Below are 67,065 nucleotides of genomic sequence, written 5' to 3' on the forward strand. Positions count from 1 at the left end.
ACGACGTCTTGATATCTAGCATGCTTAGGATTGAATACGTCTCCTTGGAGACGTCGTTTTTAAAATAACTCTCCTCAGAGATAAGATTTATTGTTATTAATGATAACTCATATACCATGAATCCTTGATGTTTGCGAATTCCATGATGGTTGTGAAATCCTTGATGTCGTGTGGGATGTGGAGGGTGATGTGTAAAAATAGGTGAAAACTATTTTGGCGGAGGCAGGTGGAGTAATACTTTGGATGAGGATGCTCCCGAGGCTTGAGTCACCTCTATGGTATTCATTGCCAGAAGATATCTGCCCTGGTCATTTAAGGACCGAGTCCTTGCGTAGTCTAACCTAGCCACCCCGTGTAACCATACGACCTGAATGGGTAGAACTTGACTTCTCCTTCACCGGATTGAGTTTGGCATCATACTCGGAGGCTGGGAATAACGAGCAATCAAGTGACCATTTGTCTTTCTGTTTGGAGGTTGCTAGTGCCGGTCTAGGATTAAAAAGAGGACTGGCCTTCAGTACATGGCTCTGGCGCTTGGGGATAAATCTTGTAGAAAAGTCCAGTAGGAAAGGTGATTAGAGTGTCTCGGTATGATTCGCTCCTCTGCTTGTGACGGTTGGAGGCTGAGCCTATCGCATGGGTAAAGCTGTACAACCTCTGCAGAGTGTAAACCTATTTGAATAGTCGTGTCCATGGTCATGAACATGCGAAAGCACCAATCGCGTTGACTAGACTTTGGGTGCATGTGTCTTGATGAGTGAGTGTGTGATGAGGTTACTGTTAAATCCGTCAGGATCTGTGTGGTACTAGCGTTACATCAGATGTAATGAAAGGTACTGCAGAGTAAGATGTAGCCCCACTCAAGATCAAAACCCCTCTAGATATAGCTTGTTATCTGGTTTTGAACGGTTTAAACTATTTTTAAATCAATCCTAGATGATACAATTGGACATCTGCATAAACTGTTTTATACATAAAACTAAACCGTAGAACCTTATCCTTGATTTACCTCTCCTTTATGCATCTATCAACGGGACTTTAGTCACCTCTGTGGTGTTTATTATCAGAAGATATCTATCCTAGACGCTTAAGGACAGAGTCATTGCGCCATCTAGCCTAGCTACCCCCATGTAACCATATGTCCTGAATGAGCAGGACTTGACTTCTTCTTCATTGGACTGAGTTGGGCATCATACTAGGAGGCTGGGAGCAGCGAGCAGTCGAGTGACCATCTGGCCTCTATTTGGAGGTTGCTGTTACCGGCCTAGGCTTAAAAGGGGACTGATCTTCAGTACACGGACTCTGGTGCTTGGGGGTAAATCTCGTAGAAAATCCCAGCAAGAAAGATGATTGGAGTTTCTGTGTATGATTTACTCCTCCGCTTGCAACGGTTGGAGGCTGAGCCTATCGTATGGGTAAAGATGTACAATCTCTACAGAGTGTAAACCTATTTGAATAGCCGTGTCCACGGTCATGGACATGCGAAAGCAGCAATCGCATTGACTAGACTCCGGGCACGTGTGTCTTGATGAGTGAATATGTCGATTAGATGTCCATGTGATGAGGTTGCTGACTAAATTCGTCAGGATCTGTGTGGTAATAGAGGTACACCAGATGTGATGAAAGGAACTACGGAGTGAGGTGTAACCCCTCTTAGGACCCAAAAAAATCTCAAATATAGCTTGTTACCTGGTTTTGAACTATTTAAAATGTTTTTAAGTCAATCCTAGATATTATAATTGGACATATGTATAAACTGCTTTATGCTTAAAACTAAGCTGTAAAGCCTTATTCTTGAATTACCTCCCGTTTATGCATCTATCAACACCTTGAAATAGTGTATGGCTTATTGAGTACTTTCCGTATTATTCTTGCTGTCATTCAGATGAGAAAGCCGATGTCGACTTCACCGGAGATAAAGACGATGATAAAGAATAGTCTTAGAAGTCACGTCCGCACCATAAGTTGTTTGTGGCTTGGGCTTTATCTTTTCGCTGTGTTTTGTTGGTCTCTCGGCTAGGTTTGTAAGATACAGTATGGGTTATAATATTTTATACTTTGAATCTTAGTAATTATGTATGAAGTTTGATTGTGATACTACAAATATTGTACTGTACGTATCAGCTACTTGATCTAGGGACTGATACAAGAAATACATAAGATCTTGGGATTAAGGTCTTACATCTGTCGTCGACCGTCGGTAAGGAGGCCAACACCAATCGGGGGAAAGGAGGTAAGGGACGACTTCTCGGATGGCGGTAGCACCGGATGGCCGCCGCCGCCATCGCCGAAGTAGCCACCGATCGCGAATATGTCACCTGCGGCGCCGCCAATAGTGGGCATGCCATCCTCGACGGCGACCTCCGAGGATTTGGACGAGCATGCATAGATGTTCCTCGCCGGCACCTTCAAGCACTACGCGCAGCTAGCATCCCTGACCGTCTTCACACACTGCGCCGCCATGTACACACCACCGCTCGTGGTCACCACGGCGAGCCCCGGGGCGTGAGGCACGACGGCCACGATGTCACCCACCAGCGCCTACGCCGCATCGATGAAACTGATGCTGGACACAGTGGAGCCGTTGCAGACCTATATGTTGACTCAGACCTATGTTCTTGCTAAATCAACGGAACATGATGTTAGGTCCTGTTGGTTTAATGAGTCTCATGATGAGATCAGGACCATTATCTGTAATTAACAAGCTTATGAATGAATGAAAAGAGTGCTGCCTATTGAAAAAAAAAAAAAAAGAGCGTGACCTTCTTTGATCAGGCTATGGGCGCGGCAATCCGTCCAGTACTAGCAGTCCAACCATTGCACGGTCGTTTCTGACCAATCAGGAAGCTTAATGCGTGAGCAAATCTGACCAAATAGGAAGCAACGCAACATTAGTTGAAATCTACAAGACGCAGCTAGCCCTCGCCCGTTAAAATGTTTGGTTCTAGTCTCTAACAAGCTAAGGTAAAATTTAGTTATACTAAATTTGGTTTATGTTTAGATAAGGCTAAAATTTAATCGCATTTAAAAATTTTGATCGGTTAAATTTTATTATAGCAAAGTTAGGCAAGATTTTAACGTTCAAAATAGCCATTCTGATTTTTAACTGACTAAATTTTTAATTTAATCTTAAACCAAACACTACTCTAATTATTTCATTCTAATATGATACTAATTTTAATATAAACAAATTTTGGCTTAGCTTCTTCGACTCGGAAACCAAACAACCCGAAAGAATCCATGGTACTCTTGTTCCGTGGCGATCGGCCACTGGCAAAGCTTACCGCAGAGGATCCGGACTTCTCCGAGGCCCAGAAAGAACCTCGTCACCGTCACTGACAGCATTACCCACATGTCTGTAGGCCCACAACCCAGTGGCACGATACGCGGGCCCACGCAAACCCACTAACTGCTCTGCTCTGCTCCGCCGCTGCAACCCGCGACGACCTCCTCTTCTTCTCCTGCGAGTCTTGCCTTCGACTTCATTTCAAACCCCCAGCCGCCGCCATCGCCACCTGCCGTCGTTCCTCTTCCCTCCTCCGGCGATCGCCGTCACAGGCGGAGTCAATGGCCGCGCACTCCGCGTCGCAGACTCGCCGCCCAACACGCCGCGCGCCTCCGCAGCCCCCTCCGGCCGCCGCGAACGGGAAGGCGTCGTCGTCATCCAAGCCCACCTCTCCGGTCCAGGCATCGTACGCGCCGCTCGCTCCAACCAAGGATTCCTCGATCATTTCTTCCCTGTGCTGATTTAGTGGCTTTATGCATGCGCAGGTTGGAGAGGACGGTGAAGAAGCTGAGGTTGACGAGGGCGCTGACGCTCCCGGAGGCTACCGCGGTGTCAGGTGCGTGCCGAAGGATGGCGGCAAAGCGCGTGGACGCCGCGCTGCTTACCGATGCAAATGGGATGCTCTCGGGCATCGTCACAGCCGAGGTGAGAATCCCAGAGTTGGAAAGGTGCCATCTGTAGGTGGAAAGGAAAGAGGACTGAAATGTGCGGCGAGATGCACAGAAAGTATGCGATTTTGGGGCTGAATAATTTTGAAGCCTGCATTTTTTTCTTAAATCAGTGGCGGAGGTTAGGAACCATGGGTTAGAATGAGTTCATTCATATATGAACAGCTAGCTAGAAAGATCTATTTTGAGGGAATAGAAGGATATGTTCCGGCCTTTACTTTTTAGGAGGATTGAGAAGAATATATTGTGCTTTAGGAACAGATAAAATAAACAATTGGGTTTGGGGGTTTTCCGCAAGGAATTTGATGGGATTGATCATGATCAGGCTCTTGATGGTACATTTGCTGAGGATCAAGTTTTCACTGGGGATTCGTGTTTGCCCTTCACTCCTTTGTGTAGGACATAGCGCGGCGAGTGATAGCTGAGGGTCTCAAGCCTGAAGAAACAAGTGTGGTGAAGGTGATGACACGGAACCCAGTTTTTGTTATGTCGAATTCATCAGCCATTGAGGCACTGCAGAAGATGGTCCAAGGTTTTCTTGTTATATATTCCCTTCACTCCTAACATCAGCATCCATTGTTAGTTTCACCTTTTGTCATAATCATTGTTATTATTTTCTCTAAAGATGGCCTATGTCTGGAAAGTGGTACTGTTGTGCTGTGCATAATGGGAGAGAACCATTGCTGTGCATAAATTATTGTGGAATTATGTACCAGTATTTGGATAATGAAATTCAATAACCATAACTGAACCAAAATGCTTCTACAGATGGAGGTGGGAATAGAACAGCTATAGTAGTGTATGCACAAAAAGAGGCAAACAAATAAAAGTAAAACTGGGTAGAAACTAGTTTCTTTTGCACAGTTGGGGCTCCAGAAGCTTTAAATTTGAACTGTATAAAGCTTCAAAACATCTATGCAAAGAAAAACTGGATGAATCTGTCATTACCTTAGGTATTGCATTCGTTCAATTTGAATTTAAACCCTTAGACTATCTACGTGAAGGAAAAAAAAGGATGAATGATCTCTTTTGACATGTCATTCATGCACAGGCAAATTTAGGCACCTCCCTGTAGTGGAATATGGTGAAGTCATTGCCATGTTGGACATTAAGAAGTTCCTTTATGACGCAATTTCAAGAATGGAGAAGGCTGTAGAACAAGGCAGTACAATAGCAGCTGCTATGGAAGGGGTTGAACGACAATGGGGAAATGACTTCCCAGGTTTCTTTGTTTTACTTTCTTTGAACAACAGTGGAATCAACTTTGTGTGTAATATGGAACTGATCTTGAATCTTTTTATTCTTAATTAGGACCACATGCATTCATGGAATCTCTTTGGGAACAGATGTTCAAGCCTTCCTTGTCAACTATCATAACTGAAAATAGCAGGTATATTTGCTACAGCCAAGGAAAATATATGATGTCACAATTTATTCTCACCTATTGTTCAATTGTTTGTCTTTTCTAGTGTTCCAGTGGTATCTCCTTCAGATCGGGTAATTCTAGCCGCCAAAAAGATGAGGGAACATCAAGTTAACTCGGTAGTTGTCATGACGGGGAACATGTTGCTAGGAATTCTCACGTATGTTTTGTGCAAAAAGTCATTTATGCTGTTGAATTTTTGTCGATCACAATTTATTCAGTGCTGACACTAGGATGATGAGTTGTGCTGCTTTCTAGTATGTAACTTCATTTAATTGCGATGAACTCAAACTGTATGGATATTCTTCAGTTCGAAGGATCTTGTTTTGCGAGTGGTGGCACATAATTTATCCCCAGAGGCAACTCTTGTAGAAAAGGTATGTTTACAAATGAATCATTCATATTTTATTTTTCATGATCTTATTCTTCATTTTGTTCATGATGTGTTTGCATTTGCTTGTTTGTTTCCGAAGGCTATGACTGCAAACCCTGACTGTGCTACATCGGACACATCAATCCTTGACGCTCTTCATTCAATGCAAGATGGGAAATTTTTGCATATTCCTGTCGTAGACAAAAGCAAGTACTGAATTCTAACAACAAAGTAACATTCCTTTTTAAGTGTGTATCTAACTTAGATCTTTGGATAGATGGACAGATTATTGCCTGTTTGGATGCTCTACAATTAACCCATGCAGCCATATCGATGGTGAGTACCAAAACTTTTTCGCTACCAGGTCATGTTACTGGGCTCTTCTTTATTTTGGCAATGTTTTATCATGTGAACAAAACTGAGATTTCTGGAGAGTATGAGATACAGTAGGTTTAACTGGGGATGCCAAAAGTAGATTTTAGTCTTTGTGGCATTTGACTTTTTATCACTATCTAATTCTTATTTTTTGTTTTCATTAGGTTGAGGGAGCCTCTGGAGCAAAGGATGTGGCTAATACTATGATGCAGAAGTTTTGGGATTCAGCTCTTGCCATCCATCCTGCAGAGGAGTTTGATGCTCGTAGGTTGTTCCTTTTTCTACTTGCGCATTTCCTTTCCTTTTTCAAAAGATCCTTTTATTAGTCTTTTCTTAAACCTGTGCAGTGATGAGTCTCGTATGGTGGCGTCAGACAATGCTGAAGGGAAGCATATGCATCCTCCTCATGTTAACAGTTCCTTCTGTTTTAAAATTGAAGATAAAAAAGGGCGCATGCACAGATTCAGTTGTGGTTGGTGCTCATTGTTCTTTCCTGATTGTTGTTTGCTGATGACGCGTTATAGAGTTCTGCTTATCTGCTTGATCACACTTTTCTGTCTGCAGTTTCAGAAAGCTTAGATGAGCTTGTGTCTGCTGTGGCGTACAGATTAGGAATGGATAATGAAAAGCCAAATATTAAGCTTCTGGTAAGAGGTGAATTCTTGTCTTCGAAGCACACACTGTTAATAGAACAATATTTAGGTCTTCGAGATTATGATACCTCTACTGAAAAGGACCTGATTTGTTCTTTCAGTTGTTTTTCAGTAGTTTCAGACTGATCTTACCTAGACACTGCCTGAGATTGCCTATGCAATGTTCCTTCAAGCGTGAACTAGCCAAAACCTGTATTTTGCAAAGCTAGCTGTTGGAACAATGGAATTCTAGACCTCTATAGATTTTACCGAAATAATGACTATTATGCGCTCATTTGAATTGTACTCCATGTTGAACAGTATGACGATGATGAAGGTGACAGAGTTCTCCTGACTACTGACAGTGACCTTAACGCAGCAACTCAGCATGCCAAATCAGCTGGGTGGAAGGTAATCTCTTGTTTGTTTGCTTACTGAGCCAGTAAAATTCGCCCTACACAAGCAGATTTTTCAGAGTTTCCTTCTCTGTGTTCAGGTTCTGAGGCTGCATATGGACGAGTCCGAGATCAGGAGGGAACCCACCGTGTCGCTTGTGGATCCCTCGACGGCGGAGAGATGGCGGGCGTCTCTCCGGTTCGGCATCGTGGTTGGCGCCGTTGCGCTCGCCGGCGTCGGGGTGATCGTCTACTTGAAGCGCTCTCAGCTCTGACTCCATACTTACGTGCTCACGTCCACACTGTAAAGAGTAATTGCCCACAAGGAGAACCACAGCGTACTGTATACTTGGAGACACACAGGTCACACAAGAACAATAAGGCGGTAGTACAGTGTACAATAGACAGAAGAAACTCTGAGGTGTGTAACTACGAGTGTTCTACTTCTTCTCGCCCATGTATCCTTCTTTTTCTTTCTTTTTACAACAGGGTGTTCAGAAAATAAACAAGTCAAGCCAGATTGGCGTCTTTTGTACACTGTAACTGCAGAGAAGCTCTATTAAGTCACTGGCGCCTGTTTTTGAAATAAGAAAAGAAAAGAAAATAGCTTGTGCTGTGCTGCCGAGTGCTGAGCTTGTTTAGGCTTTTACATGACCACGGTAATATTCAGGTACGACAAAACTCTGTATTCCAGTCAGCACTTCCGAAAATGTACCCACACTAGCCAGCCTACTCTAACGTCAGTGAAGAGTGCAGTACGTGTCAGAGAGAAGAAGAACCGCACAAGAGAGGAAAAAAAAAAGCACTTTCGATTCCGCTTGTACGTACACAGTACGATGGAAGCAGGAAGAAGAGGATGCAGCCGGCAGTGCCATGGATAGGAATAGGATTGGAACAACAAGCATGCATGGTGACGGAGGAGAGAGACGGATCGGCCACGGCGCGGAGTCTCGGAGAGGTGACGCGCGCCGTGATACGTGCCCGCCTGCTAGACACGGGCGAGGTGCACGTGTGCACCCCCCAGCCGGAGCGAGCTCACGTGTCACCCTCTTTGTCCCAACCCAAATCCTTTTCCAGTTCCTCCCGTCTCTTCGATCTCAGGTCACCTACCTCACTAGCAAACCGGACAAGGTACGATTGAACTCAGCTGCAGTCTGCAGCGCCTCATCAATTCCAGCTCGTCGCCGCATCGCACCACTCGAGCTTACAACCTCGGTTCATGGTTATCTGCGCCGTTCTGTGCTGTGCATGCAGAGAGGAGAGAGCTGGCTAGCTATAGAGCGACGACAAAGGCGTGCGCCATGACTCGATCTGGTAATAACTAGCAGGCATGGTGGTTGTCTGGGGCTGCAGTCTCTTGGTCGCGGCCTGTGCGCGTGCGCGCGCGCTCCGGCGGGTGGTCCAGCTCCCGGCGCTCCTCTGCTGTGAGGCCATGGTTTGGGCGGTGACGTTCCTCGCCTCCCCCCTCCGCCTGCTCACCGCCGTCGAGAGAGAGCGCAAGGTGAGATTTTTTAGCCTTGTTGGTAGGTAGGAGAGATTGTTCAGATTGGTGCCAGCTCAGGGTTGTATTTTGCGAACGTTTGTTTCAGTTGGGCGGGCTGATTGGGGAGATGCAGGCCCAGATGGACGATCTGGTGTGGGAGAACAAGGATCTGGAAGAGAAGCTGCAGGCGGCGCTGAGGGAGCAGGAGGCCATGGAAGCGGTTCTTGACGAGATGGAGGAGGAGCACGAGGAAGCCTTTGCTAGGATAGATGTCCTCGAGAGCCAGGTGATCGTATTGTTCCCTTCCCTTGCGTGTTCGTTGTCGGATGGCACCGTACGCTTGGATGACAAATTCGTTCCTTTCCTGCTCGGCAGCTCAAGGCGCTCGGGCAAGAGAACATGCGGCTGAACGAGCACAAGGGGAAGTCCATGTGGGACAAGGCACCGGCGGCGGCGGCCCATCATGGCAACGATGGCAAGAACCCGTCCCAGTCTGACAAGAAGCCGTGGGTAGCATCCAACAGAGACCGGGAAGAGGAAGAAGCCGCGGCGGGGGCACATGAGGAGGCCTTCAAATTGGCGCTGACGACGGCACCGGTCGCGGCCAGGAGCCTGACCTCGGAGGAGGCTAAGCTGGTCGCGCGGCGGCGGAGCCTGTTCAGCCTGGGCATGTCGCTGGCGGTGGGCGCGGCGGTGTGGTCCGCGGACGCGCCGTGCCTGCCGCTGCTGGCGGGGCTCTTCGCCGTGGTGGGCGTGTCCATGCGCAGCGTGTCGCGGTCCTGCGCCGCGCTGCGGAGGAGCGGGCCGGCCGTGGGCGACGCCGTGGCGCTGCTCAGCCTCAACTGGTTCCTCCTGGGCGTGCTCACGTCGCCCATGCTCGGCCCGGCGCTCACGTGGTTCGCTGCTGCGATGTCCCTGTGAAGCCGAGCGAAGCAGCAGCATGTATCGTGTTCGTCAGATACCCGTTTCTGTATGCTGTGCCTGTAACGTACGTATACAATAGTGAGTGTGGCTTTTACCTTGCCGCTTTACTCATTCTGAATATCTTTGGGGCCGTATAGAGCGAGTGTTTTGGAGCCAAAATCTAGGCCACAATTTGGTCGTGCATATGCCACCTGCAAGCTTAAAACTCTCCCAAATTAGGGCCAGGAAACCACAGATAGGACTAGCCAATTCTCAATTCTCAGAGTATATGAACATATCTTTCATACTTGGTAGTATGATCGTATATGCTTTTACAGAGTAACATTCACTGAATCTTTACATAAAAAGGGTGAAAAAGGAAGAAGAAGAGGAAAAAACAGATCAATCTCAGATTACAGTTGCATCCCGTGTTGCCGTCGCTAGTGTACACTTTTGACATCAGAAAATGATGTTGCCCATCATTCTCTCCATCAGCCTTTTCCCTTCCAGAATCCTTCGATACCGTCCGTAGCAATCTCAGGCACAGACGCACGCACGCCTAGGCAACTAATTCTGGCCATCGTCTCGCGAAGAAATGCGACGAGAAAGAGACTACAGGTGCAGAAATCCAATGACTACGATCCACTCTCAGCTTGGTTACTGAATGGCAGTCGGTCGGCGCCTCGATCAACAGCATCCCTCCACAACCGATACCGGATTCCGAGCTTGTCATAAGAGACTGGCCAGTTCCAGACGTTGGCGCCATTGATCATTCGTTCTTGCTGCCCGAGAACAAGCCGTAGGTCCTCATTCAAGACCTGCACAAGATCATCCAAGATTACCATGATCAGAATTGTCGGGAACAATTGTTCGAATCAACGCAGGTGCCCTCTGACTTAGTTTGCACTTTGACCATAATGATCAGTAATGATTTAGTAGTCCCTTTTATCACATTAATATACCTCGAAGACAACAATGCAGGAAAGGTTAACCACATTTTGGTGCAAACTGAGACAAAATGAGCATACTTGCCTTCTCGGCGAAATGTGACCACAATAGGTGCATGAACGGCATGTGCTTGAGCCATGGAGCGAAGTCTAGCGACATCCGGTACAACAGCCTGGTTTTATTCCTAGAGGAGGGCAAGCAAACATGGAGTTGGTGGAGATGCGTTGAACATTGCTGGGTGCTCTTTCCTTCTAGTTTCCCAGGCTTTGAGATGCCGATGGTTGACAAGACCATGCACGGTGGTCGGAATTCCATGTCGATGGGGTAAGGATCCCAGTACCCTTGGAGCCCAGATGCAGGTGTTAAGAACTTCACCAAGCTGGCAAAAATTACACGACATCAGCATGTTGGTAAGCACACATAATATCACCACGGTTATGAGAGTTCATATTCATCAGTCAGTTTTCTGAAGTGGTATGAAAAGTATATAAGTACCTTGGAACACTCCAACCCTTGGCAAAGGTGGATGTGTGGGTAAAAGGAGCATGAGCAAGGTCCAACAGATTGTCCAGAAGAAGTCCATGCTCAATTGGTAGTTCCATTACTATCTGTTGAATGACCAAGAACTCCATTACCATATAAGACACATGTCATGATACAGTCGCTCCAGCATAACAGGATTTCTAAAAGGATTTCCTTTTACCTCTGCATGAACTGTAAATCCTGGAGGAGGCAGAAGAGAAGGGATGGTGGCCTTTGGTGGGTCATCCCCAGGCCAGATCCAAACCATTCCTTCTTGCTCGAAGCATGGCAATGACTGGATGCGCACATTGAGCATCCTTGTTGATGGCATTTTTTCACATTTTCCATCAGTCGAGTATTCCCAACCTGAAGGTAATTATAAATCCTAAATATTAATTACACATCATTCTTGTCTTTTTGTAATATTAGGAGCATAAGAAACATGCCGAAAGAAATGTTAACCATTCTCATGTATTCAGCTTAATTTTAGAACTAAAAGTTACAGTATGTGACTTTCCGTTCTTACCATGGTAAGGGCACTGAATTCTACCCTCATTCACTGAACCAAGATGGAGAGGGCAAGCTCTATGAGCACATGTGTTCTGAACACATCCAGGCTTTCCATCTTTTCCTCGGAATATCACCCACTGCTCCTCGAAACAATCTATTGGTACCTGAGAATGCACATACAAGTCCGTCAAATAAGCACACGTTTCTGTAGCTGCTAAGTGCTACCTGTGACTTTGTATTGGCTTGAAACATGCAGTGCTTTACCATTGTGTCATCTTTCAGATCACTGGAGAAAGCAACTGGGTACCAGAAGTTCTTCAAGCTGGGATTGTAAGGCTTCACTGGACCAGACACGTTCAGACTCCGACGTGGTTGTTTCTTGGCTCGGACATGGGCAGTGGATGATGTACTTGGAGCTAGGGAAGTGGACTCGGCTGTGGATGCACTAGAGGTTCCATCCGGCAACAGCCTGTCATTTACCAGGGTCTCCATTTGTGCTAACTTATCAAGCGCAGATGATACCCTTGCTTCCGATAAATGAACCTGCATCAGACATGTAAAACATCAGGTTCAGGGCGTTACTGAAGAGTGTCCATCTGGTTCCTTTCAGTAGCATACCTGATTGTGGGCTTTTGCCAGTTCCTGCTGTAACTCGTCAAGCTCTTTCCTCAAGGTTCCAATCGACTTGAACTCTCTTGCTAAAGGATTGAGAACCTCTACCACCTGCATTTCAATTTTAGAAACGCATGGCATAGTCTGTGTTAGTCCTCCACTATTTCGACATCAAACAATTGATAACAGCTGCATTTTTTATGCATAACTTTATGACTACCAATTACTTCATACATATCGAATATCTAAAATTCGGCAAGTGCAAACTGAAACCTTTTCTCTGAACTCAATGCTAAAACGGTATTTCATACCTTGTTGTGGAGAACCATGATGGTGAGGAGATCTTGCCGCGCCCTCCAATCACAGTACTGGATGTCGAATCTGACCACCTCGAGAGCTTGGTTCACATCCAAGAACTTGCCTTTCTTAATGGGGACCCTCGGCCTGGGGTCATCGACATGGAACAAGGCCTCCAGGTTGTTATTCTTTGCAAATTCAGCTCCGTCTTCCCTGAGCACTGCATACACTTTGATTCCACCATCTTGACCAACGCCCTGCACAGAATCATCATCATACCCCATGAGCCAATTGGATTACTGTACGATTCATCAGAAATCTAGTACAGTAAAACCAATCTAATCAATAGTCAGATACAAAAGATTGTGAATTCGGCAACTCTATCTTTCATGAACAACAGTACGGGATGGAGACCGCCTCTCCTCCTTCTCCGCCGTCGACGCTCACTCCGAGCCCGGCGTTCACCCACTAGCCCCCGTCGGACTCCCCCAGCTTTTCCCAGTGCCTTCCTCTCCCCTTTCTACTTTCGCACCACCCTTCCTCCCCGGCGCTTCCTGTGTAGGCAGAACTAAGGTGCAACGATGGCTCCACCACACCCCCACACTCTGCATCCTCGACCGAGCAGTCACCCTGCGCAGGAATCCCCACAGTGTGCCCCCTCCAACTCCACATCTCCGGGTCACTCCTCTGTCTCTGATTTGGGTCGGGGACCCCCTTGGTTTGGGCCGAAGGACTCAGGGGATTCAAAGTAGGTCCGCTTCACGCTCTAGGCGGTGCGGTTCCGCACGTCGTGTTGGCTGCGGCTCAGACGTGGGCTGTGTTGTCGGACGCACAATAGTTCCTTCGCACGGCACCGTTAGGCCGCCAGCATCTCTACAGAATCCAACGGCGCAGCCTCCACTCCTATAGCTCCCAATACTTCTGATGCGGCGCTTGAAGCCTCCATACAGAATCTGACGATGGAGATCCCCGCGCCACTAGCCTCTCCCCTTTGCAGTCGCTCTTCTATTCACAGCACGACTCAGACCCCCCCGAAGAAGCCACCGCTTGGCGGCACGTTCTACCATCTCCACTATGCACCCTTCCAAAAGAGGAGAGTTCTTGCTGATGTGTCGCCTTGGCCTCGTCAAGGATGGAGACGTTGTCTCTCCTTCCCTTCACCAAGCTTACTTGCGCCTCTTCGAGACACCGCTACCCGAACAACACATTAAGGCAATCAGGGACCTCTTCCCCGTACACGAGCTATCGGCAGCTGCTAATGCTCCCATAGCGACCTCTCCGGTCTGATTGGTGGTTGTTGCAACCGGTTGCTGCTTCAAATGGATAATTTCAATGTACTAAGATGGAATGTCCGCGAGCTGAATTATAAAGCCCGCAGGGATGTCGTCCGCACCTTGGTTTCCGACCGTAATGCCTCGGTCATTTGTCTGCTTGAGACGAAGCTTTACGTTGTTTACCCCTTCTTAGTGAACGAGCTTTGCGGGCCCTCGATCTCCGGTTATTCTTGCTTGTCGTCCACCACCACCAGGGGCGGAGTGCTTGTGATCACTCGTATGCTGTTCACTTTGACCGTTGTCCAGGTGTCACGCTTTTCAGTCCATATTCAAGTTTTATCGCCAAATGAGAGCTCCTTCTTCTTGTCCGCTGTCTACGGCCCTAACGATGATTCCTTAAGGAATCCATTCTCGCGGAGCTGGCCTCTATCCGTGTGCAGATGCCTGGGCCATGGCTCATCATAGGGGACTTCAACATGATCGCGTCTATTGCGGACAAGAACAATGCTAATCTAAACAGAAGATCAATTGCCCGATTCCGCCACTTCATTTCAGAGCTCGAGCTCAAGGACCTCCATTTGTTTGGACGTGCTACACATGGTCCAAAAAAAGAGTTGCCCCAACGCTTGTTCATCTTGACAGAGCCTTAGTTTCCTCTGAGTGTGGACAAGGCATTCCCCGATTGCCATCTTCAAGCCCTCTCCTCCGATTGCTCCGACCATTGCCCTCTTCTGCTGTCGTCGTCGATGCGTGTCCAGAGGCACAGATGGTTTCAATTTGAGGCCTTTTGGACAAAGTTGCTAGGGTTCCTCGATGTGATTAAGCGTGGATGGGTGTTGTCTAGTTCTAAGCTTTCTCGTCCACCTCTCGGTAGACTTGACTTGCTGCTTCGACGCACTGCCAAGGAGCTCCAACAATAGGGCACATTGTACATTGGCAACATCAGGGAATAGATATTAATCGCATGGGAGGTTGTCGGTCGCCTTGACTTCCCCCAAGAAACCAGACCCCTCTCTCCTGCTAAACTTGAGCTTCGGAAACATCTCAAGTTTCTCTACCTCAGCCTCACTTCTCTTGAGCGCTCGATCGCTCGTTGTCGCTCCAGGCTTAGTTGGATTCGAGACGACGACGCAAATTCAAGGCTTTTTCACTCATTTGCTTCCTTTCGAGCGCGGAAGAACACAATCACTTCATTGGCCAGTCCTACTGGCCCGGTATCCTCCCATATGGCTACAGAGGACACATTGTTCAATCACTTCAATTCCATACTCGGTAGCACCTATCCCAGAGCCGCCTCCATCGACCTCCTCCAGCTCATCATTACACTGCTTGACCTGCATTCGCTGGACGCGCCATTCAACGAGGATGAAATCTTCTAGGCAATTAGAAGTTTACCTCTTAACAAAGCGCCCGGTCCGGACAGATTCACTCCGGAGTTCTATAGAGCTGCCTGGCCGATCATCAGGAAGGACATCACCCTTGCTATCAGTGCCCTTGGCCTAAGTGATCAGAGGGGTTTGCATCGTCTCAACAATGCTTTGATCACATTGTTGCCAAAGAAAGAAGACGCCTCCTCGGCGACAGATTACCTCCTCATGTGTCTCATACATAGCATTTGCAAGCTAGTAACCAAAGCCCTGGCACTACGGCTCGCGCCACACTTGAATTTCATGATCACCAACAGCCAAAGTGCCTTCATAGTCGGTCGTTCGATCCACGATAACTTCAAATTTGTTCATTCCACAGCGATGTTGCTTAAGAAGTCCAAATGCCCGAAGATTTTGCTTAAATTGGACATTGCCAAAGCTTTCGATTCGGTAAGCTGGCCTTTCCTCTTGGAGTTATTCCGTGCTTGGGGTTTTGGCCAACCATGGTGCAGCTAGGTGGAGGTAATGCTCAGATCCTCGTCGACCAGAATCCTCCTCAATTCCATCCTGGGGCCGATGATCAGGCATGCTCAAGGGTTGCGTCAGGGGGATTCCCTTTCTCCTCTCTTTTTTGTTATGGCTATGGACGTGCTCTTGCGGCTTATTTCCAAGGCGGGAGACGCTAGAATCCTCAACTCCTGGGGCCATGCTTCCATCAAACACCGTTGTTCCCTCTATGCAGACGATGCGGTCGTTTTCTTATCGCCAACCACGCAGGACATCAGAGCGCACCTGGCTCTCCTTCAGCTCTTCGGGGTCGCATCAGGGCTTAGAACAAATCTCAACAAATGTGCAGTTGTCCCTATTTGTTGTGGTGAGGACCATATCAACACTAATAATGACCTCCTCCCTTGCGGTCTGTCTCCCTTCCCAATTCCATATTTGGGTGTGCCCCTCACTACTGGCTGGCTCCGAAAAAGTCACTTTCAACCTATCGTGGACAAGGTTGCCGCCAAGCTCCCAATCTGGCAAGGCAAATTAATATCTAGACATAGGCGTGTCGCTTTGGTCAAGTCCGTGCTGTCTGCGACTCCTCTTCACACGCTCATTTCCATACCTGTTCCACCCAGGCTGCTCAAAGAAATCGACAAGATTCGGAAGGTGTTCCTTTGGTCTGGTGATCAAACGAAAACCAAGGGCCGTTGCATGCTTGCTTGGCCGAAAGTCTACTGTCCTCTAGCTTATGGCGGCCTGGGAATCCAGGACTTAAGGTTGGCCGGCATTGCTCTGCGTCTGCGGTGGCTTTGGTGGGAACGACGCGACCACTCAAAACCTTGGCTGTCTTACCTCTACACCATGAGAAAGAGGTCACCGCCCTCTTTGAAGCTTCCACCAGGTTAGAGGTTGGCAACGGCCTCTCCACATGATTATGGACCGATGCATGGTTGGGCGGTTGATCCTTTTGTTTGCTAGCTCTCGAGCTCTACGCATGTATAACCCCTTCAGCCAAGAAGAGGTCCATCAGGGATGCCATGCTCGACCATCGATGGATTAGGGACATTATCGGACCCTTCTCAATTCCAGCTCTACGTCAGTTCCTTCTACTCTGGTTGCAGCTCCACTCCGTCTGCTTGGGCATCGAGGAAGATCGTGTGATCTGGAAATGGACCAGTTCAGGGGAGTACATGGCACGTTCTGCGTATCAGTCCATGTTTCACAGCTCCATCCATTGCGAAGGTGCCCAACTGGTTTGGAAAGCTTGGGCACCGTTGAAAGCTAAGTTCTTCGGGTGGCTTGTGCTCCATGGACGCCTTTGGATAGCTGCTAGAAGGAGGAGGCATGGACTGCAAGCTGCCGATTCATGCGCTCACTGTGATCAACACGCGAAAACCATCAACCATCTCTTCCTGCATTGTACTCTTGCGCGTGAACTTTGGTGGCGTGTCCTGGGCACCCATGCTCCAGCTCAGGGAACACTCATGAACTGGTGGAGCGACCTGCGAGGGCGTGTGGCCGCACAACATCGCAAAGGTCTTGATTCCATGTTCCTCCTCATCACTAGGCGCATCTGGCGGTCACGCAATGATGTTGGTTTTAACAAGCGGCGCATTTCTTTGGACATCCTTGTTGCACTCATTAGGGAGGAGGCTGAAAAATGGTGCCAAGCCAGAGCAAAGAACCTCCACATACTCCTGCAACATCTTAATCGCTATAGTGTCGTAGTCTAGTGATCGTCTGTATTAGTCCTCTAAGTTGCTCTAATATTTATATTAGCCTACTTTCATTACATGGGTTACCAACCGTGCCATGGTCGTTGTAAAAGACATGCTTATATTCACTCTTCTTAATACAAAGATGTGCAGCTCTACTGCGTATTCGAGAAAATAGTCCAATACTAGCTTGTGGGGAGCAGTCAGCGCATTAGCATATATAGGCCACAATCTGCTGCAGATTGCCCACTCCATCCACGATTTTTTACACAACGAAATATGAATTCAACGAGAAGTAGGATTCATTCAGAACTGAAGCAACAGCTCGCATGCCCGCCTACTGCCATTGCTCGCCCCACGCCGGCCAATGCCACCAGCCCACCACAGAGCTACTCGTCACAACCCAGGGAATCCATTTTGCTTGTTCCCGCCACAAGCAAAATGGATCCAACAGAATGAACCAATCCACGTACACAAGGAAAGAGCAAGTGAATCCATCCAAGAAAACTGGAACTACTAATCGCAAAAGAAATCAAACGACGTGCGGCCCATGGATGCCCGCCGTCGCAAGCTGCATCGCAGCTGGATTGGGATGGGCATCCGCTCAATTCGCCGGGTGAAGCTGGAATAGGGCTCAATTCAGCGGCGAAAATGTCGACTCGAGCTCGGTTTCGCAGTGACCGGAGCAGATAGGATAGGAACGACATCGTCTGTCCAGAGGTGGATTGGTAAAGAAATCCTTGCTCGGGTAGGCAATTTTGCCCATGCACAACTAGCCTTTTGGGAGCCGAAACTGGCCAAGCAAATCGATTCTTGCATCGGCGAAGAACAAAAGGCGGGGAAAAGGAGAAAGAAGTCACCTTTCTGGAGAAACACCTCAAGGAAGGCTTAATGAGCAAGTGCGGCACCAAAGACAGCGAAGCCACGGTGTTCATTGAAGCCGCCGCCGCCGCCGCCGCTGCGATTGAGCAGAGCAAGAGAGAAAAGAAGAAGAAAACGGAAACGAAGATGGTTGGGAAATGATTTTCCGCGTCCGAGCTCTGAAGTGACCTTGTCGATAAGAGGCGGGAGCTGCTCGCGATCTCCATGAGCCTCACACGTGCTGCCACGTGTGATCCCTTGCAAGGCTCGAGCTCTGACGTGGCAGCCTCGAGCACCAAGCGTTCGGACTTGGACTTTTTGCACCTACAAATCTACTACAACTGTGTTCTGCTCCGGTATTGGGAACCTTTAGCTTTTGTTTGTAGCAATAAAATTAGCTGGGAAATGTTAGCTATGGTTTCTGAAATTCATAGCTATAAATATGTGCAAACTGCGAAATACAATTCCTTATAGGATTTGATTTGTTCAGATGAGTAAGGATTACTTATAGCTAATCATTTCAGACGAGGAGAGAAATTAAGCAGATGTACCCACCGAACTGCATAGAATAGGCTTACTTGCTGCTGCTCCGATCACAAGCGTTCGAATTTGCAGAAATGGCTTTTCCAGGGCTGACTCAGCTCAGCATGAGGATAATACGCTGGTTGGATTTCCGTCCAGGTGGCAGTGGGATATTTTTTGGCCTTTTCTCCCTGATAGTTACTGGCGCGCTCCTAGCCATCAGTTCTTCTTCAGTTACCTGCAGTGCCGAATTCCGTGTAGAAGAATCTCCTGTTTGCAGAATGCTAGACGTATATTTACCGTTCACAAGTACTTGAAACAGCAGCATAGTTGCAACCGATATCAACTGTTCTCCTATCCTTGGAACGACTTTGTCTCGCCGTAATCCAACTGATCTTCCACTATACTTCTGGAGAAAACTTGCCCTGCATTGCAGAAGGAAAAAAAGAGTCATACCGGTACAAATATGTAAACCTCTACATGCTACGTTGGATGATGCCCTTCAAAGACGACACCACTCCTGCTGCAGGCTGGAGCTTCGTTGCCACTCCAGCTGAAGAAGGCTCGGCTCGCAGGAGAGCCACCTACCTTGGCTACCAAGCACAACAATTGATCCCCAAGAAAGATGATCCGTTGCAGGGAATAGAGACTCTTACGAGAGATCCCCAAGGTGCTCCATTTCTGGAGCAAAGGGCATCATCCTCTTTCCTGGCAAGAGGATATCGGGCATGCACTTTTCCCTTCAATAATAGATGGCTTAGCTTGGCCTCCCCCAAGTTGGTGCGCCTTTCCAGATTCCAACAAATACACTCGGACGACCTGTTGTCACTGACGAATTTGGCTCTCATAGTCATACTAGAACACCGTATCGTCTTGATCAAACGTAGAATCTTACAAAGAAGATGTGGAAACGAGACATTTTACTGATAATTATTACTATGCACAATATTTGATAAATTTCGTCTACAACATTATCAGCTACCCTGATTAGCAGAGATGAAACTCAGCTGTGGTGGATTTCCTAATGTGCCCTGCGTTTTCTTCCTGACATGTGTGCAGAATGCTAGATGCCTAAATGTATACTTACTATTCAGATGTACTTGAAACAGAAGCATAGTTGCAACCGGCATCAGCCGTGTTCCTATCCTTGGAACGACTCTCTCTCACCATAATCCAACTGATCTTCCACTTCTGGAGTAAACTTACCCTGCATTACAAAAAAATTTATGAGTCGCTGGTACAAAGATGTAAACCATACTGTCAATGTTCACTCATCATTGTTCCAAGTAACCCCTTGCTTTCCTCTTTGTTAGGGGATGGTATCATTGGGCATGCCAGATATGTAATTTTACGATAAAGTTTGCTGCATGCAACAGCAAATATCATTTAGATGAAATTGATCCGGTTAAACACCGGATGTCTTCATATTAGGACAGATGGCTAATGATAAGAGCGGATATTTTCACATTAGAACAGATAATTAACGGTACAATGGATAACAATTATCTCAAGACAAATGAACAAGTTTTGCCTTTTAATCGACGCATTTAACAGGAACTGAACAGTTCGACTCGCTGAACCCAGTTCAAAATACTGATAATCATGTGTTATTAACTGATGATAAGTACTGCTCTTAAATAAGAAGTATAGAAGCATACCTTTCTGGCTCAATAGTCCTTTTGGCTAGCATGAGAGCCAAGAAAACAGGTACCATCGCAGCACATAGATGCTTAAGGGTATGGCCACTGACAATGTGATGAGTCCACTTATAGATAGGTTTGTCAGCAGCCTCTTCAACTTTAGCAAGCAGGTAAAATCCTGAAATTATTTTGAAAAATCAGAAAAAATAGAAAGTACAGATTGCATACTTAGGATCATACTAAATTATGCTTAGAAGAAATGCCTAGCAATAAAGATATTTGTTTAGAGAGGACTGCTGACTGTTCTATGAATTTCCAGATAATAATAGGCAAGGGGGGAAAAAGGAGATGAATTGTCTCCCTCACTTATCAATATATGATAAGGGGGGGAAAGAATTAGAGAAACTTTCATTGCCGATCATTTGATGCTACTTGAAGATGGACCAAAATAATCTAAGTATCATGAGCTCTTATTAGTCTGAGAAAACAGAGTCAAATAATTCATTAAATTATAAATACCATGTTTTTCTTCATCTACACAAATAAAGTCATAAACAATGGAAGCAAATACATCTCAATGACACCGAGCAACACCATTGCTAACCTGCTGCCGAAGCCAGTAGCTTGAATGCGTATACATTGGTGGAATTACTATAGCCATCACAGGTATAGCAATGCATGGAACAAACTGAACTGCATATGGGCGAAGATCGTCAAAGAACCTGCATAGAGTTCAGACAGTAAAAACGAAAGGAATGAAAGAAAAAAAGGAAATCCCATGTATTCCCTAGGAACGATAATTAAACACTTGAAAACTTGCCTCCAATACATGATGCTCAGAGCACCAGCAATAACAAGTGGTGCAAGGGACTTTGGTCCCGTCCTATCATCAACCCTTTCAATAATGAAGATAGCCATGATAGATGTGAAGGCAATCGTCATCTAAACAAATAAGCCGATATGGCAATATGTCAACCTTCACCGTATTAAAAATCTGGAACATAAGTAAGGAAAGGACATGCGGAATGGAGCGCTCCCCCTCTCCCTCCCCCGCCGTCACCGCTCACCCCGAGCCCTTCCTCAGCCCCGGTGGCTATCGTTCCTGCCTTAACCCCGGTGACCTCCTTCCCCTTGTCTCCACTCTCTCTCCTCTTCTACCCTGGGGCGACCTCTGCAGGTAGAACGAAGGTGCAACGCTAGCTGTTTGAGTATTTCATAATATAGGGAATATCTCATATGATAAATAGTATGTACATAGAACATGTGAGTATATAAGATCATACAAGTGGTATGTATAGTTTTTTATGTGGTTTGCACATATATTTTTTTAATGTATTACATTTTATATACAAATACAAAGATATTATCAAAATCTAATAAAATTGATGGACTTCTTTTCTATTTTTTCATATAGTTCGTATCGGAATATCTTAAAATTAGTATATAAGTATATTCATAGTGACAAAGAAGTATATCCAGTTCATTTATGTAGTACATCATAATAGAAAGTATATGCTCCTGGAAGTATAAACTAGTTTTCATATATATATATATATATATATATATATATATATATATATATATATATATATATATGTATTTATGTATAACTAGCTATAGAATATCTTATTCTATGGCCGGACTCAACTCACACATCCGACCCAACCCGAATGACCCGACCCAACCCATTTGCTCAAATTGTGAGTTTTTTTTTCCTATTTTGATCTGTAGTGGGTCCGCGCCATGGACAATGGCGCGGATATTGTAGCGCGAACACGGCTAACACCCGCGCCATTTTCCATGGCGCGGACCCTCCCGTCACCTCCAATACCGAGCCTGTGGGGTCCGCGCCATGGACAATGACGCGGATATTGTAGCGCGAACACGGCCAACACCCGCGCCATTGTCCATGGCGCGGACCCCTAGCATCACCTCCAGTACCGAGCCTTTGGGGTCCGCGCCATGGACAATGGCATGGATATTATAGCGCGAACACGGCCAACACCCGCGCCATTGTCCATGGCGCGGACCCCTGAGCCCGGGGCGCGCCATTCCTGGGGTCCGCGCCATGGACAATGGCGCGGAACGCCTCACGTACCCTGGCTACAGAATAACCTATATTATAGCTAGCTACATATTATACTTGTCCTATATCGACGAGGCTATTATGTGTCTATGCGTAGCTACCATTCGCGCTGCGCACATCCCACAACCGTCAGTTACAATCCGAAGAATTGCGAGTTACAGTTTGTTACATAGACCAGTTACAACTCGGCATCCAACATGCACCAAACAACATGAGCCAACCAACCAGCTTGTGCCACGTCACCCATCATCCATCCGCCAGAGCGTTGCATGCGGAGGATTTTTTGTAGATTTGAATTGTTAAAATGCAATATCTCTAGAACCACAGATCCGATTCTCGATCCGTTTGATGCATATTGTTCGAAAAAATATGCTTAACAAAATAAGATCCATCAAGACTATATTTTGATGAAGTTTTAGAATCATAAAGGAGTTACGTCCATATAGTTACAACATGGTGAACATCGCTGTTACAATATGGTAAACATTGCAGTTACAACATGGTGAACTGCAGTGTTCTCTGATGGTGGTAGGCACTTTAGTTACAACATGCTGAACACTACAGTTGCAACATGAAAAAACAAAATCAAATTAATTGCATCATGCAACTAAAGACAATTACAATATGGTGAACACTACATTTAGAATATGGTAGTCAATCTAGTTACAACATGCATATAGTTGGAACCGCTCTATCTGTAGTTGCAATACAGTATATGACGAGTTGCAACTTATGAGTTGCTATTCTGTGCCTGTGCGCATGCTGCATATACGCTACGTATAGGCACAGAATAACAACATATATATATCTGTGTGTGTGTGTGTGATCTTGGTGATGGGCCACACGGCGTGCCAACGGTTTACTCGTCATGTCGTGCCCAGTTTGTTGCCCTTTTGAATTCAGTTCATCCGTTTAGGTTCCATCGTAAATTCCTAGCTAGGCATACCAAGCCCAGTTTGTTGCCCTTTTGAATTCAGTTCATCCGTTTAGGTTCCATCGTAAATTCCTAGCTAGGCATACCAAGCCCAGAGCAGACAGAGACCCGCGATACAGGCAAATCTAAGCATAGGGGTGGGGTGGGGATGAAGTCATAATTACTCTGCTGATTACAGCGAGTGTGGTAGTACCTAGGAATAGGTTGCGCTAGTCCGCGAAGTGGTGGTAGGTCTCGTCCTGCGGGATGGCTGGCGTGACGAGCATGAGGACAACGAAGATGGCGGCCGTCGCCGCCCAAGCCACCCACTTCTTCTTCCTGCTCTCATCCATCGCCGGTGCGGCTTCTCTGGGCGGCGGTGGGGTGGGGCTTTGGATTTGTTTCGTCTTGCAGAGCTAACCGACCGACCTTTCGTACGGAACTGTGGGTCAGGCCAGGTAGGTTCACGGATGCGACAAAAACCGCTTGAAATACCGATCCGGTCCGGTTCATGTTTAGAAATTGAGCGGTTTTTGATAAAAAAAATTAAATTCGAAAATCAAAAATGTCGGAGGATTAACTCCTGTCGCAGGGATCCCGAGAGACCCCTTTTTAGAGATTCGGCCGGGGGGATGATCCTGAATGAGTTCGTCGGAGAAATAAATGGGAATGAATGCAACGGCCGGTGGTGGGGGTGTCGACCTAGTGCAAGGAGAAGTAAATGCACCGGAATTTAGACAGGTTCGAGTCGCACGAGGGCGTAATACCCTACTCCTGTATGGATGCTATAACTATCCTGAGGAAGTCCCTCAAGGATGTTGCTGGTTACAAGAATGTTGGCCTAACTAAGAGCTTAAGGCTCCTTGTTCTTCGGCTGGAACTGTGCTCAGCCTTGCTCACAGTGTCTCTCTTCGTTGGTCTGGTTCGTTGTGTGGTTGGTGTTCTTACGCCGTTGTTGGTCTTCTCCGAGAGAGTTCTTCTTGTTTCTGAGTTGCCGGCTATTTTAAGTACCCGCCGGCCGAGACATGCCCCGAACGGGAAGGAGTGGGCACAAGTTCCAAGACGCCATGACTGGAAAAGGCGTCATCATTTCTTCTGGGTGAAGTGACCAGGGGTGGAAAAATGCGTCGCACGCCCGGTCACCTGTCACCATAAACGCCCTGGCAACGGGCGCCGTGGAGAGGGCCCACCGGGCAGCCGCAGAACAACCTGGCGTGCCCGCCCTGTCTTGTTCCTCTGCCACAGCAGTGCGGCAGACGGAACGCCTTGATCCTCGCGATGTTATCCCAAGACAAACCGGATGACACGGGACGGGACCCGTGCAGTTAATAACCCCACGCCTCTCTGCCAAAACATGGCAGGAACTGACGCTACGGCGGGAGCAGTTGGAGGTGTCAGGCCACGCACGCTCATTAAATGCGGCCTCGGACCTCTGACTGATTGACACCTCATCGGCGGGCCCCTCGGGGGCCTTTCTGGGTCGTCGGGGCACCGAGTGCTCGAGGGTACTGTTCACATCCTCGAGCACTCTCTCCCGAGCACGCCTATCCTTGTCCTCGGGGTACCGGGTGCTCGGGGGTACTGTTCACCTCCCTGAGCACTTTCTCCCGAGCACTCCTGCTCGAACCCTCGGGGAACTGAGTGCTCGGGGGCTGCCATGTGCAGCCCCGAGCACTCTCTCCCGAGCACTTTTGTACGGATCTTCGAGGAACCGAGCGCTCGGGAGCTACCGCACGCAGCCCCAAGCACTCTCTCCCGAAACTTAGCTCTTTTAATCGTCGGGGGACTAGGGTGCTTCGGGGTGATCGGACACCTCCCCGAGCACTTTCTTCCCGGTACTCAGACTCCGTGGATCATCGGGGAACTGGGGTGCTTGGGGACCACTGACTGTGGCCCCGAGCACCTTCTCCTGGGACTTGAGCTTTTCTCATCCTACAGGAGGGACCTCGCGGGATGGCGCCATGTGGCGGATGGATGGCCTGGCCTCGGGATTCAGGGACCTCCGGTTCCTGATACACCGACAGAAAAGTTGACAAAATTTAATTAAATTGAACTGAATTCTTCAGTTTTCAAAGATGCATTGGGGTCCGGTTTTCGGTCGCATTTGTGAACCTGCGTGCTACTACACATGTCCAATGGAAGAGCAAATGGTTTTCATCTTGGCAGAAGCTCTTGCCCTCTACGGTCTCATCGTGGGAATCATCATCCTTTCCTCCCGTGCTGCCCAATCTCGCCTATTAGAATTTAGAATCTTCACTGTAATTTTAAGGGTCTATTTTCTGTAATTTAAAGGCCGTGAACATCACAGTCATAGATGGTAATAATGTTATGTTTGTGATATTTTTTTTAGTCCCAATGGTTCACGGCACCCTCATTGAACGCTGCTGCTTGCCCACCCAGCCATCGCCCGTGGTCCCCAGCCCCGGACACCACCCTGCCACTATCCACCGCTAGAGCAACCTACCACCCTATTTTTATGCACATATGATCATCTCTAATCATATTCTCTTCATTTCGTTCATTTCTCTGTTCTTATTTCCTTTATTTTCTCTCATCTCCAATAGCTTTCCTTCGAGAGAAATCGCGAAAGAAAAAGAAAAAAAAATCACATTCTAAAGGGAATGATCTTAAAAATCCATTCGCGACGAAAACCGTTAGAGCGCTAAACAGAACGAAAATCCTTTCACAACAGGATTTTCATCTCTGAAGAGAAATCCTTGGCGATGGCCTAAAGAGGGGGAAAAAACCCACCAAAACCTGTAATAGACCCGAATCCCTCCTTCGTCCGCCCTGCGATCGGGACAGAATGCCGCACACTGGCACAGTGAGTCACACGCTTTGCTGGAAGAAAGACACCTTTAAATAAACTACTGTCTCTCAGCGCCACCAAGTTCAAACATAAAATGATGTAAAGGGAACATATATTGTTCACAGTCACAGATTATCCTTTGTCACATTGTACAACCAAGCAGCTAACATTAAATCTTATTCTGCCAAGTTTTCCTCATTATGTATTGTATCATCTAGAAAGAAACAATCCCAGCTCCAACCCTATCACGGGGAATGAGACGCAACTCCGAACCATGTTTCAGAAACACATTGCCTGAGAGGAGAAAACAGTAGTTCATGTCAGAAAACCAAAAACAAAAGTGGCAAACAAATTAGAGATATGGCATCAGTCTGGTAGTCTAGATATGCATTCTGCAGAGTACATAAACTCAAAAAGGAGACCATTCAGCCAAAGAATAGAGGGACTCATCCAAAAAACATTACAGCATCGCAGCACCATTAGTGCCAACCTATGTGCAAAGTATTTGCCATTTTGTTTGCAGAGTTGACATAGGACTTTTCAAGCCCATGTTCAAGTGCTTATATATTAGATAAGAATTGTGCTATATCAAATTTGAAGGCGACCATCTACCCCTTTTTCACGCAACTCAATCTGATGCAGCTACAGCCTACAGAAGGATACATTTCCAATCAACTCCATTGGAAATTTCAGTTCCCAACTTCAGTGTCAGCAAAATTTAAATGGCGCATCATTATGGGAGCAAAATAACAAAACGTTCCTATCGATGCTCCATACCCAGAAAATTAAAACTAGGTGACACAAATTCTTCTATGCAACATATTTATGCTTGAAAAGTAGTGCATTGATGACTTTCTAGCAGTTAGCACTACATCATCACTTACCAGGAACAAACACAGATCCAAAACAAAATGTACGTGAGTATCTGGAAATGGTACCTGCACTTTGCTGGGGGTTGATTCCAACTCCATCTGCAAAGGAGAGAGAGCAACATTATTTGAAGATAAATTAAGAATAATGTGTATGAACAAGCAGAACATTTATCGATCAGCACAAGTTATATGCAAACAAGCAGCAAACCGATCATCACATGTCACAAGCCTGATGGTTAATAACCAAACAATAGTTGCATTAAGAAGTGCTATGTTACTAGGCCACTCATCACCAACAGGCAACACCACAGACAGCAATCTGAAAGCTATTCACAACATTCTTACAGATAAACAACGTGGGAAAGAGTACCTCAAATGCTTTTCTGGTACTGTACCTGTGATTGCTTAAATTCTTATGCTAACGAATGAGATTATTATTATCATTACAAAATGAACCCAAAAAGATGGGGAAATCCAAGAAATATCATTCCGTATTTCCAATTATACTCCATCACAAGAAGTACGATTTAGGTGATTGACCATCAACCAAGCACTGAAAATCTGATAATGATTAACTTAACAGGAACTAAATGATGTCTAGATGCAATAGCTGAAAAGGTACAAATTACCCTCTGTAACTCGGCAACAATTGCATCAACACCTAAATTATCAGAATAAATGCAACCATAAAATACACCATCGCCTAGAACATAAACACACAATGAAAACATCCCGGAATGTCATGGAAAAAATTCTGCAAGCGTTCCTATAGCATCATCCATCCATCTCGGTCATCCACAGAAAGCATCAAATGAACTCCACGTCTGTGCAAACCTAAAATTTCGAACTGAATTCCACATCATCAAACTGCAGCGTAAATTTCCGTGTCATAGGCATACGCTGACCAAAATTACGCCATCATTCCAACTCAAGAAAAAACACGAAACTGCGCACTCAATTCCTCAAAAAGTAGCGCAAAAATCAGGCTACGTTTTCATAATCTGCAAGAGCCTCTCCAGGCGAAAACAAAGGTCATCTGAATCGCGTACGAGCAACCCAAATCACGATCCGACGAGACGATAGAAATTTGATGAGGCACGGGGCGAAGATGCCGTACCGTTGGTGATGATGGCGCTGGTCTGGGGCGGGACCTTGAACTCCTCGGCGGCGAACTTGAGCACCGCGGTGAACGGAGCCGCCTCGGGCACGCTGAACCTGCACGAACTCAAAGCGGTCGGGATCGCCCTGGATCAGGACAGCAGGGCAGCCAACCACGGCAACCGAGGGATCTGATCTGAGGGAGGGAGAGCTGGCACTCACACTTTGAAAGGGAGCTTGGGGTCGGAGGTGAGGATGATCTTGAACGACACCTTCCCTCCTCCGCCTCCGCCCGCCGCCGCCGCCGCCGTCGCCATGGGGTGCCAAGGTCGCGGTTCGCGTGATAGATGTGTTGGGCTGGTGGGCCTGCGCTCCGAGTCCGGGAGGCCCTTCCATTCTATAAACAAGAATATGAAACATGAGAAAGAGATTATTGTAACATGAGAAAGATTTACAGAGCCGTGAATGCTTCTAAGGCAGCGCCGTCAAATGAATATATTGAGTAATATCATATTTTGATTTTAAATAGGATATGAAACATGAGAAAGAGATTGTTCGTTAATTTTTTTTGAATTTTTCTATTTATTCTTATTGTTAAAAGATGTCTCGTAACCAGTAATAAGGCTAGAGGACGATAGTAGATTACAAAATAAGTAAATTATTAGAATTTTAAAGGATTTTATTAGATGAAACGGGAGTAAGAAAAAATATAACGTAGAAATCAACTCGTGTTTTATACAGTAGAGATTTGTAGCTGTGCTTCATCTTACTAGAATCTCAAGTAATATTTGATGTGTTTGTAAACCATAAACTCTTCCAATAAATATTGTACAAACAAATCAATTCAACTCAGAATTGCTTTGTAGCAACCATAGTATGCCTTCCAAGGTTACAACCCCAAAATTTCTGCAGCAAGGAGCAAGAGACAACCCTGGCACTCTATGCTGCTCTGGTACCAAAAAATAAATAAAGAATAACAGAGTCTGTATAATCTTAAGTGGACGCTGGAGATACATGGGAGCGCTCCACCATTACATTACACATTGCCTCTACGGAACTCCCAGGCAAAACAGTCGGCAGGCTCATTTGATCGGTTACCATAAATTCCAGGTATCATGTTCTTCCTTCACAAGGATGAAGCGCTTGGAATCTCCCCTTCCTCTAAACCGTCCAACAGCAAAGAAGACATTGTTTCAACTGATTCATCTCCATTCATCATTTCAAGATCATAGCTTAAGAAATCATCAGGATCCATATCACCAAAAAGTTCTGGGTAGGTATCCCTCATTTCTTGCTCAAAGCCCAAGTCGAGCACATCAGGGAACAACAACCCACGGCTGTCCTCAGTGTCCAGAGGATAAACTTTCGCGGAAGATCTCCTTTTCAGAGTTTCAGGAGTTGAACTGGGTGCCCGTTTGTTTTGTAGATTATTTTCTTGCTGAGGACCACTCACACCATCAGATGTTAGAGTGCTGATGGAAGACGACACTAAGGAATCTGTCTTGGTATCTATATTAGATATAGTTGCACCTTCTGCTTCTGTAAGATTGCCAGGATGCAACGTTCCATGGTCCTTCGCATCTATAACGTGCCTCTTCAAGGTCAAACCACCTTCCCTTGTTTCCTCTGTATTCGGAGGACAGACTTCCATGCAGGACCTATTCAGCGCCATCGTGCTATATTGATTCAGTTCTTCCTGTTGACCATATAATGCTTGACTGCTGGCATATGAGAGCACCGAAGAATCTATCTTAGATTCACTTGTAACCACCACTGAAGCAAGATTAGTGGCATTCGAAGTTCCACAGTCCTTGAGATCTATAATCTGCGTCTCTGGTGCAAGCTCACCTTCCTCTATTTCTTCCTCATGAAACTCACTGCCTTCTAGAACTGAGTCAACAGTTGTGCTGCCAACGAGTTTTTCATCTTTAGCAAGCTTGTTTACCTTTTTCTCGACTTCAAAGTCATAATTGTCTGATGGAAGAAAGACATTTATAGTTGGGTACTCGACAATAAGAGTACCCCTCAGCTGTGGCCCCAAAGATTCTTCTATATTGAGTTGGCGGTATGGTGACTCTGATTCCTGCAGCAATTTAAAATAAGGCATTATTTGATGAAAATAGAGTAGAGAAAATATCAATAAGCATTACATATGCATACTAACTTGATTTACAATACCTTGGCAGACTTTTGAATGAACAGATTCAGATCACATAATTTTGTACTGCGATATTGTGTAAGTTGATCCTTCCAAGGACCAGGGCAAAGATGTTTTTCCAATAAAGTGAGCAAGGTTGTGTGCTCATCTATTCTGAAAAAAAGGCATAAAATTAGCACCCAAAGAAAAAAGGGAGATAGTATCCCATATACACCAATCTTCTGCCGTCACAATATGTTTTTATTTTTCTCAAAAAAACTCTAGCAACAGTATAGATAATTTTGATGAGCTTTTAGCTTTGCTTCCCCATTTTTCATATAACCAAGGAAAAACAGGACAATTGTATGTGTGAGAGTAAGAAGTTTGAGAATAACAAACACATCGTAAATATGAGTCTGTAACAAAAAAGAGCAATTATTTCAGAAATTGAAAATAGTTCTACCATGGCGTCTTGCCATATTGGAACAGTTCCAGATTAGTGGACTCGGAAAGAAAAGAAGAAGCAAAAACACATGCTGATAGATTAGCACAAACTTACTCATGGTCAGTTAGGACAACATCAGCTGAATTAAATCTCCACTCAAGTGTCCAGTATATGAAATCCTTTCTGCAAAGAGAGATTCAGATGTAAAGCAGCTTTCGCATGATGAATGACTGAGAAGGGTGGAATATATTGGGTTAAGTTTGCAGTAGATCCAAACAACAAAGCATAACTAGTGAGTTCATTAGGTCAAGAATGTTAGGGCTAGTTGTGGGGGGATAACGGGCAGATGCTATAAGTAAATAGTCAGCTTACAGAGTGAAACATAACATTTGTTTCAAAGTTGCCGCAGTACATGACTTGTGCTATTGCCTAACTAATACAGTATAACTTGAATGGTAATTGGTAACTAGACCACAGAATGAACTTATCATCTAAGCTCCATCCCATCTTTTCTCTAGCCCTGCCAAGTACAAAATACTTGAGCAACCCTTAGTTGAATTGAATCATGGCCCGTTTAAACAAAAAGAATTGAACCACATGTCATTCAGGAATTGTAAAGAACACCTGCTGAACTTCTCAGCAACAAGATTTCTAGAGCACATCCATCATACTGATGAAAATGAGAGATGACTATACAATACAGCCAAGCAATGCAAACACGGCGCCAGTAGAGCAGAAAGTCGATGAGATCAGCAAGCAAGCAAGCAGTTAAACCTGTGGTTGTGCCGCGAACGGTTCTGCTCTCTCCTGGCCATGCCCCTGGGGAGGAAGTAGAGCCTGATACCCCGGCGCTGCGCTGCCTTGCGGAGGAAAAACAGACACTTGGGCAGCTGGGCTCCCCCAGGTCCACCGAAATTGCGACCGAAGCCGCCGATGAGCCTGTGCGCCGACTCCCTGACCTGCTTCGCCTCCTCCAGAAAGTTGTAATCTTTACAAACACACAGACACAAGGCAGCGATTCAAGAGGCAGTCGATCGATTGCTGATAGATGAAGCAAGGAGAAGGGCGGGCGGGGGAGCGTACCGGAGAGGAGCTGGCTATCGTCGAAGCGGGCGAGCGGGACGGGGTCAGTGCGGGGGCGCTTGCCGGTGCAGGCGGTGCGGCGCTTGTGGGCCTGCACGCAGGGGAGGCTGCAGGTGAGGCGGGCGCAGCCGGGGCACCGGTACTTCCACGGCTGCTCCCCGCACTCCTCGCACGGGGAGCCCTTGTTCCCGCCGCCGCCGGAGCTAGAGCTGGCGTTGGGGGCCGCGTTCTCGGCGGGCGGCGCCTCCTCACGGTCGTCCTCCATGCCGTGTGACCCGAGGTCGAAGGGGGCGCGTGCGAACGGGCGCGGCAGGGAGATTTTTTAGGGTTTAACTGGGGGTTTAGCGGCGCCTGCGTTCCGCCGAGCGAAGCGGGAGGGAAGAGGCAAAGAAGAGGGTTGTTTTTGGCCGCGCCGGTACCAAACCACCGTCCGATGGAACATGCCGACGGTCGGGCTACCTCCTACGACGGCGCAAGCAGAAGCAGTAGTCTTTCCCTTCGACAAATGCAACAGCATCAGCGACCACTGGAGCATGCGTGCAAAGGTGACAGGATGGGTTGCAGTGACCATTTTTTAGATCACGCAGCGCGTCGGACAGTAGTTCCATCCAAAGAGACAATCAATTTCAGTCGAGCACACAACGACATTTGCATGATTCGGAAACATCATGCAAGCACAGGAATCAGCTTCGCAGGGAATCAGATATCAAAACAGGGCACAAAAGAGTGATTGAATGATAACTTGCTCATGGCATTCTAAAACATTCTCGGTCTGCTAACAGCCTCCTTCATTTCAAGAGTTCCCTCCAACAAAAACAAAATCACAAACCATGTCTAGAACAACCGCGGCTACAATTCGATGAACAAAATCTCAATTGTTATCATAATTCAGAGATCCAACAGAGAAGACGCCCCTTGCGCGTTGCATCTGAAAAGATGTTGATCAAATCAATGTGCGAGTAAATGAAGAATCACTCCATGGACAATCCCCCAGCACCAAAGGCACCACCGCCGCCGCCACGGCCAAAGCCAGGTCTGCTACTCTGAACAACAAAAACAAACATGGCGTCTGGTAAGTTCCAAAACAGTTACTTGTCTGCATCATAAGCAAGAAGAATTCCTGAACATATTTGAAGTTCATAAATTTTAATAGCGGCCCTGTTTTCATGTCATGAAAACTCCATCGCTACATGCAGTAAACAAGCAAAAACCACTACAAGCTGACCAAAAACAGATCCCAAAGATCGTTCCAGCTGCTTAGTAACAAACCACACTACTGAAACTTCTACAGGCGGTTTGACATTTGTAAATCGAATGCAAGTATGAAAACATACACATTGCATGGGACTACCAAAGGGATTGGAGGAATACCGCAATAAGGCCATCTATATAAACTTATGTAACAACGTTTGAGACGTTAAGCTTATAATTTAATAATTATAATTATCCTAAAATGAACTGGGCAATATAAACACAGATGCCCATGTAAACAGCTGCTGCACGATCGTAGACGTGACAACAATCTCTAGAATTCTTACCCTAAAAGATGGCTGGAACTCTGCAGGAGCACCACCCTTCTCTCCACCGAAATCACCTGGAGCACCACGTGGACCTCCTCTGTAACCATCCCTGTCCCCAAACCTTGGTCTGTCACCCTCAAAACGAGGTGGGCCCCTGCCAAATGAACAGAACATGTAAGTAACTATGAATTCACGCTGAGATTCTATTGGCAATCCGGAAATAAGTTGTAATGCAAAAAAATAGAAGCAGCCAGGTTAGATAGCATTCAGAAAATGCAACTCGGTTTCCTTTTGATTAATTTTTCAGGCTAGATGACAGATTTTTCTATTCAAACTGCTCTTGCACTGAGGTAAGCATTCAAATAGCAAAGCAGGGGGGATATGGTATGTACTTTTTTAATCCACATAATATGTTAAGGGAAAGGTAAACGATGAAAAATGAGCGTGAAGCCATGAACATATGTAATATTTGCATACACCAATATATCTTAAACAAGCCAGCAGGTGATTTCCATGTTGGGTGCATGGGAAATAATATTGTCAGGGAGCATTAATACAGATCGTCCATTTCATAAGGACTCAAAACAAAAAAAGTATGTCCAAAGATATCATCAATCTCATCTCTAGGCATAAGAACTAGTTCAATTTGCATTATCCAAATTCTGCCTGTCAGAGTACTCAACTAGAAATAACGCAATTCTATTGCAATTTAATTAAAAAAGTCAGCAACCATCAGGAGAGTACTATAACCAATTGGTTCTAAGAGAAAATACCTAAGGGGCCATAGAAACAAATCAGATACTCCCACATTACAATCGCAACAGATTTCCACATAGAAGTGGATGGACAATCAGCTGATGATCACAATTTTACCTCGGGCGGTCACCCGGTGGCCCAGAGCCGAAGGGGCGAGACGGGGGCTTGGCGGACTTCTTGAGGGTATTAGGCACAACCTCTGATGGCAGGTTGAGGAAGCTGCGGAGGTGCTCAATGCCATCGTTGGTCAGGTACCAGTAGTAGTGTTGCCAGGAGAAGGTCTCCCTCACATACTCCTTAGACTTGAAGCTCTGCATGAGCTTAATGACCTCCAAGTTGGGCACATCAAGCTTCGGGTGCTTGGCCAGGTTGTAGTCCTTCTTGGCATACAAGACACCCTCTGCACATAAATTCGAATTTTTTACATATATCAGGTCCCAGACCTATAGCAAGGAAAAGCATCCATTGCGCATATACTAACTTGTCGCCCAACCAGTAGGCTTTCAGCATATTATTTTTTTCATCGCAGATGCTAAGGTCTGAATCGGTGGCATATATAATCTCATATAGCACAAGTGCAACGCAACATCACAAATGTGGTTTGCAACACTGGAGATAAGATTGCATTGCATGCACTCTAACTGAAACCTAAATCTAAGACAGACAGTTGAAGAATTGCAAATCTGAAGGTCCCCATAATGCGACTGCAACAGCCTAAAACCTATCATTCTGCAGCGAGTTGAACCTATGGGATACCAACAATAGGCATGTGGCCTGCGATCACAATGCGCATAACGTAAATGAATGGAGACGGGCAGAGGTGGGGGGGGGGGGAAACGGGGGAGAAGCTCACCATGGAAGAGGTACTTGCAGATCTCGCGGCGATTCTTCTTGGAGATGATCTGCGAGGGACAAAATAAAAACACAACACGGCATCGCGTGAAGAGACGGAACGGCTGGAGCAATGCATTGGTGAACCTGCAGATGCAGATTCGTTAAGAGGGCGCACCATGGTGAAGGACTGGCGCCGGAGATGGCGGCGGGGGAGGAAGACGACGGCTGGGGTGGTTCGGGAACCCTTGCTATGTCGTGTGTCGATATATAGAGAGAGAGGCGGACGTGGGCCGTCATACTGGACTCTATTTTGCTCTTCGTTACTCCGTTCATCTTTCTGGCCCATATTGTTTTGTACTAAGGTCCCTTTTAAATAGGTTTATTTTCAATTTTTTCTTAAAAAAATCAAAAGCTATCCAAACAACTGGTTTTTGGCTTCTATTTTTGCTGTTTTTTGGCTGCCTAGGAAAGCGGCTGTGACTGAAATGAACTAAAAGCTGAGAAGTAGGTTCTAACTGATTTTTAGGTGTGTTAAAAAACTAAAAATTTATTATAAAAATCAACAATCAAAATTCAACAGCCACAACAGCTTCTTCAGCTAACCAGAAGCTCCGAAGCTACAGCCTATCCAAATAGGCTCTAAGGCTAGGCTTAGGGGGCCATGTCTAGCTCCTCTTCTCTTCCAATCTGGATAGTCATCACATGTCTTCAACGTGGATCTCAAAACGGTGAATCCTATCCAAATGAAAAATTATATGGCATGCTTAGCTCTATTGTTTGGAATAAGCTCGCTCCATCCTTCCGCCCAGCTGTGCTTTTACCTTTTTCTTTTTTGGGTAGCGGTCTCCTTGAAAAACAGCAACCTTATAGCGACAAAAGTTCTTTCACAGTTAGGTTTCATTTCAACGTATTACTTGACATATATGATTAGTGTTGAGTAGATTTTATTCATCACTTTGATATCCATGTTGGGGACATATAACGGTTATTCAGACACTGCTGCTCTGCAGGAGAAGACATCTGCAACGCTCGTTGCATCATCTACGGAGGATATGGATAGATAGATGCCATGAATATTTATGCAGCCATGGACCACAACAAGACGATTTCAGATAAGTCTTAATTGGTGGACAGTGACGTCGGTTGTGTTATACAGTACGTTTTTCGAATTGAGCTGCTGCATCATATCGTAGTTACCAAAATGCATTCCGGATCGGCTGCACCACCTCGCTCGCTGAATCCTTGCCTGGAATTTACTGGAACAAAATTTGCTCCGGTTCCCAGCTATGGGATGCCATGCCGCTCTCAAGGGACTACTGAAAGACACACAGGTGAAGCGGATGGAATCCAGACACACAGCAAGGCTAGACTGCATCGTTGAAAAGAGGATGGCAACACAACTGAAACATGTGAGAAACTTGTGGCTTTTGCTCCGTCTTTCAACGGTAAATATATAGCCTCTGTCGATAACTGTCTAAACTGTTCTTTTCTGCATCATTCAGTGGTGAATAGCAGCTCTCGTGCTGTTTAAAAGGGAAGAGAGAGAAAAACACTTTTTTATTAGGACTAGTTGCATGTGGCTTTTGGAATCTTGGATGGGTGGAAACACTTTTTCCTTGGTGCACTGAACTTTTTCCTTGGATGAACGGTACTCGCTCCGACACGAATATGGTTGGCTCCGAACAGTTTCAGCACGTCACGTCGGAGAAAAATCAACGTGGAAATATACACGACTCCATGGCCATGATCGCGCGCAAGTCCACAAAAACAGAGCATCAGCAACGGATTCTCAGTTTTGAACGTCGAGCACGAGCTATAAATGAAGGCGGGCAGGCGCAAGGTCGCCACAAGCTCAACTGCCCAGCTTTTTTAGCCAAGCTAGGCACAGCAAGTGACAACCATGGCGGCTTCGCTGGTAAGAGCGGTGGCGGCGGCGGCAATGGTGGTGGTGGTGGTGGTGAGTACTCCGGCGACTGCCGCCGTAGCAGCCAAGTACCCGCCGCTGGCCCCGGGCCTGTCGTTCGACTTCTACAAGAGCAGCTGCCCCAAGGCCGAGTCCATCGTCAAGGACTTCCTCAAGTCGGCCATCCAGCAGAACGTCGGCCTCGCCGCCGCGCTCATCCGCCTCCACTTCCACGACTGCTTCGTCCAAGTAAACAAGAACAGACTGCTCCATCCTCTCCTGTGATCATGCATGAGATCAGAGCGAGGAACTTTTAACTAACCTGTACTGTACGTGCTGGTGCAGGGCTGCGACGGCTCCATCCTGTTGGACTCGACGCCCACCGAGCAGAGCGAGCAGGTTTACATCCCCAACCAGACGCTCCGCCCCGCGGCGTTCAAGGCCATCAACGACATCCGCGACCGCCTCGACAAGGCCTGCGGCCGCGTCGTCTCCTGCGCCGACATCGTCGCCCTCTCCGCCCGCGACTCCGTCCAGCTGGTACATCTGACGTTTCTTTTTTTTTTTCCGAACCGAACCCACAGGAGAGATGTTTATTATATTAATGAAAAAAAAGGTCCGACAAACTAGGTTGCTTAATTAATTGAGAGAAAACTACAAATATATTGGACAAACTATTTAGCTAGATTGGCCTACAGCACCATAGGAAAAAACTACTCAAAAAAACACATCACCAAATCATCTACCTAACTAAATTAGGCTAAAGATGAACAAAACAACGATAGACCAAAACCAGCATCCACTCAAAGACGGGAAAGGAAACTCTATGAACGTTTTTAAGAAGGGCACGACGTTAAAAATATCATTGTCGTTTATCCAAAAAAACTAAAATTGAGTTTTTACTCGACGAAGCTCTCAAATTTAGCAAGAAACACCATCTTCACGAAAGGAAACAACGCCCGAGGACGACGCTGGCAACAAAAAGTGCTTTCGCCTGATGGTCCCGACCCAACCAGGTCAAAGGAGGTCAAAAGTGGTCAAACCACAAAGCTCATCGTAGCCGCCCGCGACGCTATCGATCCCTCGAACACGTGCAGTCCAAAAGCCACCATCGAGTCTCCAGAGAAAGAGACAGATGGATAGATAAGGGAAGGAGCTCCTTCCGTAAAACATTGGAGGGGCCGGAACGAAAATGAACATCCGTCTTCTCAAGTTCGTTGAGAACGTTGAATGGTCTCCTTGAGAAAAATGCAGGAGATAAATTAGATTAGTAGTAGTATAAACTACTATAGCAACTTCTTCAACTGTATAATATACGTCCATGACAGCGACGTATAGTACGTTGAATCGTGAGATAAATTAATTGCTGCTAGTAGTAGTACATAAAGTAATTAATTTAGTAACTGATGCATGCATGGCTTGCGAATTTTGGCATGCAGGCTGGCGGGCCGGAGTACATGGCCCCCCTGGGCAGGCGTGACAGCCTGAGTCCGGCGTCGCAGCAGGCCGTCTTCGCCGGGCTCCCGCCGCCGACCTCCAACGTCACGGACCTCCTCGCGGTCCTGTCCAAGATCAACCTCGATGCCACCGACCTCGTGGCGCTCTCGGGCGGGCACACCGTCGGCATCGCGCACTGCCCGTCTTTCCAGAACCGCCTCTTCCCGACGCAGGACCCCACCCTGAACCAGTGGTTCGCCGGCCGCCTGAAGCTCACCTGCCCCGTCCAGGGCGCCAACAACACCACCGTGAACGACATCCGCACGCCCAACACCTTCGACAACAAGTACTACGTGGACCTGCTCAACCGGGAGGGGCTCTTCACCTCCGACCAGGACCTCTTCACCAACCGCACCACCAGGCCCATCGTCACCAAGTTCGCCCTGGACCAGAACGCCTTCTTCGAGCAGTTCGTCTTCTCCTACGTGAAGATGGGGCAGATCCAGGTGCTGACGGGCTCGCAGGGGCAGATCCGCTCCAACTGCTCGGCGCGCAACCCCGACGCCGGCCTACCGTGGTCCGTCGTGGAGACCGTCGTCGAAGCCGCCGGGAGCCTCGTGCTCTAGATCGATAGACTTCTACTAGCTAGAAGAACATGGCACACGGTGGATCGAGCTAGTGTTTGCTAGGCTTGAGATACTTCGTGTTCGCGAGCGAGCTTTGAGCCTTTGAGCACGTTGATCTTTTGTTGGCCATACATGTCAAGCCGGCGATCGAATCAGTGGCAATGGAGCTGCGTGTAACTCTTTTTTCTTCCTGACGACTTCATACATCAATAGGTGGGTGCATCATATATTCTGAAATAACTCATAAATAACGACCGGTAGACATACTTCACCTTGCAACGACCATCTCCATAATGGGATTGATAAAGATTAGCCCAAGTGGTACCAATCCTCCCGACATGGCAAACTGCCCAACAAGCACCCAAAATGCCCATTTCTCGTAATACCAACTCCCCAGGATTTATATCCTTTAGACGGTATGAAGGTGTATGAATATCATAGTGCAACTCCATTTGAGAGTTTAATGTTGGACGACACCAACCTCTCATGTAACTCCGTGTACCGGTATTAATCACGGCACAATGATAGTGACCGGCCTTTATCTCGATATGAAGTGCATATCTATGCACATGAATCGACATAAAAGCATCAAAAGGATGCCAAACATAATCCCCCATCCATGAATAAACCATGGCAAGATCAAAATCAGTAGAGCAGCATGGTTTCGATTCACAAAATATGATATAACGTACACCATGCACCACCGAGCAATCAACACTCATAATCTAAATAAATTAGGGAAGCGACCATGCTAATATAACATTCATAAGCACAAAGCATGATTCTCTCACATAGCTTAACAACCAATACCCATAAAATGATTGAACATGGAAAAATAAACCATAGGGTTGTGCACTTCATTTTAGTTTCAAGTGGTGCAAAACATCAATATAGACATAGCATTAGCCACACCCTACGTCACTTGCCTTTTACTGATGGTGGTGGAGGAAGTTCGCCTAAACATGATCGGAGGTACCTCCACCTGCACAAGCATATTTTAGGTGCCAAGGTCATGGCAAAATCACACAAAAGCAAGTGCATGCTCCCTACTTCGATTTCCCCAAGTTGTTTCCCATCATGACACTGACAATTTTCAAGTGCATTCAATGGAATTAAATCTGTAACTCCAGGTTAGGCACTAATTGTTGACATGTAAGCAACAATATCCTTGCCAAGATTCAACACGACCGTCTTATATGTATTTGCATCAACCGTGAACTAACATAACATTGACCATAGCAAAGGACGACTCTGCATCGCCAAAACGACATGACCAACACCATAGGTTTCTAATTACCAACCCTAACCAGCCTAGGAGCAACTAAAGACTACATAGAAATTACCATTGACGCGAAGATCGCGGGTCGACGACGGATTTTGGCAAATCCCGCGAAATCCACCCTTTTTTCCCCCTTTTTCCCTCTTCTTCCTCCTTCTTCCTCCTTTCTTCTTCTTCTTCTTCTTCTTCTTCTTCTTCTTCTTCTTCTTCTTCTTCTTCTTCTTCTTTCCTTTTCCTCTTCCTTCTTTATTCTTCTTTTTTCTTATTCTCTTCCTCCTTCTCCTTGCCGTCTGCCCCTCCTGCCCTCATCGGCCGACGGTGACGCTTTGATGAGAGGCGGTCGGAGGTTCGGCGATAGCGGCGGCGCCCGACGGCTAGCAGGACGGTGGCGGCTGGGGCGTGGCGACAGGTTGGTGACGACCGGCGGCGGTTGCCGGTAGCGGCGGTCTGCGGGCGGTGGCTAGGGTTTGGATGGTGCGGTGGGGCGGTCGAGCGGTCTCTGGATGGATCGGGGTGGTAGCCGATCCATCCGGCCCTTTTTTCTTTCCCATCCAACGGTATAGATTTATTGGACTCGCAACAGACTTACCGGGTGTCCAAACATGATGTTTAAAAAGTCTAACAGATTCATCTCAACGAGATCTTTGCATCCACAGTCTCCAATCATCCATCCGAGCTACAGATCTAAAAAGTAAAATTTCGTACTCCTAAGAGTCCTATACAACAATTACTACATGGACCTGCTCAACCAGGAGGGGCTTTCACCTCTGACCAGAGCCTCTTCACCAATGGCATCACCAGGCCCATGTCACCAAGTTCGCCTTGGACCAGAACACCTTCTTCGAGCAGTTCGTCTTCTCCTACGTGAAGATGGGGCAGATCCAGGTGCTGACGAGCTCGCAGGGGCAGGTCCGCTCCAATTGCTCGGCGTGCAACCCTGGCGCCAGCCTATCGTGGTCTGTCGCGGAGACCGTCATCGAAGCCACCGAGAGCCTCATGCTCTAGATCGATCGAGTACTACTAGAAGAACTTGGCACATGGTGGATCAAGCTAATGAGTTTGCATGTTTTCTTGCTTAGATTTCTATTTATTTTGAGCGTTGGAGTTGTTTTAATATTTATTTAGGATAAGATTGTTTACTTGTTTTAAAGTTCGGTAGAAATAATTTTTAGTTAGGGATCAATTTACCCTCTCTTGGGCCATTCGATTATTTCAACGAGATTGCCGAAGGTGGAAGAGGAGGGGGTCAAGGGTTGTGGCGGTGAGAAAACCCTAGGCTAGGGCTCTTTCTTTTTTCGCACGTACATTCAGGGTTAGTAGCGGGGTCGCTGATGGTGAAAGAGGAGGGAGTCAAGGGTTGTGGCAGTGAGAAAACCCTAAGCTAGGGTTGTTTCTTTTTTCGCACGCATGTCCGGGGTTAGGAGGGGATCACTATTTCTTTTGTTTGCTATAAGAGGTCTTTCATGTCAGTTTTTTTTCCTTAGTTGGAAGGGAAAATTGATCATATGTCTCAAAGTTGGTGTGACTTTTAATAATATGTCCTAAGTTGATCATCCTTTGATCATATGTTCTAAGTTTGTTGTCTAGTTTGATGATATATCTACATAGTTTCTTTTACAAATAAGAAGCAAATAACCCTGTAGAAAAACAAATTTGCCATTTACCTCTCTTTTCTGGATAGATCGATCCTCCTTAGCTCCTTCAAATCCAGGCTCAGGGACAGCAAATACACCCTAAGAACACAAACTGAAATGCATAAACGTAATTCAAGTCAGTGAGCCAAGTTCGCACGTGCTAAACTCCTTACAGCTACGCGAGAGCCAAGCTCAGACTGCCATCAAAATTCAAAACTTCATCAGGACAGGCCACCATACTTCGCCATAATACCTCAGAATTCGATAAACAGGAGCGAAGCTATCCTCAATGTATTCCACAGGGATAATGCCAAAGGACATACGGCGGAAAACAGAAGGCCCAGAGGGTGACATACCGCGAACCGAAGTCTCGGAACCCGGAGGGCGGATGCGAAGTGTGAGGCCTGGAGGGTGACATACCGCGAAGTGAAGTCCCAGAGCCGGAGGGCGGTTGAACGTGAAGCGAAGTACAACGGTGGAGGACCAAAGGGCCACCCCGAGCGGAGCAGGGAACCGAAGGGAGAAGGGTCGAAGCCCAACCCGAAGGGGAGCTGCTATCAGAGCTAAAGGGCAGCGCGACACGTGTCATAGAGGATACGTGTCGGGCTCTAGTCAGCTAGGGTTTTGTAACTATGTATAGACCATAGTGTCCCGGAATATTCTTTAAATATTCTGGAGTATTTTTTTCAACAAGACGATTACAACCAATAGAAGACGCTTCTGACCTCTACATATCAAAGATGCACACAACCCAAAAAAGATGAAAACAAGTAGCAAGAAATACTAGGAAAAAGAAGTGTGAGCACGGTTTACTCAATAGCAGCTCCTTTAACTAAAAGTTCCGAATCTGAAGCCTAAAACCCCAACCAAGGCTGCTGAAGAACCTGACTCGAGCCTCGTGCATGCCGTAGCAACTGTCTCTTGCAAGTCCTGCCGAAGAAGCACAGATCAGCATATTCTGTGAGGGTTTCTCATCATAAGGCGCCTTCCTGGGATCACTGCCTCGAGTACTGGAGAGAGAGCATCGCAAGGCCTGACAGGGTTTTTTCCCTCAAGTACGAGGAGATGATGTCAAAGCCGGTGAAGCATGTCATAAGGCCTGCAGCGTTCTGGGCGTCCCATTCACCGGCGAGGAAGAAGAAGACGGGGTTCCCGAGGAGGTGTGAGGCTGTACAGCTTCGAGAAGTTTAGCAGCTTGCAGGCCAATCAGGCAGGGAACATTGCGATTGCGAGGAGGGACAACAACCACCTGTTGTGGAGAAGTCAGCTTTCTTCAGGAGAGGGAAGGTGGGGGATATACTGAGTGAATCACATGAGTGAAGAGATGGAGAGAAAGTTGGACTGCATGGTGGAAGACAAACTCAAGGGGTCCGGCCTTGTGTTTTTTTAATGTGTGCGTGTCGATCTCCTATATTTTCTTGGTATCTTTCATGTGAGCACGATCGAATAGACAAGTCATACATTGCAATGCAAAGTTTACGAATGGAATTTCTGTTTACTTTTTTTCTTCTTCTTGAGATGAATGAAATTTCTATTTCCTTGGCAAATACAGGTAGCCTTGTGCTTTGATCGATTTTTATACTTTTCCTTTCCTTTACTTTACTTGACTTGCTCGTATCATATGTGTGGACAACATCATTTTTCTTTTTCTTCTAGGTAAGAATAAAGAGACATGAATTTCCTGATGAAACTCGAACTTTTTGAGACCGATGTATCCGCTTAGACACAGATACAGTAATTTGGTTATGTGAAATTATTGTGATTCAACTATACAAGTATACATATGTTTGCTGTTTTTTACAAAGTTGATTCCGGATTGTATCCCTGGAATAGCTGAGCATGTTGTAATACATCTGGTTTTGTTAGTTTTGAGTGTATTTGTTTTTTTTTTTCTTTCTATCATGTTTAACAATTGTTTTTAATGTTTTGCCAAGAAACTCGTACGTACATTTAAGTCGGGGAACATGAATTATGAGTAGCCATAAAAGGTATGAAAATTAGCTTCACAATCGCCGGCCGTGCTGTCCAAGGTGAAGCTGGGCGCCAACAATCTGGTGGTGCTCGAAAATGCAATTCCGCATGAGCTTGCACATTTATGACCTCGACTGTTCATCTCTACTATTTGATATTCATCAATCTGTTGATTCTCTTATTTGTTTTTTCATTACGAATCTCAATATAAATATATGATTTTGATAAACTATATATTTGTATATCTTAGTAGAATTTTTATATTCGTGCTCGGAAATGCAACTCCACACCGGGTGCAGCGGATTCACGTGCACCGGCCAAGGGCAGCAACGAGAAGACGTACGTTCGACAGCAAGTACACTCTTCACCCACCGGCCGAAGAGCCAGCAGGATCCGTGGCAATTGAAGGTGGAGCTCATGGTAGGGTAGGCAAGACAAGTTGCTTTAAGACGGAAGAAGGTGCGGTTAGTTGGTGGCCGCCGCGCCTTTCGCCGGGAAGCCGAACCGATCGGTGACCCTCTCACCTCTTGCTGATACTAGTATCGTTGCATTGGGAATTGTAACCTGTTCTTTGCTCGTGGCCAGAGCCGGGGTTAAAGTTCTTTACTATATATGCTAGAACGTAAGTAGCATACATGAAACCAGCACAACAAGTTAACACTCAAATTAGGGCTGCACTTGATCTGTCTAGGAAATAGAGATTTCATTCATCTCAAGAAAAAAAGTAAACAGAAATTTCATTTCTAAATTTTGCATTGCAATGGATGACTTGTTTATTCGTGCTCACATGAAAGATATCAAAACATACAATACAAGGAAATTTAAGAGACAAGCACACATTAAAAAAGCACAAGGCCGGACCCTTTTGCCTAATATAATTTCGCAGACAAATATAATCCTTCTGCTAGATCAATAATTAATTACAAGAATCTTCAGCTATATATATGCTCGATCGTCTAGCCAGAGCAGCATGTCAATGTAAATGGCGCTGCCTGCCTTTCCATGGAGCAGGACGTCTCATATTTATAGATCAAGAATACATGACAGGTTTACATGCGGCATATAGCGCGCAAATAGGAAGGAGACACAGCTCCTAATTACAGATGATAACCTGCTAAGAATAGTTCATATGATTCTAGGAATAGATATTGCCTTCTATGTTTAACACCCCCCCTCAATCTGGATGGTGTGCAACTAAGTTCAGATTGCGCCGAAGATTAGAGAATGCAGCGACCGGTAGCGGCTTCGTCATGATATCAGCGATTTGATCTTTGGATGAGATGAAGCGTACTTCCAACTGACGAGAGGCAACACGCTCCCGGACAAAATGATAATCCACTTCAACATGTTTAGTGCGGCGATGAAAAATCGGATTGGCCGAGAGATAAGTAGCCCCAATGTTGTCGCACCATAAGCTCGGCGGTCGATGTTGAGAAATTCCGAGTTCACGAAGCAGCACTTGGATCCATATAACTTCAGCAGTAGCGTTAGCAACCGACTTGTATTCGGCCTCCGTGCTTGAGCGAGAGACGGTGGGCTGCTTGCGTGAGCTCCAGGAGATAAGATTACCGCCAAAATAGATGGCATAGCCACCTGTGCTGCGCCGATCGTCCGGATTGCCTGCCCAATCCGCATCCGAAAATGCACTGAGAAAGGAGGACTCCGATCTTGTGATGCATAGGCCCAAGTCCGAAGTGGCATGGAGGTAACGCAGGATGCGTTTGACTGCCGCCCAATGAGTTGTTGTAGGTGCCGAGAGGAATTGGCACACACGATTGACACAAAAAGATATATCCGGTCGTGTCAATGAGAGGTATTGGAGAGTACCAACAACACTTCTATAGCGTGTAGCATCTTCAGTTGAGAGAGGAGTACCACTTGCTAACATCAACTTATCGGTAGGGAGCATAGGTGTGGACACATGATTGGAGGATGCCATGTTGGTGCGCTTCAAGATATCTTTGATATATTTGTGTTGTGTCAAGATGAGGCCGGTTGAAGTAGGATGCACTTCAATACCAAGAAAATAACTCAAGGGTCCAAGGTCTTTTACCGCAAATTCAGCTTGGAGTTGAGTAAGGAGACGATCTGTGGCCGATGATGAAGAGCTCACAATGATGATATCATCCACATAGATGAGAATGTACATCTGAATGCCACCTTTGTTGAATATAAACAATGAAACATCGGCTTTAGAGGCAGAAAAACCCAGCTGTAATAACTTGCCACTTAGACGAGAGAACCACGCCCTTGGTGCCTGTTTGAGGCCATATAATGACTTGTCCAGCTTGCACAAATAAGTAGGGTGATCCGAGTTCACAAAACCAGGCGGTTGTTTCATATAAACATCCTCATCAAGATGGCCATGGAGAAAAGCATTTTGAATATCAATTTGGCAAAGAGACCAACCACGAGAGACGGCAAGTGATAGAAGAAGATGAATAGTAGTAGGCTTTATCACCGGGCTGAAGGTATCATCATAATCCACGCCATACTGTTGTTTGAAGCCTTTCGCCACCAAGCGAGCTTTATAGCGATCAATCGAACCATCCGCTTTGCGTTTCAATTTGAAAATCCACTTGCAATCAATGACATTGAGACCGGCACGAGGCGGGACAAGATGCCAAGTCTTATTCTTGAGAAGAGCCTGAAATTCTTCATTCATAGCTTCTCGCCAAAGAGGATGAGACTTGGCGTTGGTATAGCAGGTTGGTTCATCATCAGCAGTGCGGACTGCTGAGTATGTCACGGTACCATCGGTGCGCACTTTGGGCTTGGTGATCTTGTTGCTGAGGCGAGTACCATACCGGTGAGGTGCAGAATCAGGCGCTGCAGCATCCGGTTGCACACCAGGAGCCGGGTGAGCATGTGATAACGCCGGGGTAGCCAACTCGCGGGGCGAGCCAGCCGACCGGTCGCCGGGCGAGTCGACAGCGCGCTGGGCACCCGTGTCGCCTGTCGGGTGGGAAGGGGGGCCGGGCGAGCGCTGCGCCGATCGTGGGGAGACAGGCGGGGACCCCGGACCAGGCAGATCCACACGGGGTACGGGTGCCGCAGCACCAGCCGGCGCGCCTGCCGGGTCGCCTGCGCCGTCAGGGAATGTTGGCGCGGATCCCAAAGTTGATGCAGGTGCAGTGTGCCCAGGATCATCTGCATCCGAGATAGCTGCAGCCAAGGGGTTAGCAGGAAACAAATGCATATGATTAGTGCCCAAAATAACACTGCTACGATCCGGTGAACTGGTGGTGGGGCTGGTTCGTTGGTGATTATTGGTGGATGAGGAATTAGTGGCGAAGGGAAATTGGCTCTCATCAAAAACAACGTCACGGGAGATGTAAACACGGCCGGATTCCATGTCAAGGCATTTGTACCCTTTGTGATTTGAGCTATACCCAAGAAACACACACTCTTTTGATCTAAAAGAGAGTTTGTGTTTATTATACGGTCGTAAATGAGGCCAACACGCACACCCAAAAATGCGAAGCATGGTGTAGTTCGGCGGGGCTTTGAACAAACGCTCAAGAGGGCACAAATTATCAATAACACGTGTTGGCAACCGGTTTATGAGGTAGGTGGCAGTAACAAACGCCTCATCCCAAAATTTTAATGGCATGGATGCATGAGCTAAGAGGGAGAGCCCGGTTTCAACAATGTGACGATGTTTGCGCTCGGCCGAACCATTTTGTTGATGGGTGTGGGGGCAAGACACATGATGAGAAATGCCAAGAGATCGAAAAAATTGATTGTGAAGTTTTTGGTACTCCCCACCCCAATCGGATTGAACACATTTGATTTTAGTATCAAGGAGGCGTTCTACATGAGCTTGAAATTGCAAGAAGATACGCTGAACCTCAGTTCTATCATGCATCAAGTAAACCCAAGTAAATTTGCTGTAGTCATCGATAAAGCTTATGTAATAAGAGTACCCACCAACGGATTTTGGGGCAGGACCCCAAACATCCGAAAACAGAAGTTCTAAAGGAGATGTGGAACGATGAATAGCATTATTGTATGGAAGTTGATGACTCTTGGCTAATTGACAAGCATTACATATGGTGGGACTCGATTCCTTAGAACAAGGAAGATTATTCAATCTTAAAATAGACCTAACGACTTGGGTAGAGGGGTGGCCGAACCGAGCATGCCACTGGTCTGGGGACACCTTGACATGGAGAAGGGCTTGTTTGAAGGACTCGATGTCGGAGAGCTTGATGGGATAGAGACCGGCTTCACTTGTGCCTTCCAGAAGAATTTGCCTCGTTGCTATGTCCTTTATGAAAAAATGATGAGGATGAAATTCAAAAAAGACATGATTATCACGAGCTAATTTATGAACGGAAAGAAGATGTTTGGCAATTTCAGGAACATGAAGAACATTGTCTAGGGTTAGGGATCTAGTAGCAGTATTAATTGAACAAGAACCAATATGCAAAATGTGCAAACCTGCCCCATTGCCAACTTGGACGGTCTCACCACCATGGTACTGTTCACGGAGAGCGAGGCGATCCAAGTCACTGGTGATGTGATCGGTAGCCCCGGTGTCGATATACCAGTTAGGATCGACCTTGTAGGAAGTGGTTGTAGCAGCAGCAGCGAAGGGTTGCTCCTCCTGGTAGGATTCATCCATGCGATACCAGCATTTGACCGCGGTGTGGTTCTCTTTGACACAGATTTGGCACGGTGGGCGCTTGGGCCGGTCATAGCTTGGAGCAGATCCATGACCGCGGCCATGGAACGGTGGAGGCCCACGACCGCGCCCACGCGCAGGCGATGCACCACGACCACGTCCGCGCGGCGCGCCCCCACGACCAGCAAAATTGGTGGCGGCGCCCACGTTGAGTCGTGTCTCGGCCTGGTTCAGCGCCTGGCGAGACTCAAAGGCGAGGAGGTAGGCGTAGACGTCGTCGAGGGAGAGGGCTTCGGTCTTGGTCGTCATGGAGGTCACAAACGAATCGTAGTCCGATCCGAGACCCGCCAGGAGGTACGCGATAATTTCATCATTGCTGAGAGGAGCATCGGTAGCGGCAAGCTCATAGGTGAGCCCTTTGATCTTGCGAAAATAGTCATTGGCGGACATATCTCGCTTCTTCATGGTGGCGAGATCGATGCGAACCTGAACGGCTCGAGCGCGCACAGCAGAGGAGAACATGCGCTGCAAGGTATCCCAGGCTTCTTTGGCGGTCGTGGCAGCCATGACATCAAGGAGGAGATCCTCGGTCATGGAGGAGAGAAGACCGCTCAGAAGTTGCTGATCTTGGTCATACCACCGGTCATAAGCCGGATTGGGAACTTGCTCGGTGCCTTCAGCGTTGGACGACGCAACGAGTTTAGGTGGCGCGGTAACTGATCCATCAATGTATCCGATCAGTTTGGTACTCCTCAGATAGGGAAGAAGTTGCGCACGCCACAGCATATAGTTGGATTTGTTGAGGCGAATGGTAACGGCATGGTGGATAGGGGTCGGGGCAAAGGTAGTGGAGCTAGAGCTGGCCATGGTAGAAGAGATGGTGGAAGGGGAGGAAGAAGAAGTCGTAGACGACAGTTCGTAGAAAAAACTATGGCTCTGTTACCATGTCAATGTAAATGGCGCTGCCTGCCTTTCCATGGAGCAGGACGTCTCATATTTATAGATCAAGAATACATGACAGGTTTACATGCGGCATATAGCGCGCAAATAGGAAGGAGACACAGCTCCTAATTACAGATGATAACCTGCTAAGAATAGTTCATATGATTCTAGGAATAGATATTGCCTTCTATGTTTAACACAGCACACATCTACTAGCTGCACCTTTTGCCTGCCCATCTGTTGGATCGATCGACAGAGTGAGTGCCAAAAATCCAAATTAGCCAAGCTATGGCACAAGCCAAAGAAGTGCCACAAAATGTTCATCGGAAGCCGTTTCATCCGAAGAAAGCCACCTTGATCTTGTATCCAAGCTTCCAACAAGAGAGGGGCTGCCACTGTTGGTCCTCTACAAGAACTATTGGCTCTTGCCGGTTCATGCTGAAAAAAAATCAAGCTCCTCCAAGATAGCTTCGATGCTTTCGACGACACCATCCTCACGACGAATCCCAAGTGTGGCACCACCTGGCTGAAGGCCCTTGCGTTCACTATCGCCAACCACTCTCGGTATGACTTCTCTAACCACCCACTACTCACCAACAATCCCCATGAGATCGTACCAGTCAGATATTGTATTATGCCGTAGGAAACACCACCGGCCTTATCTGGTTTTTATACAACAATACAACTTGGAGTACAAGTTAATACAACAAGAGAATAAGATCCAATCGGATCGGATCAGCACTATATGGCAATCGAATCAGCAATATATGGTGGTTGCCGGATATGCTACAGAGTGTCGGATATTCTACCAGCGGTGTTCAACATTCCCCCTCAATCTCAGCCTACTACAACAAGGTTGAGATTGTGCCGAAGTTTGTCAATCATGGTCCAAGTGCACGGTTTGGTAAAAGCATAAGCAACCTGATCTCCAGATGAAACAAATTGTACCTCAAGAGCTCCAAGTGCTAAATTCTCTCTGACAAAATGAAAATCCACTTTGATGTGCTTGGTTCTAGCATGAAAAACTGGATTCGCTGTCAGATACGTAGCACCCAAGTTTTCACACCACAGAATTGGTGCTCGAGGTTGAGCAATGCACATCTCCTTGAGCAAAGACTGTACCCAAGCTACTTCTGCTGCACCATTGGCCAGTGCCTTATACTCAGCCTCTATGGAAGAGCGGGAAATAGTAGGTTTCTTGCGGGCACTCCAAGAGAGCATGTTTGGTCCAAAGAAGATTGCAAACCCTCCAGTTGAGCGCCTGTCATCAGAATAGCCTGCCCAGTCTGCATCTGTGAACACACTAAGAAGAGTAGAATTTGATCTACGAAACTGCAAGCCTGTTGTTAAGGTTCCCTTTACATAACGCAATATGCGCTTGACGGCCTCCCAATGAACATAAATCGGCTGAGACAGGAACTGACAAACCTTGTTGACAGCAAAAGAGATGTCCGGCCTGGTCAAGGTCAACTACTACAGTAATCCAACAGTACTCCTATACTGAAAAGCATCATCATCAGGAAGGGCATGACCACTCTCACGAGATAACTTTTCTAACACAACCATGGGAGTAGAGACCGGTTTGCAATTCTCCATATTTGTCCAGCGAAGCAAATCAAGAGCATTCTTTTTCTGAGATAACACAAGGCGCCCAGAATTATGAACGGTCTCAATGCCCAGAAAATAATGAAGAGGGCCAAGGTCCTTGACTGGAAAAGTCTCAGAAAGCTGCCGAAGGAGATTAGAGGTGGCGCAAGAGCACGAACTAGCAATGACAATGTCATCAACATAAACCATCATGTATATAGTGGCTCCACCATGACATAATATGAACAATGAGGTATCGACAGCAGATGGAACAAAGCCAAGCTGTTGAAGTTGATCACTAAGCTGAGAGTACCAGGCACAGGGCAACTGCTTGAGACCGTAGATGGCTTTGTGTAGTTTGCACACATAAGACGGATGTACGGGATCCTCAAACCCAGGTGGCCGCTGCATATATGCATTCTCATCAAGATAGCCATGAAGAAAAATATTGCTAATATCAATTTACCGGAGATTCCAATTCTTGGACAAAGCAATCGAGAGAACAAGGCGAACCGTCGCCAGTTTGACAACAGGACTAAAGGTGTCCAAGTAGTCGACTCCATACCTCTGAGTGAATCCCTTGGCAACCAGACGTGCCTTGTACTTGTCTACAGTGCCATCCGGATTTTGCTTCACTTTAAAGACCCATTTGCTCCCAATGACATTCTCACCAGGGGGCTTCAACACCAACGTCCACGTGCCATTCTGCTGGAGGGCTTTGAATTCGGTATCCATAGCACGACACAACCTATCATCTTGGAGAGCAACACAATGATAGGTGGGCTCGTCATAGAAGGCGCTCCGCCGCGGGTCATAGTGCACGGTGCCGTCAGTGAGCCGTCACGGCACCGTTATGCTGTCCCGAAGCCGAGTAACCATGGGATGCCAAGGTGGAGACGGCGGCACCATGACCACAGGCGCCGGAGCCAAAGGTGGTGGTGTTGGGCTCGCAAGCGCTGGTGACGATGGCGCATGCGCCGACGACGCTGGCTCTGATTGCAGTGACGAGGATGCACTCGCCTGTGCTGGTGACGACGGAGATGCAGCTGTCGGGTCAGGTGGTGGATAAGGAGTCGTGACATCAACACGTCCATCTGTAGGAAGACCTGAAATAGGCGATAGAGAGCTGCTCACGGCAGGATTAGTAGGCGTCAACAGAGACAAGTCATATACACGCATGCGATCATCTTGGACCTCCAGTTCGGATGAAGGAAAAATGGAGGGTGATGGCGAACCGGAGTGATGGTTAGATGAGGCAGACGTGGAGGCAAAGGGAAATATTTGTTCATCAAAGATGACATCTCAAGAGATGTATATTCGGCCGGTGGCGCGGTCAAGGCACTTGTAGCCTTTATGCATGGAGCTATATCCAAGGAAGACACATTGGCATGAGTGGAAAACAAGTTTGCGATTGTTGTAGGGGCGCAAGTTGGGCCAACAGCCACAACCAAAAGTGTGAAGAAATTTGTAGTCTGGTTCTTCTTTGAGCAAGCGTGCAAGAGGAGACAAGTTTTGAAGAACACGTGTGGGCATGCGATTTATTAAGTAACATGCAGTTAAGAATGTTTCATCCCAGAAGCCAACAGGAAGAGAATAATGTGAAAGAAGAGTAATGAATGTTTCGACAATATGTCGGTGTTTGCGCTCGGCAATACCATTCTGCTGGGAAGTATGTGGCCAGGAGACTCGATGCGTTATGCCAGTGCGCTGAAAATACTTTTGAAGGCGACGATATTCGTCTCCCCGGTCAGATTGAATGGCATGAATTTTGGCATACACTCCACATGTGTTTGGAAAAGATAAAAAGCTTTCTCTACGTTAGATTTCCTTTTCAAAAGATAAATCCAACTAAAATGAATATAATCATCAAGGAAGCTGACATAATATTTGAAACCCCCCACTGAGGCAAGAGCTGGCCCCCAAACATCTGTATGAACAAGTTCAAGAGGTGAATGGGTGACATGATTAGATTTATTGTACAACAACTGATGAACTTTAGCACGTTGACATGCATCACAAACCGAAGACTCACTAGATGGTGCACAAGCAATTTTATTGGACCTAAGAACAGACTTGACGACCTGTGTAGAGGGATGCCCTAGCCTATTGTGCCATTGGTCGAGAGACACCATGGCACTGGAAAGGCCTTGACGACACGATGATGATGGAGATGATGATTGGATGCTTGGCACAGGATAAAGACCACCTTTGCTTTTACCGTGTAGTAGGACCTTCCTCATGTTCTTGTCCTTAACAAAAAAAAAGGAGTCAGGATGGAATTCAACAAAGACGTTATTATCAGAAACAAGCTTGTGCACCGAAAGAAGATGTTTGTTGATGCGAGGAACATGCAAAACATTATTTAGATGGAGAGGTTTAGGTGAAACGGGAAGCAAAGATTGACCAACGTGCGATACAGTCAGACCTGAACCGTTGGTGACATGAACGTTGTCCTTGCCGGTGTAACGCTCATGGATGTTAAGCCTGTCAAGGTCACTCGTCAAGTGGTCCGTCGCGCCTGAGTCGGCGTACCAGTTGGTGTTGACAGTGTATCTAGTGAAAGCAGAATTCCCAACTCACTCATTGTTGTCGTCGGGCTGGTACGCATGATTGAAGCGCTGCCTGCAGTGCAGCGCATCATGCCCGGGCTTCTTGCAGACTTGGCAGTGGATCTTGGGGCCGTTATTCCTTCCACGGCCACGACCACGGCCTCATCCTTGGCCACCACGGCCACCACCATGATGTCCACCATCTTGGCGCGATGTAGAGTTGGCGAAGGAGTGGATCTCACCGGCGGAGGCATTCCGCTCAATGCGAAGTTTCGCACTAAGAAGGTAAGCATAAAAATTGTTAAGAGATACCATTTCATCATGGGTTGTGATGGATTGAACCAGCACCTCAAACTCTGGTCCAAGGCCACCGAGCATGTAGCTGAGAGTCTCCTCATCGCTCAAGGGGTTTCTGACGGAGGCTATCATGTCGGCGAACCCCTTCATCTTTTGGAAGTACTCGGCCGTCGTCATGTCCTTCTTCTTGAAGTTGGAGAGCTGGTAGCGGATCTATATGATCCGTGCCCTATTCTGCGATGAAAACATCCCATGAAGAGTGCTCCAGACGGCGTGAGATGAGGTGAGGTAGGTCATATGACCGAGGATGCTCTTAGTCATGGAGGAGAGCAAGGCACTCAATACGGTCTGGTCCTGCGTGAATCAGCACAGGTACTCTGGGTTCGGCCGCTGCATAGCGTTGTCGCCAGTGCCTTCAGTGATGAACGACGGCGGGGCGACTGTGGTGCCGGTGACGTAGCCGAACAAGCCCATCGCTTGGAGTACAGGGACGGCTTGAGTCTTCCATAGGAAGAAATTGTCCCGTGTCAGGCACACGATGATGAGATTCGCGATTGATGGCAGCGAAACGGATGCAGTGGGTGATGAAATGAGCGCACCAGTGGTGCTGTTGAGCGGTAGGGTGGAGGTGGACGCCATGGTAGATGGGATCTAGGCTCTGATACGAAGTCAAAGATTGTATTATACCGTAGGAAACACCACCAGCTTCATCTGGTTTTTATACAACAATACAACTTGGAGTACAAGTTGATACAACAAGAGAATCAGATCCAATCGGATCGGATCCGCACTATATGGCAACCGAATTAGCAATATATGGTGGTTACCGGATATGCTACAAGGTGTCAGATATTCTACAAGCACTGTTTAACAGTACCTACCCTCGAGGTTCCTATGGGCAAGGAACTAAGCTATGTCGAGACGCTCCCCTCCCCAAGGCTTCTTGCCACTCATATGCCCCTTTTACTTCTCCCCAAGTCCATATAGCCAACCAAGGTAATAAATAACAGATAGTGGGGTGATAGCGGATTGATGTCGAGGTAGCGGATTACGGATAACGGACGATATTGCAGACACTAAGTTACAATAGTGGAATTTAAAAAATACTCATAATTTTGAGGCTGGCGGGGAGCAGCCCAGCAGCTATGGCACAGGCGGCGGTCGAGCAGTCGGGGCACATGCAGCTTGGTAGGGCACGAGCAGCACCGCTGCGGTCGGGCTGAGGTGGTGGTGACGATTGCGGTCGGGGCAGGGCGGCGCTGGTAGGCCGTAGGCGGCGATCGGGGCTTGGGGCAGGGGTGGCCGGGGCGGGGGCGGCAGCCAGGGCGAGGGTGGCGGCGGCGTTGTCTGGTGTGAGGCGGTGGCCGAGCATGGTCTGGGACCTAGGTGTCTGGCGAGTGGCGGCTGGAGTGGAGGCTCGGCTGGAGAGTTGAGTTGGCCTGCTAGATTTTGCAACGCAACGTAACAGCCCGCTAAGTGATATTGCAGCTTGCAATTGTGGCCCGCTAAGTGATATTGCAGCATGTAATTGTGGCCCGCTAAATACTATTGTGGCCATTAAGTTACAAACCACTACCTCGACGCGTTAGCGGCAGAGGTTCGCTACCGCAATAGCAGGCACAATAGCGATCGCTACTAACGCTATTTGTTACCTTGTAGCCAACCATAGCTGTAGAATCGTTTACATCTGTCAGGAGCCCAAAGACGCTTTTGTCTCTCGGTGGCACTTTGGGAATAAGATTTTTCGTGGAGGACATGAGATTGACTTGGAAGCTGCACTTAACATGTTTTGTGAGGGTGCCTCACCATATGGGCCTTTCTGGGATCACTGCCTCGAGTACTGGAGAGAGAGCATTGCAAGGCCTGATAGGGTTCTTTTCCTCAAGTACGAGGAGATGATGTCAGAGCCGGTGAAGCATGGCGTCAGGCTTGCAGTGTTCCTAGGCGTCCCATTCACCGGCAAGGAAGAAGACGACAGGATTCCCGAGGAGGTGGTGAAGCTATGCAGCTTTGAGAAGCTTAGCCGTTTACAAGCCAATCAGAAAGGTTACTTTATGAGGAGGAGAAACCTAGTTGTTGACATGTCAGATTACTTTAGGAGAGGGAAGATTGGGGATTGGGTAAATTACACGAGTGAAGAGATGGGGAGAAAGTTGGACTACATCGTGAAAGAGAAACTAAGGGATCGGACCTTGTGCGCGCCAATCACGGCAGCCATATCTAATACAATTGATGCGACATTTTTATTTGCTTGAGAACAGCATCGATCTCCGATTCCACACGTTCCACTTTTGTTGTTTCAAAGGGTCTGTTTGTTTGCTTCAGGTTGTGAATTTTGGATTATGGATTGTATATTCTGTAAATAAATAATCAGATTTTAAAAGTAGATTCTGTAAATTTATATCTGGATTATGGGACAATACACAATCTATCTAAAATAAACTTCTACAATGCACAATCCAAAATCCAGAAAACAAACAGGTCCTAACAATGCTAATAGTGGGAATACTTAATCGTTAACGCAGATACCAGCCACAACCATTGACTTAACTCACACGCTACCCCTGACAGGTGACAGCCAAGCCAGTTGAAGAACTGAAAGAATCTTAGCTTGGACTATTTATTCTCGACCAGCCTGAGCAGCTCAATCCGCACATCTCCTTCTTTGGTTTTAATTAGCCCACTCGATCATCTGTTGAATCGATTGATTGCCAAAACTCCAAAGTAATCGAGCCATGGCACAAGCCAAAGAAAGTGAAACAAAGATGCCAACAGAACCAGTCATTTCATCTGAAAGCCACCTTGATCTTGTATCCAAGCTTCCAACAAGAGAGGGGCTGCCACTGTCGCTGGTCCTCTACAAGAACTATTGGCTCTTGCCGCATCATGCCGATAAAATCATGCTCCTCCAAGATAGCTTCAATGCTCGTCCCGACGACACCATCCTCGCGACGAATCCCAAGTGTGGCACCACCTGGCTGAAAGCCCTCGCGTTCACTATCACCAACCGCTCTCGGTATGACTTCTCTAACCACCCGCTACTCACCAGCCATCCCCATGAGATCATATCTTTCCTCGAGGTCCCTCTGGGCAAGGAACTAACCTATGTCGAGAAGCTCCCCTCTCCAAGGCTTCTTGCCACTCATATGCCCCTTTCGCTTCTCCCCAAGTCCGTGGCCAACCATGGCTGTAGAATTGTTTACATCTGTCGGGAGCCCAAAGACGCCTTTGTGTCAGGGTGGCACTTTGGGAATGAGATACACATAGGACGTAGCACTGACTTGGACACTGCGTTCAATATGTTTTGCGAGGGTTACTGGCCCAACGGACCTTTCTGGGATCACTGCCTCGAGTATTGGAAAGAGAGCATCGCAAGGCCTGATAGAGTTCTCTTCCTGAAGTATGAGGAGATGATGGCAGATCCTGTTAATTCTGTCAAGAGGCTTGCAACGTTCCTTGGTGACCCATTCACTGGCGATGAAGAAGAGGGTGGGGTTCCCGAGGAGGTGGTGAGGTTATGCAGTTTTAAGATGCTTAGTGAGTTGCAAACCAATATGATAGGAGAGCTTCATCGAAGGGAAAATGTTGTCTTTAAGAAATCAGCATACTTTAGGAGGGGGAAAGTGGGGGATTGGGTAAATCACATGAGTGAAGAGATGGGGAGAAAGTTGGACTACATCGTGGAAGAGAAATTCAAGGGGTCCGGCCTTCTGCTTTGATCAATCTTTATACTTTTCTTGTACTTTACTTCCTCGTATCATATGTGTCGACATCATTTTTCTTTTTCTTCTAGGTAAGAATGAAGAAATAGAAATTTCCTTAAGAAACTTGTACTTTTGAGACCGATGTATCCGCTTAGACACAGACACAGACACAGTAATTTGGTTATGTGAAATTATTGTGATTCAACTATATGCGAATAATATATGTTTGCTATTTTTTCGAAGTTAATTCCGGATTGTATCCCCCGGAATAGCTGAGCATGCTGTAATACCTCTAGTTTGTTTTGAGTGTATTTTTTCTTTTTATCATGTTTAACAATTGTTTATGATGTTTTTGAAAGAATACGAGGATTGGTTAATGTGGTCGATGTATTGTATTGAGCCTCGAGAATTGAATATATAGAGTATAGATGGCTTGTATATTAAGCAACCTTATAGGTAAGATGTAATATAATCCTATCCTACCATAACAATTGGATTTTTGTGTATTTTGTACTATATACTCTAACATCCCCCGCAGTCGCAGCGGGAGCGTCGCAGACGATGAGACTGGAGAGGAAGATGAATGACATCCTCTTACAGTCGAAACAACACGATGCAGATGTTGTGACTGGAGAAACCGACGAGTTGCTCATGCAGATGGTAGCCCTTTGTGCCGAAGTCAAGGTAGCCGAGAGTGAGGCGAGTAGCCGTGGTTGACGTAGCCGTGGTCGGGGTTGCCGTGGTCGAGGGAGCCGCACATGAAGCCACGAGCGCTAGAGGCGCCATGGAGACGGGCGCAAGGAGGCCCGAGGGAAGAAGACGGTGATGCGGACAAGGCGATCATTGAGAGGAGGTTGATGCCGAAGTCGAGGCCGTCGAGGCCGTCGAGGACGAGGTGTGCACCAGGTTTGCCAAGCCTGGGAACATGTCAGGGACGAAGGCACGCACCGGTGTTGCCAGTACTAGGCATGCGAAGGTAAGGAGCCCAACCATGCGCTAGTGTCTGAGGGACCAGTAGAGAAGGCCTCAATGGTCGTGGTGCGCAGAGCGGAGAGGAGGAGAAGGTGCTGATGCAGCCCGCAGATGCTAGAGTAGACGAAGAGGTCGAGGAGGAGATTGCGACGTTGGCAACGAGGTTGTGCTGGACGAAGACGGTAGAGGAGGAACCAGCGGCCTGGAGTGGCGACGGCAGGATCCGAGAGTGTGACAGCGGTGCTCGAATAAGCCGACGAAGAACATCCGAACAGCATGATGAAGACCAAGGGCGCTAATGACTGAGGCGATGACACGACGAGAGAGGCGACGTCGGTCGGTTGAAGCATCGTGGCACAAGGGACGGCGATAAAGGACCGCGCCAGGGAGGGCGCGGCGGCGCTACGGAGGCACGGCCATGAGCGACAGCACTGCGGCCCGAAGGTGATGCATCGGCAGCCCCTGTGCTCCAGAAGATGCGTGTACTCATGGACGAGGAGGACGGGAGCCGCTGCCAATTGGCCGGGAAGAACCACACGTGATTGCGCGAGATGGTCGAGGCAGAGGGTCCCGATTGGAGGTGACGACGAACTAGTGACGAGGGTGTGCGGACGTGGCAGCCAGGTGGCGGCTCGTGAAGGCATCCCTAGGGCGATACGCGCCCGGGTGTTGCCATGCTCGGAGGGCGATGATCCAGCGCGTGGTCAAGTTCGGCGACGTGGTTGGGCGTGTGGGCGACGAGGTCGAGCGGCATGCGGTGTCAGCCGACCAGAGGTGCGTAGAGGATGGAAACGGCCCGTGCGGATCCAGGCGCATGGAGACCAACGCGTGGAGGTGGGCGCATGATGAACCAGGGTGGTCCGAAACCACCGCGTGGAGGCGGGAGTCATGGATGGGTGACGCGACGTGCGTGTGCGTGTGGAGACAGAAACGCCCGTGCGTGTCATCGCGGGAGACAGAGACGGGCATCAGTTCGGAGACGGGCGTCGATGCCGGGACGCGTGGAGGAGCCGGAGAGTAGTGACGTGGTCAGACGGGTGGCGCGATCCGTGGTGTGCGCGTGGAGATCAGCTTGCACCTATCCGATCCAGTGTGTGGAGTCGTCGGTGCATGGAGATGAGAGACGGTCTATGGGGAAGCCGGGCGTGGAGACCGACGTGGAGTCGACAAAGAGCAGTCGGCCATGCCGCACGCGGGTGGAGGAGCTGGTGTTGTCGTGCCGAGGTCGGAGTAGAGGTGCGCAAAATCGACGGACGGTGAGCGACGCAATTCAAGCTTGGATCGGAAGAAACCAAGAAGAAACGCCGATCAACGACCAGCAAGAGAAAAAAATTCGATCAAGCGATCGGAAAAAGACTCTCTAGAGCAGCCGATCACATGATCGGTGGCGCGAACCTTAGGTACGGGCAGCACTGCCCCCGGCGGAGATCATGAAGATCGATCTCCCTGAGGGCACGCGTTGCGGAAGCTAGCGGTGGCTAGGGTTTGTGGCCTAGGATTAGAACCTATACTCGTGAAACCATGAAAGTGTATGAGGATTGGTTAATGTGGTTGATGTATTGCATTGAGCCTCGATGGCTGAATATATAGAGTACATATGTCGGTGTAAAGGTCTTGGGGGTCCCCTAGCAGGGTGGCCCGCAACGACCAGTCCATACAGTATTAGCTCCTCTCTGTATCCGACCCCCGGAGCCGCCGCGCGACCAGCCAGCATGCCTCGACTACAACTCCGACTACTAGAAGATTTTCCGCGACCAGTCTTCACTGGTGGCGGGGCAGGTACTCGTCTGGTCAACTCGGCCTCATTTAATACCACTACTCATGCCGTTTTCCTTCCCCAGGCATTTCATTCCTCTGAGGCGGCATGACCGACGCAGCGTTACTGTGTCCCATCCCGCGGCATTTATTGCCACGGGACGAGCTCGCAGACACAGATGACAGATTGGCAAGCATGCGCGGGACATCAGCGGTAGGGACAGGGCAAGCCAGGCAATCCAGAAGCGACGCGTGGTTGATACGGCAGGCGTCGCAGCGCATACTTATCTGATGACGATATCTGAGGTCGATCTTCAAGATAGGCGTGGGCTATTTTGTTGAGCCCACATGTAAAGGATGTGGCTCCTCTGATATATAAAGGGGGGATATCTCTTGTAAAAGTGGGGGTGTTGAATAAGAATACACAGGACGTAGGGTCATTACCCTACGGGGGGCCTGAACTTGGATAGCCACTAGTGTTCTTAGTATACAAACACACGAGCACACTCAGGACACGAATCACGCGCCCGTCGTCCAGTATACCCCGGAATCACTGTCAAGGATTCTCCCCCGACATTTGGCGCGCCAAGTAGGGGGACGCATTTTTGTGTTCTGGTAAGTGATGTTAATTTATTTTGGATTGCCCAAGTTTGAATTCCCGACGACAGGCAAGTCTGGCTCTAAGGATCCGAGTTGCCGCGGGGTGTTCTTCGTTGGGTACAACCCGGACGAGCCCGTTGTGTCCCAGATCTGGGACATTGGGACGGGATCCCGAGGCTTCGGGGTTCGACAGAAAATAGTGAAGGCATCCATGGTCCCGGCGCCAAGGGGAGTCCACGGCTCGCAAGCTCTGGATGAGCCGGCCACATTAGCAGCAAAGCGCTCATCGCGGCAGGACGACTAACATCCAGCCCTGTGGCGTAAACTAAAACCATCAGCTAGGTAAGGTCCGAGCAAGAAAAGGAGTGCCAAGAGGCTAATAGCTTTAGTTGTTTCGTCGGACAGGTTTAACCCGAGGAATAACAGAAGGGGCTGCGCTTGGCACCACGGATGCACGAACCAGCACTGCGTCATCAAGTACATGGTTCAATTATGTTTTTCCAATTAATAGTAGCATTGCGGAGTATGAGGGCCATTTATCCGGAACGTGAGTGACACCCGTGTCAGGGAAAAGCACCTACTAGCGATGAGGGACTCGCTACTGGGTGTGACCCAAGTGCCAAAGGGTTGTTCAACACTCGGGCCAGATGATGGCCGCATACCACTCCGAAGTGAGAAAGCTGGAGCGATGCTCCGTCGACCAGGAAGTCCCGTACATCCCTCGCAAGGACTACTTCTTTGGTTGATGGGCTGGTCCGTCTGGCCTCTTCTTGCGAACCTGCCCCGGTCGGAGCCTTTGAAAAAAGATTCACACGACCACCCACTGCGGTCTCGGGCCAACGTGGAAGGTATGCTCCGCTGGTAAACGAAGCACCAGAGGCAACACCTTTGGAGGCAATGCCTCCCTCGGTGCCGTCGACCTCGGGTGGCCATCATGTGGTTGCCCTGCTCCATTCGGGTACGAACTGGATGGATCAAATCTTGGACTACCTTTAGAATCAAGCAGCCCTCGGCGACGATGTGTCAGCAGAAAGGGTCACGCGGGCAATCCGCAAGAATCCTCCCTGGTAGAGGGACGTCTCTGCCACCAAAAGAGCAATGACTCTTTACTGAAATACATCGCTCGGGTTGGGGGGAGCACAGCGCTCCCTAACATCCTTGGAGGCTTATGTGGAGGCCGAACCTCTCACCGCCCTCCGGGATGTCTGCGAGCCGGTGAAATGGTGCGTGTCGCATTGGTACCGCGGCCGAAATACCAACCTACCGGCCTAGGCACCACACACCCTACAACTCTCACGGTCTTTCGCTATCGTGGGGGCTCAGCATCATTGGAACATTCCCTATAAAGCCCAGGCGTTTGCCATTTTCCCACTCAAAGCAGTCGGCAAGTTCACCAAGTGGATTGAGACCGAGCCTGTTAGGGAGATCACCGCCACAGTAGATAGGAAAGTCCATACGAGTGCTGGTTGTACGGCTTGACAATCCAAGTCGCGCAAAAACAGGCAACGTAACTCGATTTGCCTGTTGGCAATCGCACCTGGTCGCCTCATTTTGCCAACCATCCGGTCCAGACCGGGTGGTCGGATGAGGATGTCAATAACGACTCGTGCAAGTGAGTTCCGTGAACGTGCTAATTAATGCTCGAGCAGCCCGGTCCTAACAAAACCTCAGGCGCCACCACGACCACTGGTCGCGGGCGACCTCGGCCTTGGTTCAGTCCGAGGCTGAGCTGGTCATATTAAACTCCTCCCGAAGGGAGGGGTCCCCCATAATGACCTATAGATTCCCGGCCAGGTGGGTCAGGTTGGCCTGGGTGGTCAACCGCTAGTCGCACAGCCCGTGAAACACAGTTTTTGTGTTAAAAGGCTGCTCAGCGACGAGCCTATTTTTTCTATTTTGCAGGACCTCCCGGACGAGCGTGGACTAGACCTGTAAGTGTTTCAAATCCAAGAAACCAGGCTTTTCTGTGTTGCAGGACTTCATGGACAAGCTATATTTCCCACTAAATTGTAAGCATTTCCATTGTTATGATCTGACCGCCTGGTCAGCACTCTTTTCCGCCGACCAGAACTATTAGGAAATATGATCGGTTTTTCTTGCAGCCAGTTCGGCCTAGCTCACTCGCTTAGGTCGGGGGAATAGGGTCCCACATTAAACGCTCACACGCTGTCAAAAAAAGCAGGCCCCTGATGGATAACGACCACAAAGCCACAAGCCCTGACTCGGGTCGAGCGCTGGTTGCCACCGAAAAGCTTGTCGTGCTAAACATTCGCCCTTGGGGCCGAAAACCAGGACCAGTGAGCAGGTTGACGCAACCCTCCCCGAACATTACAAGCGCTTGGTGGCTACTCACCATTCAAGCGCAGAAAATTCCATATCTAGACAAGCATTCGTCATTAACAAAGCGACTGCTCAAATAAAGACCCAGGGGCTAGCGCCAATCAACCTAGGACCCAAAAATACTCCTAAGCGGGTTGAACCGGACGATCCAAATACAGGATCGAACGGCATACAAAAATATGTCAGCACAGGCGTCGAGCTCCTCCGTGGTCATTCGGGTACCTCCGAAGCCAGCGCCGACTACGGGCAGGAGGTCCAGGTCAGGGAAGTGATCTTGAACGCAAGCGAGGGCAATACAGGCACCAGAGACTCCGACTTCAAAAAGGTGGTCGCTGACGGTCTTGTGAATCCTCTGCTCGAGGCCGCCTGCCTCTTCAGAAGCCGCCAAAAACCACTCAATATGTCCGGTCACGGTGTTCCCAGGAGTTAGACGAACCTGAACACCAGCGGACCGAAGCAATGAGTCAAAAGGAGTAAAGGCTCGGCTAAGCTGGTCATAAAAGGCCACTCGCCACTCGTCGCTCTCCCTGGTCATCTGCCCTAGGTCCCTTTGCACCGCGAGCAAATCCTCCTGACAACAGCGAAGGTAGTCACAGAGTTCCTCTCTCTGCTGGACGCTCTCCCTGGTCACCCACTCGAGATCCCTCTGCGCCGCGAGCAGTTCCTCTCGGCAAGCTAGTCAAGATTCAGGTCAATGACCACACAGGAGTCAGCCAAATACATCTCGCATAGATAACCAGGGACCGTCATGTGGTTCAAGTGACCGGATTAACACACTTTGTGAGTCACTCGGCACATCCACTCGCTCAACCACGAGTCCCAGCTCACTTCCGGCTGACACCCCAAGGGCTCGCTGGTCAGCAGGATTGTCACCAAGATGGACCGGAGGGACAAACAGAGCCTGGGGGATGATTTGCGCGAGTGCGGGCTCGGTGCGAGTGGATGGTTCAGACACTCCAGGAATTCTACGACCACAGCGAGATAAGCTCATCAGGGAACAAAACACAGAGGTTCCATTCAAATATATTGCAGAACAAAAAACTACAATCTAGCTCATTACTCCTCGGAGGCTTCCACCCGGAAGTTAGACGCCACAAAATCCACGGCTCCTTGGCACTCCCGCCACAGCCTCTCGTCAGCCTCAGGTTCGGCGACCGCGACTCCCTCCCGGACAAGGTCCAGGTTGAAGCTGGGATCGCAACTGTGGTAGCACTGGAAGATGTACTCCGCGGTTGACCTGACCGCCATCGCCACGTCCTCGGCCCCTCTCACCACCAGAATTGCTGGGAGCTCGGAGAAGTTCTCCGCCAACACCATGGTGGCATATGCCCCGGCTCGTGCGGTGTGGCTGTCCTTGGGCTCAGTGGCTCCCATCCCGAGACTCCTCAAGGGAGCTGCGAGCAGCTTGAAGGCGTCCTGAAGTATACGGAGGGTGGTACACTCATCCTCCTGGAGCTGGGAGTGCTCGGCGGAAAGCGCAGCTTTCTCCCACTGGAGCTCGCCAAACCGCCACTGTAGCGAGCGTCCGGCCTCCCTCTCTTGGGCCAGCTGTCTCTCTAGCTCGACGCACCAGCTAGTCGCCGTATCCCTCTCCTCGACCAGCTTACGAATGGAGGCAGGGATACGGCCGACCAAGCCAAGTAGGTCGGTGGCCGGCACGGGCTCCTCAACTGGTGTCACCGTCGACGCTCCAAGGAGCAAGGCAGGAGCGAATGGAGTGGCCGGTGTGACCTACGGTGGCACCATTGGACGGGCCACGTCGGGGGCGGCCGGAGCCACCACGGCCCTGTAGCAAATAGCTAGGTTACAAAACCCAGAAGCAAAGATAATTACCAGAATCTGGACTAATCCAGAGCAAACTTACAGAGGCAACGACGGGCTAAGCATGAGTCTACTCCTCACAAACCCGTCAGGCCCGCCGGTCGGGGAGGTCAGCCTTAGTGTAAGGCCACCAGCACTCGGGGTCCCGCGAGCGCGTTTGGACGCCTCTGCGGTGGGCGAATCATCCTTCGGCCTTTTGCCACGCTGTGTGGGCATGAGGGTTAAGATGGACTGGTCGGCGCCCATCTGATCGTAGGGTGGCTAGTCGAACCCAACCGGGTCGAGCGGCGCCTGGGCTGGTCGAATCCGGTCACCACTCGCCAGGTCACGACCAGTCTGGTCAGGGCACCACTGGTCGGCCTCCTCCTGGCTGACGCCAGTTGCGGGACCACCAACCGCAACCATCACTTGGCCCGGGGCGGGCTGGCTGCCGCCAGCGCGACCTGATTGGCTGGCTTCGTGACTGGGCTGGCGGGTGTCCAAGGCAACAGTGGGCGATGGGGAGGGATGCAACATCTCACGTTCGATCTCCCAGATGAGCCCCTCGACCTCATCGGCTATCGGTCGCAGGACGTCCACCTCGGGGAGATGCTGAAAGGAACTCGGATCATGAGACCCGGAACACAAAAAAAGGGCCTACGAAAGGGAAATCCCGTGGAGATGCTGAGATATACTTGTCGGACTCGTGCCCTATCCGGCGAGGGGAGCTCGCACGGAGGGCCACCTTTCCTAGCGACCACTGCCATCAGCGATCGGACCCGCAGGTTGATGACCTCATCGTGAAGATCTGATTAGAGGAAATAAGATGTCAGCCTGACCAGCACCTAAATCATCAATAAGATTGCGATGGGGTTACCTGCGGCACTCTCCTGAGTGCTATCATCACTCCCAGTGTACAGGTATCCCGGGTGTGCTCTCCGCCGCAGGGGACACAGCCGACGCTTGATGAAGTCGTGGACAACGTCCGACCCGGACAGACCGCTTTCTGCGAGTGCCTTCACCTAGCCGGCGAGGGACGCCAGCTCCACAGTAGGCATGGGAGAGCTCGCCTAGCTCTCCGCTAGGCGCGCCGGCGCCTCTGGCACGTGGAGGTTGTCCAAGGAATCGTCGGCCGTGAGGTAGAACCATTCGTCCCTCCAGCCCGATCACGATGAATTGAGGTTCATCTCCAGATAGGAGCTCGCGATGCCGTCCCGAAGACGAAAGCCGCAGCTCCCGGTGGCCGGCCCGGGCTGCACCCTGGCCGTATAGTAGAATCGGAAGAGATCGAGACATGGCTCAATCCCAATGAAGTTTTTGCACATTTGAGCGAAGACGCTCAACATGACGATGGAGTTAGGGTTGAGGTGGAGGTGGCAGATGTCGTAAAATGAGATGATGGTGGTAAAAAATTCGGAGAAGGCGGGGACGAGGCCCGCCAGGAAGAACGAGGCAAAAATCATGATCTCCCCTGGGTGAGGGGCATGGACATCCCCTCCTAGACGGTATTCGGAGGAAAGGCGGCGCGGAAGCAGGTGATTCTCGCACATTTGCTTCAGCTTTGCGGTCGTACACTTGGATTTGGGGAAATCGGCCTCTTTTCCGGTGCGCGGCGTCTTGGGAGCACAATGAAGGTTTCTTGCAAGGATGTTGGGGAGAGTTTGAAGGTAATGGGCTTTGGTGTAGGAGTTTTGGAGTGCGAAGAGGTCTCAGGGAGTCCAAGTCCTCTCACTTATAAGGTCGAGGCGATGGTGTGAGCGAGTGGACTTGTTGTTGGCTTTAGCACTTACCTTACTCACCACAGCTATGAAGGTATTCGGCTCGCCTTACCATTAGATCGGTATGTGGTGAGTAAGGTAAGTGCTAAAGCCAACAACCCCGACGATCGACCTTAAACGATGCAAGCGGTCTATGGTGCTCGGGTTTCCTCTCCCGACCTGCCCCCTGGACTTTCCACCGAGGCAGACGACACCCCTAACACCGCCCACATCTCATCTCATACTCACCACTCACCAACCATACCATCACCAATAACATGTAATTGTAAACAGTAGTAGATCCTATCCTCGCGAATAACGGAGAACGCCGTCGTTCGACTTCTACCGAAATACCTAAGCATTGCTAAGCATAGCGAAGACCTTTAGACATCGACATCACATCTAGGCTTCAAGGAACATACATGAACTCA

General features: G+C 48.1%; 10 protein-coding genes and 1 non-coding gene across 15 annotated transcripts; 5 read left to right on the forward strand and 6 right to left on the reverse strand.

Moving 5' to 3' along the window:
- The first annotated feature begins 3,442 nt into the window (after positions 1-3,442).
- Positions 3,443-7,776, forward strand: LOC133929147 (CBS domain-containing protein CBSCBSPB3-like). 3 transcript variants are annotated; one of them, XR_009911568.1, is made up of 14 exons: positions 3,443-3,692; positions 3,772-3,931; positions 4,354-4,486; positions 5,006-5,176; positions 5,266-5,344; positions 5,424-5,537; positions 5,688-5,754; positions 5,851-5,956; positions 6,028-6,086; positions 6,290-6,393; positions 6,473-6,597; positions 6,690-6,779; positions 7,079-7,168; positions 7,254-7,301. XR_009911568.1 is itself a non-coding variant. In XM_062375781.1 (14 exons), the coding sequence occupies exons 1-14, from the start codon at positions 3,568-3,570 to the stop codon at positions 7,425-7,427; spliced, it is 1,590 nt and encodes a 529-aa protein (XP_062231765.1). In that variant the 5' UTR covers positions 3,443-3,567; the 3' UTR covers positions 7,428-7,775. The 3 variants fall into 3 exon arrangements, 2 of the variants coding, with proteins under 2 accessions (XP_062231765.1, XP_062231775.1); XM_062375781.1 differs by having other exon boundaries at positions 6,690-6,772; positions 7,254-7,775; XM_062375791.1 differs by lacking the exon at positions 5,424-5,537 and having other exon boundaries at positions 6,690-6,772; positions 7,254-7,776.
- A 228-nt stretch (positions 7,777-8,004) lies between these two features.
- On the forward strand, positions 8,005-9,670 carry LOC133929159 (uncharacterized). Of its 2 annotated transcripts, XM_062375806.1 has the most exons (4): positions 8,023-8,283; positions 8,407-8,653; positions 8,742-8,921; positions 9,011-9,670. In XM_062375806.1, the coding sequence occupies exons 2-4, from the start codon at positions 8,483-8,485 to the stop codon at positions 9,554-9,556; spliced, it is 897 nt and encodes a 298-aa protein (XP_062231790.1). In that variant the 5' UTR covers positions 8,023-8,283; positions 8,407-8,482; the 3' UTR covers positions 9,557-9,670. The 2 variants fall into 2 exon arrangements, with proteins under 2 accessions (XP_062231797.1, XP_062231790.1); XM_062375813.1 differs by having other exon boundaries at positions 8,005-8,653; positions 8,769-8,921.
- Positions 9,671-9,795: 125 nt separating this feature from the next.
- LOC133929138 (chlorophyllide a oxygenase, chloroplastic) lies at positions 9,796-18,317 on the reverse strand. Its single transcript, XM_062375772.1, has 9 exons — positions 18,139-18,317; positions 12,442-12,684; positions 12,137-12,241; positions 11,783-12,061; positions 11,535-11,682; positions 11,190-11,374; positions 10,982-11,094; positions 10,571-10,865; positions 9,796-10,356 (listed from the first exon to the last, which is right to left on the reverse strand). Exons 1-9 carry the CDS (start codon positions 18,211-18,213, stop codon positions 10,174-10,176), a joined length of 1,626 nt encoding a protein of 541 aa, XP_062231756.1. The 5' UTR covers positions 18,214-18,317; the 3' UTR covers positions 9,796-10,173.
- Positions 18,318-19,693: 1,376 nt separating this feature from the next.
- On the reverse strand, positions 19,694-21,540 carry LOC133929175 (uncharacterized). Its single transcript, XM_062375823.1, has 4 exons — positions 21,122-21,540; positions 20,896-21,023; positions 20,320-20,479; positions 19,694-19,868 (listed from the first exon to the last, which is right to left on the reverse strand). The coding sequence occupies exons 1-4, from the start codon at positions 21,241-21,243 to the stop codon at positions 19,748-19,750; spliced, it is 531 nt and encodes a 176-aa protein (XP_062231807.1). The 5' UTR covers positions 21,244-21,540; the 3' UTR covers positions 19,694-19,747.
- A 4,664-nt stretch (positions 21,541-26,204) lies between these two features.
- LOC133929184 (ubiquitin-fold modifier 1-like) lies at positions 26,205-28,466 on the reverse strand. 2 transcript variants are annotated; one of them, XM_062375836.1, is made up of 4 exons: positions 28,302-28,466; positions 28,099-28,196; positions 26,994-27,080; positions 26,205-26,403 (listed from the first exon to the last, which is right to left on the reverse strand). In XM_062375836.1, the coding sequence occupies exons 1-4, from the start codon at positions 28,394-28,396 to the stop codon at positions 26,324-26,326; spliced, it is 360 nt and encodes a 119-aa protein (XP_062231820.1). In that variant the 5' UTR covers positions 28,397-28,466; the 3' UTR covers positions 26,205-26,323. The 2 variants fall into 2 exon arrangements, with proteins under 2 accessions (XP_062231820.1, XP_062231828.1); XM_062375844.1 differs by having other exon boundaries at positions 27,048-27,080; positions 28,302-28,465.
- Positions 28,467-28,845: 379 nt separating this feature from the next.
- On the reverse strand, positions 28,846-32,286 carry LOC133929196 (uncharacterized). The gene is made up of 5 exons (XM_062375857.1): positions 31,745-32,286; positions 31,436-31,649; positions 30,776-30,844; positions 30,258-30,390; positions 28,846-30,162 (listed from the first exon to the last, which is right to left on the reverse strand). The coding sequence occupies exons 1-5, from the start codon at positions 32,007-32,009 to the stop codon at positions 29,206-29,208; spliced, it is 1,638 nt and encodes a 545-aa protein (XP_062231841.1). The 5' UTR covers positions 32,010-32,286; the 3' UTR covers positions 28,846-29,205.
- Positions 32,287-32,471: 185 nt separating this feature from the next.
- On the reverse strand, positions 32,472-35,111 carry LOC133929207 (small ribosomal subunit protein eS10z-like). The gene is made up of 5 exons (XM_062375881.1): positions 35,030-35,111; positions 34,874-34,922; positions 34,138-34,420; positions 33,283-33,418; positions 32,472-32,787 (listed from the first exon to the last, which is right to left on the reverse strand). The coding sequence occupies exons 1-5, from the start codon at positions 35,030-35,032 to the stop codon at positions 32,716-32,718; spliced, it is 543 nt and encodes a 180-aa protein (XP_062231865.1). The 5' UTR covers positions 35,033-35,111; the 3' UTR covers positions 32,472-32,715.
- Positions 35,112-36,685: 1,574 nt separating this feature from the next.
- Positions 36,686-39,030, forward strand: LOC133929202 (cationic peroxidase SPC4-like). The gene is made up of 3 exons (XM_062375869.1): positions 36,686-37,006; positions 37,103-37,297; positions 38,197-39,030. The coding sequence occupies exons 1-3, from the start codon at positions 36,755-36,757 to the stop codon at positions 38,818-38,820; spliced, it is 1,071 nt and encodes a 356-aa protein (XP_062231853.1). The 5' UTR covers positions 36,686-36,754; the 3' UTR covers positions 38,821-39,030.
- A 9,546-nt stretch (positions 39,031-48,576) lies between these two features.
- Positions 48,577-48,715, reverse strand: LOC133891437 (small nucleolar RNA Z247). The gene has a single exon (XR_009904217.1). It is a non-coding gene; the product is annotated as a small nucleolar RNA Z247 (small nucleolar RNA).
- Positions 48,716-49,196: 481 nt separating this feature from the next.
- LOC133886442 (cytosolic sulfotransferase 16-like) lies at positions 49,197-55,961 on the forward strand. The gene is made up of 4 exons (XM_062326150.1): positions 49,197-49,235; positions 49,728-49,902; positions 54,581-54,687; positions 55,359-55,961. Exons 1-4 carry the CDS (start codon positions 49,197-49,199, stop codon positions 55,959-55,961), a joined length of 924 nt encoding a protein of 307 aa, XP_062182134.1.
- A 410-nt stretch (positions 55,962-56,371) lies between these two features.
- LOC133891130 (cytosolic sulfotransferase 18-like) lies at positions 56,372-57,787 on the forward strand. The gene has a single exon (XM_062331854.1). The coding sequence runs from the start codon at positions 56,442-56,444 to the stop codon at positions 57,423-57,425; it is 984 nt and encodes a 327-aa protein (XP_062187838.1). The 5' UTR covers positions 56,372-56,441; the 3' UTR covers positions 57,426-57,787.
- Positions 57,788-67,065: the final 9,278 nt, after the last annotated feature.

Source organism: Phragmites australis, chromosome 1 (assembly GCF_958298935.1).
Source record: "Phragmites australis chromosome 1, lpPhrAust1.1, whole genome shotgun sequence".
NCBI lineage: Eukaryota > Viridiplantae > Streptophyta > Magnoliopsida > Poales > Poaceae > Phragmites > Phragmites australis.

Bases quoted from the DNA above. Each gene is read 5' to 3' on its own strand.
- LOC133929175 (XM_062375823.1), bottom strand. From the start codon at position 21,243: ATGACGATTGCCTTCACATCTATCATGGCTATCTTCATTATTGAAAGG. The intron at 21,024-21,121 runs GCAAGTTTTCAA...AACTCTATGCAG, and splicing joins CTGAGCATCATGTATTGGAG to GTTCTTTGACGATCTTCGCC. The intron at 20,480-20,895 runs GTGTTGCTCGGT...AAATAATTTCAG, and splicing joins TCGGCAGCAGGTTAGCAATG to GATTTTACCTGCTTGCTAAA.
- LOC133929202 (XM_062375869.1), top strand. From the start codon at position 36,755: ATGGCGGCTTCGCTGGTAAGAGCGGTGGCGGCGGCGGCAATGGTGGTG. The intron at 37,007-37,102 runs GTAAACAAGAAC...GTGCTGGTGCAG, and splicing joins TCCACGACTGCTTCGTCCAA to GGCTGCGACGGCTCCATCCT. The intron at 37,298-38,196 runs GTACATCTGACG...TTTGGCATGCAG, and splicing joins CCCGCGACTCCGTCCAGCTG to GCTGGCGGGCCGGAGTACAT.
- LOC133886442 (XM_062326150.1), top strand. From the start codon at position 49,197: ATGGTAGAAGAGATGGTGGAAGGGGAGGAAGAAGAAGTC. The intron at 49,236-49,727 runs GTAGACGACAGT...AAAAAAATCAAG, and splicing joins AAGGGGAGGAAGAAGAAGTC to CTCCTCCAAGATAGCTTCGA. The intron at 49,903-54,580 runs GTATTATGCCGT...ACTGTTTAACAG, and splicing joins GATCGTACCAGTCAGATATT to TACCTACCCTCGAGGTTCCT.
- LOC133929159 (XM_062375806.1), top strand. From the start codon at position 8,483: ATGGTGGTTGTCTGGGGCTGCAGTCTCTTGGTCGCGGCCTGTGCGCGT. The intron at 8,654-8,741 runs GTGAGATTTTTT...CGTTTGTTTCAG, and splicing joins CCGTCGAGAGAGAGCGCAAG to TTGGGCGGGCTGATTGGGGA. The intron at 8,922-9,010 runs GTGATCGTATTG...CCTGCTCGGCAG, and splicing joins TAGATGTCCTCGAGAGCCAG to CTCAAGGCGCTCGGGCAAGA.
- LOC133929138 (XM_062375772.1), bottom strand. From the start codon at position 18,213: ATGAACACCGTGGCTTCGCTGTCTTTGGTGCCGCACTTGCTCATTAAG. The intron at 11,683-11,782 runs GTAAAGCACTGC...GTGCATTCTCAG, and splicing joins ATCTGAAAGATGACACAATG to GTACCAATAGATTGTTTCGA. The intron at 10,866-10,981 runs GTACTTATATAC...AATTTTTGCCAG, and splicing joins AAGGGTTGGAGTGTTCCAAG to CTTGGTGAAGTTCTTAACAC.
- LOC133929207 (XM_062375881.1), bottom strand. The intron at 34,421-34,873 runs GTGAGCTTCTCC...ATTTATGTGCAG, and splicing joins CTGCAAGTACCTCTTCCATG to AGGGTGTCTTGTATGCCAAG. The intron at 33,419-34,137 runs GTAAAATTGTGA...TTCATTTGGCAG, and splicing joins CCACCGGGTGACCGCCCGAG to GGGCCCACCTCGTTTTGAGG.
- LOC133929196 (XM_062375857.1), bottom strand. From the start codon at position 32,009: ATGGAGGACGACCGTGAGGAGGCGCCGCCCGCCGAGAACGCGGCCCCC. The intron at 31,650-31,744 runs GTACGCTCCCCC...GTGTTTGTAAAG, and splicing joins CGATAGCCAGCTCCTCTCCG to ATTACAACTTTCTGGAGGAG. The intron at 30,845-31,435 runs GTTTAACTGCTT...CTCTCTTTGCAG, and splicing joins CGTTCGCGGCACAACCACAG to AAAGGATTTCATATACTGGA.
- LOC133929184 (XM_062375836.1), bottom strand. From the start codon at position 28,396: ATGGCGACGGCGGCGGCGGCGGCGGGCGGAGGCGGAGGAGGGAAGGTG. The intron at 27,081-28,098 runs GTACGGCATCTT...TCTCCTTTGCAG, and splicing joins CAGCGCCATCATCACCAACG to ATGGAGTTGGAATCAACCCC. The intron at 26,404-26,993 runs GTAAGTGATGAT...TTCTCCTCTCAG, and splicing joins TGGATCTGTGTTTGTTCCTG to GCAATGTGTTTCTGAAACAT.
- LOC133891130 (XM_062331854.1), top strand. From the start codon at position 56,442: ATGGCACAAGCCAAAGAAAGTGAAACAAAGATGCCAACAGAACCAGTC.
- LOC133929147 (XM_062375781.1), top strand. From the start codon at position 3,568: ATGGCCGCGCACTCCGCGTCGCAGACTCGCCGCCCAACACGCCGCGCG. The intron at 5,957-6,027 runs GCAAGTACTGAA...ATCTTTGGATAG, and splicing joins TATTCCTGTCGTAGACAAAA to ATGGACAGATTATTGCCTGT. The intron at 7,169-7,253 runs GTAATCTCTTGT...CTCTGTGTTCAG, and splicing joins CCAAATCAGCTGGGTGGAAG to GTTCTGAGGCTGCATATGGA.